Below are 60948 nucleotides of genomic sequence, written 5' to 3'. Positions count from 1 at the left end.
GGCTGCTTCATACAGACATAAACAGACCAATCACTCATAATAAAATCCCCACACAGGCAAAACACTACTGACAGCTCCATACTTTCATTTTGTGGCGGAAAAACATCTGCCTTTCCCGGACAGCCATGGAGAAAACTGGCCATGATGGTTAAAGTAGGTAATAGGTGTGTACACAGAGATTACACAGTATGTCAACATTGTGATGATGGATTTGATCTGACCAAACTCATTTACCCTCTCTGACCGAACAAGACGCAGAGTGAACCAACTCACAGCAAAGTCTGACAGACTGTTTTCAGCTGTGGTCTCAATTAAAGGTAAACGCCAGCAGAGATTTGTCATGTCACACAACGAAGAAGAATCATAAAAAAACACGTAATGTATTTATCCTTAATTATTGGAATTAAAAAATATGTGTTATGTTATCCAAACTACAGTTTGACATTTAAACGTTCTGCTCATGAAGTTTAAAAAGTGTCCTGAATGTTACAGGAGTCCAGCTGATGCTCACAAATAATGCTCACCTCTGATGAAGCCATGAAGTGACCAAACTGATTTGTCTGGCTATGATTTGTCATATTTTTAATTCATCCTCTATTGCAAGGGTCTTCAATGTTTGTCAGACCACAGACCCCCAAACTGACGAAGAGGTGGAACAGAGACCCCCTACTACATTAAACTTATTGTATATTATATGAAACTGGGCCCAGTATGGGCCATGTATAAACATACCTTTTTATTGTGCATTCAGTACTAAGCTTTTCAAAGAATCTATCTATCTATCTATCTATCTATCTATCTATCTATCTATCTATCTATCTATCTATCTATCTATCTATCTATCTATCTATCTATCTATCTATCTATCTATGCCAATATCAACAATGTCTGCATGATAATCATGCAGGCAAGCTACTCAAATTGACGTTTTTATTTGAAACATAAATGTGGAAACTTACGTAAAGATATAAAACATTATCTAAGCAACCATAAATTTCACGACCCCCCTGCAGACCCTCTAGGGGTCACGGACCCTCTGTTGAAGGCCTCTGCTCTATTGGGTTGTGAGTTACAGTGATGAGTGTTCTGAGAGGAATATACAGTATGTAATGCATATATACAGTATATATTGTATGTTATACAACTGCCCCTCTGTTACTGTATGTCAGCACAAAGTCTTGTGTCTTTCAACACAATACTCAGCCCATAATTCCTCTGAAATGTTTGGACAGAAGGTCAATGGAGGTTTTAGAAAGAGACTACTTCAACACACATGGCAGTGTTATGGTTGAGTTTTTCTAGTACATGCAAAAAGCAAAAAAAAAAATCTGCATTGGACATATTTCATTCTCATTGCTGAAATATACAGATGTGGCAGCTGGTAATTCATCCATTCTAATCAGTGCATTTCTTCACATGAGGACAGTATATTTCCATCCATCCTTGCCTTACTGTGTCAAATGTTTTTACATTTAGCTTTGGAATTCAGGATAATCCATAATAATTACCAGCTTTTCTCAAATGCTCTTTTCCTGCTACAGCTGTCAGAAACACTTAACCTCACCTTACCACATACAGTATGTACTGTACATTCATCTTGATTAGTTACATCTATTCTCAAGCCCTCACCACTCAAACCTTTATGTCCCCACATAATTGAATATTGCTGGCATTAGGACTTGCATAACTCCCAGCTTGTGCTATAGGCTATATGTATCTGTACTGTTTGCTCCGACCAAGCTGATTTGTCTGGACATGGACTTACAGGACAGGACTTTGGTGGAGTCTTGAATGTAATTTATACATAAAGTGATGAGGCGCTGTATGGCTCGTATAAAATGGCCATTAGTAGCTGATGTATCTGTTTCAACCTGATAAGCTACAATGCACATACTACAACCATATTTATTTTGTAACATTACATTGAATTTGACTTATTTTTAAATTAAAACTTTATTCATAGCAGCAGTTGCTCAATTCCATCTCAAATCAAACTCCCTTCAAAACTGCACGCAAATTAAGACGAATATGAGACAAATATAGTTTATTATTTCAGATCAGAGATGTGTATTATCCTTGAAAACCTTCTTCTGTTTGTTGATCTAATTCTTGCTTTCATCTTTTCCATTCTCTGTGAGCTGGAGCCCTCTAGTGTTTAGTGTGAAAATGTACCAGTATAAACCAAGAGGGCTAAAGCAGACAGTCCATGTTTTGTATACAAGTAAAAAAAAAAAAAAGGACAAGTTTAATATTCATCATGAAATGGGTACTCTGGATGGTCGCTCCACCTGTGGCAAAACAAAAAGTGTTGTTATTTCTCAGCATGGCATTGAGAACCTTTCCTTTGCATTGCACGATGTTGATAAAAGACGGGTCAGTTCAACTCGTACTCACATCAGCAGCTCCACAAAACGAATGTTTTTGTTCAGTGCTTCAATGGCTTTCATTTCTTCCTCAGTGAGCGAGAAATCAAATATCTGTATCAAAGTAGGATATGGTTTTATAACATCATTCTATTTTGGATTACAATAGTGAATTTGGGGTTGACATCCATTTAACATTGATTTTTATGTCCGTAATCAACACGACACTACTACTGTATATCTGGCATCAAAAAATCTAAGCAGTGTATACTGTTAATATTATTAAACCCACCTGGAAGTTGTGTTTGATCCTCTCGGGACTGAAGCTCTTAGGAATCACCACGACACCTCTCTGGACATTGAAGCGCAGAGCCACCTGAGCACTGCTCTTGTTGTACTTTTTCCCAATGGACACTAGCAGCTCATCCTCCAGCAGGGGAGGACATTTCACATTCACCCTGAACCACACACAGAAGAGAATACAGATGATGCCAGGACAGAGACTTTTATCAGTTTTCTGTCTTTAAGTTATAATAACAACTCTGCAGTGGCACTTTCTCCCATCTTTAAGCCTCGTGCCTCCTTTTCCTTTGTACAAGTGTGACTGAGAAGTGGGGTTGATGACTTATCATGCAATTGTCTATAAATACTGCTCAGTTTGTTTTCACCCTCCCATCAATGGAATACCAGAGGAATCAAAACATTGCAAAAATTTTTAGCTGTCAGCAGTTCATGTATAATCACGTATACTATATATCTTGAGAAGTGCGTAGAACCTACTCACCAGGATGCATCTCTAGAGGAGCCAATTGGGCAGTAGCCAACAATCACAATGTCGTTCTGACGACAGTAGTCCAGAAGCTTTGGCTGTGTGAAGTATGGATGGCACTCAACCTGCAGGTGAGTGAGCAGAAAATACATCATCTAAAGGAAAAGTGGTCTGCCACTATATTAGTGACCTGCACTCTTTCTTGCCAAGACAAATTGAAAGGAAATGGAAAAATCCATAAACTTAAAAAACTTAAGATAAAGAAATATTTCTTTTGAGAGAGTCTTACTGTTTTCTGACAGGGGAATACTATCACAAATAAACATTAGAGGAAGCAAAGGATACACAACTACACTGTGACATCTATAAATCTTGCTGCAGTGTATGTATGTGTATGTTTGTATAACTGGACCAAGTCAGGAGAGAAAAAGCCAAAACCACTTTCAATCATCTCACTAAGTAACATTGAATCCTTTCATCAAACAACTTGAATTTGCTCTCAGATTTAATAGCAAGCTGTCACTTGATTTTCTTTAAACGTTTGCTGAATAGAAAACAGAGAATTCTCAGAGGCCCTAAGGTATGAAAAGCTAAGCATTGCAATCTATTTAACAGGCTATAAAACTACTGTATCCTGTAATATGCAACAGTATAATCTAGGATATCATGTGTATGATGTCAGCGTGAGGGCTAAAGAGAAAAGGTGTGTGTGTGTGTGTGTGTGTGTGTGTGTGTGGGGGGGGGTTACCTGGTTGGACACAGGCTTGTGTTTGAGGCCAGGTTTATTCAGCAGCAGCTCCAGCTGCCTGCGGTTGAAGTTGGAGACTCCCAGAGACTTAACAAGTCCTGCGTCTTTGCAAGCCTCTAAAGCCTGTCGAGAATAAATGATTTATATCCCCTCAAAGACTGATAGTGATTATCTTTACAGACTTACTGAGACAGTGGAGAAAAACAAAGCATAAAACAGGGGAGACGAAAAAACAGAACACAGCTTGGCTGTTTACGACACTCTCCTCGACAGTTTCTGATACTGCAGCACAAAATGTTCTGGCATCAACAACCAAGTATGAGGGGATATCACATGCCAATTGCAAAGTGGTTTCACATTATTCATTTTTGTTTTTAATATTTGTGTAACTATTTTAACATATAGTGCATTATAGGCCCTGTTAAAATGTACAGAAAGAAGAACAGGGCCAACAAATAAATGTACACCTCTTTCAGAAACCAGGATGTACAACTCAGAGGAGAATAGAAACCATGGCTACTGTGACATTTAAACACCTTATCTGGTTTTGTCAACCATCGCATGGCAGCTGAGATTGTGAGAAATCAAAACTCATGATCACAAACCTGGATAGTGTTATGCTCACACATAAATAACCAGTTTTTAATATTCCATATGCCACTTCTAAGATGTAAGATAAGTCTCAAAATCAAGATACTGATCCACATGTAAACTCAGCGATAACACACTGGAGGATTCAAATTGCACTGACTTGACATTGTATTAGATAGTTCTAGTTAAATCTGATTATCATGTTGTGTAAAGGTGTCTTACAAATATCCTAGATATCACAGACAACAGGGGGAGCTCAGCAAAGTCATCAAACAACAGGATCTTGCATTGTCACCTAAACTGAACTCACCTCCCAGGTTGCACAGAGGTCTGTGTGGTGGTAGATGTATTTTCCATCCTGGTCTTTTGGATAGAACTCATTTCCAGGCTAAAATTTCAAGCACAGTTGAATTCATTCTTCTATTTTAAAGACATTGTGCTGTGGTGGCATGAGATGGTTTATACTGAAGAAGTGATAAAACATGATGGTGGAGAGATGCCGGTGGCCTCAACTCGACACAGCCGGACCATTCTAGTCGTCCTGTCTTATCTAAACAAACCACCAACTGTGTAATTGCATTCCAAACCTATAAGCATGATCCACATTACATACACTTGTTACACAGTTGCCATGCATAGATATGACTGTATAATAAAGGCATAGATTAGTATCATCTAACTGTACTGTATGTAATATAAGGTCATTGATGTGACTGTAGGTCTGGCTTGCCATCCTTGCCAATTCTATTCTTCTTTTATTTTCAGAGGTACCTTCTTATTTCATCCTGTTTAACAAGGGAAGGTAGTAGCCTATCTAAATGAAACACTACCACCATGTGCATGTGCAAGGGCAATGTTCAGACTGACAGCAGATAAGTTAACTGCCATATACTATATCTATACGTGCATTGCATCCCCACCATGAAGGCCATTGGGAGCTCGATGATATAGAGGTCCACATAGTCTAGTTTCAGGGCTTTCAGTGTCCTCTCCAAAGTAGGTCTCACCAACTCCGGTGGATGGAAGGTATTCCAGAGCTGAGGGACAAAGAACCCAAAGTGAATTTGGGAAAACGCTTACCAGTGAGAATTACATTCAGAAATAACATTATGACTTCTTCAGAGTATATTACCTTTCCACAGTAAAAGATGTCCTCTCTTCTGACCGTTCCGTCAGCAATCTTCTCTCTAATAGCTTGACCCACTTCGTGCTCATTGAAATACACCAGCGCCCCATCGAAGTGCCTGTAACCCACATCTATGGCCAACTTTACACAGTCAAGTGCTGTGCCTCTGGGTGTCTATAAGAAACCCAGAAAAAATGTGAAAACCTAGTTGGATTGATCCGTGCTGTAGTTTGTGCAAACATGCATACTTGTTTAAATCATATATTCACATTTTTAAAGCGACATTTAAAACGTGTGTTATCTTCTGTTGTGTTTACTCACCGCAGTTATCACAGCAAGCAATAAACAGTGACACTCCTGTGTTATGGTGAGTGCACCTGTCGTTAACAATCCAGGTTCATGTCTAAATGTGGAAAAACAAGCAGTCTCCTCACCGTTCGAGGGTCCCCATAGGTGCCCAGTCCCAGAAGTGGAATACGGTTTCCATCACTGAGAGGAATACTGTGGCTCTCTGCAGTCAGATTCATGTGTGCACTAAATGTGAACAAACTGAACTGCTCTCCAGCCGGGCCGAGCAGATAATGCAGCGTGTGACCTTGAACACTGAACCTTGATACGCAAAGTTACAAACACTTCTGTTGGTGGCTTCTCCCTTTAGATTGTTCACACAAACTCGAACAAACACAGCAATAAAGATGAACTCGGTGAATCTTGACATTTTACAACTGCGGCACACTGCTGTGTCTTTCTCAGTCAAGAAAATGGGGGAATCAAAGGTTTATTTCAACAGTAAACAACGTTTTGGTCCATACTGTTGCATAATCTTGTGTAAATATTTATCACACAGCGTTTCAGCATGCTTTTAAATCACTACTACAAACTGGGGGGGGGGGGGGGGGGCAGCCTATTAGGCATGGGGTTTTCCCAGTCAACCTGTTGTGTCATTTTTCTGTTACTTCATTTTGTTCTTTTATTTTGATTGTTGCTTTTACATAATGTTATTTGTTCTGTTTCTATCCTTGTACAATATCCTTTGATATTTTGTAAAACACTTTGTGCTCAGTTCTTTATTTGATCAGCCATGGACTTCAACATATAATCACAAATGCATGTACTGTATAAAGAATGTATGTGTATTATAAATGCTCAATGAAAAGACGTGAAAACAAATCACAACCACATAGGCAGACTGTCATTATTGGTAGAATATTAACTTGTTCTTCTTACTCCTACTGTTAAAATCATTGAACGCTGTATTAGCCTATTTAAGTTATTTCTAAAGACAAAGATTAATAAATTCATTGTTTATTACAGTTTATTGTTCATAATGATACTGTCTGTAACACTTAATGAAGTCACATCTTGTCAGCTGTAGGGTTGTAAAACGACATATGCCATATTTGCATTAAACAGGTTTTAAGTTGATATCTAACCAATGGGCTGGTATCGTTCAACCGTTCAATAATAACATCCTTTTCTAGAAGATGCCTCATTTCTTTTACGCCATAGAGATGCTTTTAACAAAAAATACAGTCTGAGCACGTATTACAACCTTTCCTAAAGTGGAGTAGCCCATGAAACCACATGAAAAGTAACTACCTAACACAATACAGCTTGACTAATTAAAAACAGCAATTAAAAGTAATTAATTGGTTGAAAACGCATTAACTTTCATAGTAGTACCATAGAGCCGTGAAGCGGTGACGGCGGGTTCATCCTCCATCACCCGCCAGCCGCTGCCTGCCTGCCTCTCCTATCAGAGCGCGCGCTGTTGTGACCCCACCCCTCTCGTGCCGCAACAAGCGCGTGCGGTGCAATTTGAAGCAACATCTGCGGCACGCGAGCGTGCGACACCCCTCGCGCGGAGGTATCGTATTTCATTTCTTTTGTGCCACAGGTTAGCAGCTAACAGTCGATATAATTAAGGTTTATCAACAACATCTACAGCATAGCGCTGAAGTGAGTCAGAGAGGAGAGGGTGGGGGGCAGGTGCGAGGAGATGCTGTCTTCACCAAGGGTATAAGGAAGGAAGGAGGGAGGAGGGGGTGAGGGGCGCGCGGGCTGCTTACCTGTACGGGTGTATCTTGTTGTGTATACACAAAGAGATTTTGCCTTTGAGCCTTGAGTGGGAATGGACGGACGGACAGAGAAGCACGAGTCCGCCGACGCTCCTGTCATCATCGTGGAGAACGAAGCAGAGAGCATGCCGGTCCAAGAGGAAAAGTCCGCCGCTACCGGACACAATTACCTGGACACTTGCCCCTTTTGCCACCTCAACTTTCACAGTCGTGAGCCCAAACTTCTGCCGTGTCTGCACTCCTTTTGCAAGAAATGTTTACCTTCACCCTCCAGGAATCTGGCCCTGACAGAGGCGCCAAACTCCCTGGTTGACAGCGCGACCAAACCACGTGAGTCACTTTGTTTACAAACATATGGATTCAGTGTGGATGCAGACAGTGCATTCCTGCTGTGTTTATGAGCACTGATATCACTCACATTGTGTGTGTTTGTGTCTATACATATATTGTGTCATGTCACAGTTATTTCTCCTTAAAGCATAATAGATGTAAAACCAACCTGTCTGTGCTCCTGTGTGATTCCAGTGAATGTGATCCGCTGTCCGGTGTGCAGGCAGGAGTGTATGGAGGTGGATGTGGTGGAGAATGTCTTTGTGAAGGACTCAGCGGAGGCTCCCAGCAGCACAGTGGAGAGGACAGTCCAGGTTAGTGACAAAAGGCACTGCCATATGGGGGCAGCCTTGTTGCTGGTTTTTAGAATAATGGTTATGATATTCCTTCAGGTCAGCTTGTGCACTGCTTTTGAACTGAGGTTATCTCCACAGCCCTCCTCTTGGCTGCATATTACATACACACTTGAGGTGCTGACACTATTTGACAATCTTGCAGAAGTGATCTACTAATTCACTTCATCAAACAAAGTACCCATGGTTTTATCTCCTGTTGCGTGTCTCTGATGCTTGTCCCATCTGTCTCTAGCTCTGTATGACCTGTGATGACAACACGGAAGCTTCTGGGTTTTGCGTGGACTGTGTTGAGTACCTCTGTGTCACATGTGTGGAGGCGCATCAAAGGGTCAAGTTCACCAAAGACCACACTATCAGACAGAAGACAGAAGTATCACAAGGTATTATACCATCTCCTATCTAAACCTTTTTTTGCCTGGTGTTTCCATGACAAAGACAAGAGCTATTACAGGATCAAGGTTGAGGACAGAACAGTTTGCTCTGGGTTTATTGTAGATTTGTGGAAGAGATTTAAGAAGTGAAAGCAAAAGAAACAAAGCCTCTTGCTCTTCATGTGGCCTAATGTCAATCATTCAAAATGATGGTACTATTGGCAATGATTAAATTCTTACACTTTCTGCTATTATTATTATTATTATTATTATTATTATTTGAATTTAATTTGCTGGTTTATTATAAGAACAAAACATTACCATAAAAGAGTATTTGTACATAAATCATAGAAATCTGCCATCTTAACCAGTTTTAGTTTTGTTGGCACCGTGAGCTAATTTCACACCTGAACACTCTTTCATGTGAGTTGGAATAGCTCATTAAACCAGGAACAGTTCCAACTGAATTACAACATTTACAGGAGATGTGAAGTTTCAAAAGAAATAAAGACCAAAGATAGTGGTTTCAAATATTATTAAGAAAAAACAGGATTTTTTGTCATGTGCAAAAGAGGCAATCTCACAGTAAGCCTAATTATGTGCCCGTTGCCTTCAGGTTCTCCCCTTTGTCTAATTGGACCACACATTAACACACCTGCAGGTCTATTTATGGCTCATGTTTATATATACACTATAGATGTGTATCCCATTGTTCCTAATAATAGCACCTGAAGAAGTTGGTCGAAACGTTGTGCATAATAATACAGAAATCTTTTGTGCTACCGGCAAGTGTGTGGGCATACCCTCTCCTTTCCTTTGTTCAAATATTATTGACCCAAGTGGCCTGCAAGATTTTCATAACTGTCTATACTGCCCATTCACTTATGCATATCTTCCTTACAGTACCATGCTAACAGACAGGCATATCAGAATTAAAATACCTACATAGACTAAGGCCAGCTGCCCAGGCAGTGGCTTAACAGGACCAGGTGATGAGGTGTCTGCTGTTTTCCAGAGGTCCATGGTGTGTCGGCTCTGAGGCCGATGTTCTGTGACGTCCACAAGCAGGAGCCGTTGAAGCTGTTCTGTGAGACCTGTGACCAGTTAACCTGTCGGGACTGCCAGCTTGTAAAGCACAAGGACCACAAGTACAGTCATGATCTAAAATATAATATAATGTCGTAATGTTCACAAACAGGTTTATATACCCACTGAGTTTTGTTTGACATTCCACCAAATATTTTTGTGCATTTATATGGATATAACTACCGGTAAATATTCAGAGATGTTCTGATACCAAGGACATCAATGTCATGTTATCCTTATATTGATTTGAATCACAGTAGCACTGCAGAATACTAATATGTAACATTATGTATCTATTACATGATTTACAGACTCTGTCCAGTGACTTAATGTTCTTGTTGTAGCTACCAGTTCCTTGAAGATGCTTATAAGAACCACAAACAGCACATGGAGAGTATGACCCTTCAGCTGCAGCAGAAAAAGAAACAGATTGAAGAGGTGTCAAACTCCATAAACAACGGGTACGTATCCCCACATACCACAAGATTATACATGTCAGAAAACGCTAAATGTAAACGAAAGCTGGAGACAGAGTTTACTGTACAGAAGTGCTTGAAAGAGACATGTATGTGAAAGAACTCATGAACTATTCACCTCTGGTTAAATGTGTTTGATAATGCATATGATGTTGATAATATTGAGTATTTATTTACAGTTGTATGTTTTGTAGACTTTTTCAGGTTGATCAGAACCGCACGTCTGTTCACAATGAAATAAAGAAGTCTATATGTACTTTGATTCTGGAGATAAACAAGAAGGGCAAAATGCTGGTTAATCAGCTCGAGGTATGAAAAATATCTTTCAGTATCTCAAGAATATAACAAAAATGATAGGATTTATTTTATCAGTTTTAGCACATGATGTTGAGCCGTAACTTTCAGTGGTGTTGTTTCCAGAAGAACATTGCTCGACTGTCTCACCCTGAGGCCCAGAGCACATCCCCTCCAGCTGTTTAACACTGCAGATATTCACTTATTCATGTTTTCCAGGCTGTAACAAAGGATCATGAGAGCATCTTGCGAAAGCAACAGGAGGACATCGGCTATCTGTCCAGACACCTGGATCATGTCATCAACTTCACCAAATGGGCCACTGCCAAGAACGGGGGCACGGCCCTCTTGTACTGTAAACGTCTGGTGAGGCCCGCCTAATCATTTATCCACTCAACAGTATCTCGTCATGGGCCTTTGTTTTCCCAGCTTGAAGCTCAGCTCAGCTCTTAGGGCCTGTTAAGAGTCTGGTCTGTGTTGCGCTTGATGAAGTGGGAACATATGCCTTTTGTAACACACAAGTGTCCTCGTCTCAGAATTATTAATAACATCCCTTCTGTTGCAGATTCTCTTTCAGATTGGAAACCTCCTGCGGGCAAAATGCAGTACCTCATTTATACCACAGAGCACTGTACGCTTCCAGTGTCGATCCTCTTACTGGGCCTCAAACATTGATCTGGGTAAGACATAAAATGTATTTATAACCTTTATTTAACCAGGTTTGTCCCATTAAGATCAAAGATCTGTTTTGCAAGAGAGACCTGGCCAAGAATGGCAGCACATATAGTTAAAAACAAACAGTTTCAACACATGGTCGCACTAAACAACATAGACATAAAAGAATGGATTTACAATTTGATTTACAAAATCAGTTAAAAATAAAACATCTGCACTCATGAAGCCAGGATATAATGGGATTTATCATGGATTTAAATACATTCAGAGATACCAGATGTTGGAGTTTGAGCTCTGACTGCAAAGTGTTCCATGTAGTTGGAGCAGAAAACAAAAGCTCCAGAAAACCTAATTTCTGACCTGACCTTAGGAGCAGTGGCCCATATGATGATGTGATATATTGATTATATTAGATATAAAAGACTTTCAATACATTTCCTATTGGTCAGGACAATTTTTTTGTTTTTCGGTTAGTTTTTTATTCCATGCCTCGGAGGCTCAGGGGGCTTAACAGTGGCCCAGTGCCAGCACCTCATTTAAACCTGACAATTGTGTACGAGTGATTGCTCTGTAAGACAATCAGTTGTGACGAGTAGCTTTCTAATCTTGGATTTAAATCATTGTAAGTTAAATATCTTTATTTGTGTGTGTCAACACATCACACTGAGCACACTTAATAATGGATAAAAAATATGATTAGTTGCAGCTCCACTTGACATGTTATTCCTCCCTTAATACTTTCCAAAACTTTTTTTGTATTATTGCTCAAACCTTGTCTCTCCTAGAGTTCTCTGGAGGAGTTTTGTTTATACTGTGCTTTTTTCATCCCTACTTGTTATGCTCATCTAGTCTGTGTATGTGTATGTGTGTGTGTGTGTGTGTCCTCAGGCTCTTTGGTGGTGGAGAGTGTACCAGGCCACCAGCTGGTTGGTTTTCAGGGTATCCCTCATCAGCTGTCGCACCCTGGGCAAGGACCCTCAGGCTCACCCCACAGCTTTGCCATGGGAGCTCCTCATAACACTCTGGCTCAGCTCCAGATGCAGGTGGACAAGCTGAACCCGCAGGCTCACTGGCAGCCTCAGCCTCCACCTCCACCCTGGACGTGGTACCAGAGTGTCCGACTGCAGCGAACCGTCCCGGTGCCGCCGCAGGGTGGCTCCCCCTCCCAGAGTATGCCCCCGCAACCGGGCCGAAGATTCATGGTGCCTCCCTCCAACCACATCAGCCCAACCAGCACATTACCCAGCCCTGGGTTTACACCCCAGGTTAGTGTGTGTGTGTGTGGGGTTGTGTCTGTTTGACTGACAAGCTCTCTTAACAAGCACAGACAGCAGATGGCATTGTCCTAAATAGAGCTGACAGCCTTCACATCCTGGGCAATTTATGTCTTTCCTTGTCAAGATGGATTTTAGTCTTGGATAAGCTTATGACTCAAAACCATAAAATATAACAGCTAAATCTGCAGGAAAACAGCAGCCAATGTGCGACAGAGGACAAACCCAAGTTTCCACAAGAAAGGGGTGATAATATCTCGTCATTCCAGTTGTTTAGTCTAGTTCACAGGGTGTTTTGGTTCCAGCACTGAAGTATAGGCTCATTCGCAGGACAATACTGGCATGTGAAGTGCGTGTATAAGTTGTGTTGTACTGATGTGAACAGGCTGTTACAGCTGCATTTTGAACTCTGAAATGTCCCTCATGATATAGAAATATACCAGCAGCATTTGTGTATTTTTGTAGTCCTGCTGTAGTTTTAAGATGCTTTTCTCTGTACTTCACCGTGGTACAATTAGCTTTAAGAAATTTAAGAAGAACTGGCAAGTCTATGATTGTAAACGAACAACATGTCCGCTTTTATTTTTGTCATTTTATTATGTCATAGTGCAGCTGTAAGTGCAGATTAATTTGAAAAATGACCTCATAGTGCTCGTGTAATCTCAATGAATAGAAAAGCTAACATGATGAGGCACATTCATTTCCACACTGTTGTGAAATAAATTAAAAGTAATGGTTCCCTGGAAAGTTTGCTAAAACTGACGTGCATTTAGAAAGAGTAAGTGTGTAGCAGGACACTCCCAGGTTCAAATGAAATATCTATGAGTCAGTACACAACACTACGCAACACAAAGTTAGAGTTCGGGAACAAAACTTAATTTGTGGGTGTGGATTGATCAGATTTAATTAAAGAAGATAAAATCATAATAATAAGTGAAAAAACCTGTATGTATGTCACACATGGGACAGCATTGGTCATTGTAACCGGTTGATTGAGAAAATAACTTAAGTGTAATTTGAAATGGTGTAATTGTCCCCGTGTAAGAACTGCTGTAAGTATTGTTCCTACATGATTTGGGTTTGTGTATTATATTGGAAGAAAAGGTTAAAGCTACAGTGGATAAAAAAAAAACTTCAGTCAGATTTGGCTGAACTTTTTGTTTATGGTTAGGTACTGTTGAGGTTAAAGGTCCAGTGTGTAATAAGGCAAGGTTTATTGGCATAATCTGAATACTATCCATAAATATTAAGTGTATAATCACTATAAAATAAAATTTGGTTGGTTTTCGTAGCCTTATAATAAAAATTATAATTTTTTTATACATATAGCAAGGGTCTTGCTTTAGAGAGTGTCGCCATCTTGCGCCGCAGCCCCAATGGAAAATCCAGCACATTTCACGAGTTTTGCGTGCATAAATAAACTAACGAAGAAGAAGGAGGAGGAAACAGCAGACATATGGTAAAATGGTTTAGATCTTCACCTCATCGCTCCGTGCTCCTGAAATACTCCCAGTCGTCCCAGTCGTGGTAAACACGTTTTTTTGTCCTCAGAGGCCACCATCACTTTCCAAATAAACAAACAAACAAAACTTTGCTGACAGGAGGGGCGAGTGCAAGCGAGTGAGTGAGCGCTGCAATCTAGAATCTGAACGCTAGATATCACGGTTTTACCCCCATTTTACACACTGGACCTTTAAGGTACTAAGAATGCAGCTTTTTCATCTCCACCTCCATCAGCTTGTGTTTTTAAATGATGATAGGAATGTAACCTGGCAGCGATTGAAGCTTTTTTCTCCACCTTTCTCTGTCTCCCTCATTCATCTGTAGCCTCTGCGGGGGATGGAAAACAGCCCCAACTACCAAGCCAAACCTATGGACATATTTTCCTCATCACCTCTGTACACTAATATTACACCACTGCCCATAAATGGTGGTGTGAGTTCATCCCTATCACGGCAGACAGTAGGTGACTCTCTCTATTGATGCACCTGAACATTATTATTGCATTACCCCTGCTGTGTTGTGAATGACATGTACACTGCTGTTTTTAGATTGAGCCCACGTATCTGAGTAGGAGGAATGATGCAGCTGGGCCAGTATATGTGCTGAAACCAAACTATCCCCAGAGTCTGCCACCTCCTATGTCACACAGAAGTGGTATGTCTGGATCATTTCATACATGTGTGTACATATATGTATATGTATATATATACTGTATATATGTATTTGTGTTAACAAATGAATACACAAACAGATTGTCATTCCTCCCTAGTGCAGGGACAGCAGATTTCACCAGGGTATACTGCTGTATCCCAAGTGGAGAAACCAGGGTAAGAAGAACAGACATACACATACACACATACACAGATTCTCAGAGGACTAGACTACTGCTGTCATATGACCTTAGTCCTTTGGTGCCACTAGTGTCTCCAGTGAATTTCACTGTTGTAATTGGCTCTCACTTTATTCCCAAGGCCGGTTTCCTGGAAACCTCCAGAAACACAACAACCCAGCGGAGCGGTGGGCTCAGCTGCGAGGAGAAGACGAAGGTCATCACCAGGGCCCATCATTGTCATCAAGGATGAGCCAGAAGACGACAGTAGCTATGTAAGGAGACAAAAATTACTTGTAGTTATTAGGATATGTCATTTTATATATCTGGTAGGTATTTCGTCCAAAGTTTGTTAAAGGGATAGTTCAACATTTTGGCAAAGTGGCCCATTGCCATAATCCCTATAGTTAGGCTAATGGGATTTCTTGGTTTCCCTCATCAAACTCATCAAATACACAATCCAACAAATCCAAAACGCTCTGGTGGACACGTTGCGACCTGCACATTCACCACGCTATGAGATAATAACAGAACGGAATATATTTTTTGGCTTTTTGCCTTTATTCGATAGTACACAGTAGAGATACACAGGAAAGGGGGAGGCAGAGAGAGGGGGAATGACATGCAGGAAAGGGCTGCCGGGGATGCCTGCGGTGAGGACTGTAGCCTCTACATGGGGTGGCCGACCCACTGCGCCACGCACCGCCCCGAGACAGTTGTTTTTGAGGAAATGCAGAGACTGCTTGCCGAAAAACTGCCTCTGACGGGAACGTGCCTCAGCGGTTTTGCATGAATTTACCTCGAAAACTATTTTGATGAGGGAAACCAAGAAATCCCATGAGCCTCCGTAGCATAGCTCTGAGCACCTCACAGCTCTGCTCCGCCGTTCTAAAAATAGCTTGCACCGACAATTAAAGGTAACAAACCTACTCCTAAGACTATGTTGAACTATCCTTTTAACTGTACATACTGTGATATATGTGATGAGGTGTGATGTATGAAACGCACTAGACTAGAGTAATAGTATGTCCTGCAGTGTATTGCAGCTTGGAATTATTTTCAGCCATTACACAGTCTGTTATCACAGAGTAATTAGGGAGATTTGGGAAAAGAAATTATTGCTGCAGTGAAGTTAGACGAGGCAAGAAACCCAAGTGGTTAGGCGGACTGTAAACAAGCCAGCAGCTTTGCCAGATTACCTAAACCTCTCTCTTTGGAGGTAACAACAAAAGTGAGGTGATGTGAAATGCCAGTAACGACTTACGTTACAGAAAAGCTATGCACTGCTGGCACAATTATGGAAATTAGTGTAGGTAATCGTCAAACCAAGCGTTCAGTGTGTAAACTGTCATTTAAACAGACAGTTTTCATCAGAATTTTACTCTCAGCCTTCTTTTTTTTCCTTTCCAAATAAGGGTTGGCAACTTCAAGATTGTTTTAAACCCATATAGTCTCCCAAGTGCTGATGTTTCTTGCCCCATCTGTTTTCTTTTTAGTAGTGTTACCACATCCCCATAACTTTGCAGTCAACTTGGTTAGTGCAGAGCTATTCTTACCAACAGGAATGCTGGTCCAAACTACTAAAACTAAACCAAATATTTTCTTTTAAATTTCCGAATAGGACTGTTCTGTTGACCTTTATAGCAAATTAGCTACATGAGAGCGCTGTGTATAACAAGGATTCAGCTCAGTGCAATGTGTTGTGAATGACTCAGTTTGGTTGCAGGATTTTTCAGATTTGTTTGTTGGATTTCAGGTACAAAGCAACCAGAGAGCCAGCCTCCCTGACAGCACAGGTGAACACCCACAGATCAACCACGGCGAAGGCGCGGACCACAAACCCAGCAGCCCTTCGAATCCTCCGAGCAGACCATGGGATCAGACTAAGATCCACTCGCAGGGAGGGGAAGAGAACCCGGTGCGGCTGGGAGACTCTGATGAAGTCCTATGTGCTGTGTGTCACAGCGGAGGAGAGCTGCTGTTCTGCGACAAGTGTCTCAAAGTTTATCACCTTACGTGCCATGTTCCATCTCTCCTCAACTCTCCCAGGCAAGTTTTAGCCATATTGAATTCATCTTGTTACTGTTCTCACATGAAACTCCCATTACTTGTGTCGTTTTCATCCTCGTGTTCATTTGAGAATCAATGAAATGTGTTTGTCTGTGTAATGAAGGTCAGACCCCTCATCTTCTAAAGCTGGATTTGAAGTTTTTTTTTGCACTGTCTGTTTTCAGCCGGGAGTGGTTTTGCTCCTTGTGCCGTGACCTGTTCCTGCCTGAGATGGAGTATGACTGTGACAGCAAAACTGAGGCCAAGACAGTGAAGAAGGAGCCCGACTCTGAGGGAGGATTTACTGCTGTGGACAAACGAGTCAGTGCTTTCTTTTTTTTGTTACAATAACAACTGTGGAACTAGGAAATGGTTTTAATGCCACAAAGTTAAAATGAAAGCACATCAGAATGTCGTTCATAGACTGTTTCAGCTTTGATTTTACAGACCTCTTGGTTCATTTTGGTTCATCTGTTTAAGATTTGCATAACAGAATATCAACACTTACAATAATCATAGTGGTGGTGAAAGCATTGTCATTATTAAAGGGATACTTCACCCAAAATCGATAATTCACCAATTTTCTACTCTCTGTCATGCCAAGGAAGGGTTCGGAGAACTTTCAGAGTCATCAAAACGCGGGGTCCGGCACACATAAATACACATAACACACATAAATACCTCCATACTGTCCGTCCGTGTCCGTGTTCTGAAGCCGCGACATGAAAAACTTAATTTGATCTGTGTTTTTAGCCTTGTTGTAGTAGTAGCTCCCAGTGGCTCTATTGATGTTTGTGCGCATGTGTGAGATTTGCTGCGAGATGTTCGTTCGTCGTTGTAAACCACTGGATGTATGATGTAAACACGGAAGAACATCTTGCAGCAAATCTCGCGCATCTCGTGCAGCCACTGGGAGCTACTACTACAAGAAGGATTCAAAAGTGAACTCTATCCGTCGCCATATGAGAATCCGTTGCCAGCTGAACCCCCCCGGACCTCCAAAAGCATTTTGATAACTCTGAAAGTTCTCTGAACCCTTCCTTGGCATGACGGTGAGTAGATGATTGGTGAATTATTGATTTGGGGTGAAGTATCCCTTTAAAATGGAAAAAAGTTTTAGATATTTGGATAAGTTTGTAGTTTGATGCAGACAGTCATATTTTTCATATAAGAGTTTAAATTCCGTCCTTATGGAGTTTGTCATTTGGTGAATATGAGAGTTTGTGCCCTCCTCCCACTGCCTCACTGAATTTAACCTCACCCTTTGGTTGGCCTCACCCTTTCCTTGTTTTATTTTACAAATTTAAACATGAACACACCCAGCACAAAAACACACAGCTAGCATGCAACATCTAAAAGGAATGAGTGCAGTGTGATACTCATAGTTTAGAATTTTTTGTATTTGCCATACAATATAAAGTAAAAGAATTACGAGTTAACGGCAATAGCATCTGAAATAGTGCAAGTGTATATAAAGAGCAGCATGTAGCCTGATGCTATGTAGCAGTGATTTAACAGCTAAAGACTGGTGTAAGGCCTGACATGAAGCAGATCACTGCAGATTAATACTAACATTGTGTTCACTTCAGATTCAGACGCTGATGCAGTAGACTGTAGATTTTTGAATTTGAATTTATTGGTTTAAATATACAGAGACAATGCACATTAATAAACATTTCTGTAAACATGCCGGTTTAGCCACGTTGGCTAATTTTCAACCGTAGTCTCTGGGGCAGGTGACTTGAGCACTACAATAATTAAAAATGCATTAAAAAATAAACAAACACAAAACAGTACTATGCCTACTTATAAAGTACAGTATACAATACAATATATTACAGTGCATACAATAAAATACCTTGATTGGAGAACTGTGTTTGCTGTTCTCAGCTGTTCTCAGTCATCAGCTGACAGCAAGTCAAATGTGTTTTTTTCCACTGCAGAAGTGTGAGAGGCTGTTGCTGCACTTGTTTTGCAGTGACCTCAGTTCAAACTTTCGAGAGCCTCCGTCCCCCGTGGTGAGTCTGGAAGCATGTGCGACTTGGAAAAGTTCACAGGATTAATGTCACATGAAGTTACCGTAACTGTAATGTTAATGATGTGTAATATGCAGTGTTTGTCAGTAAAAGTGCGTCTTTAACCAGATGCTGTAGATATACAGATACCTTTTGCTGTTACTGCACATACTGGGTCAAACTGAACAACTCTAGTCTATAAACTGTATATTGCAGTATATAAAACACCATATTTGTGCGCAGCACATAACCACAGCACCCATTTTTGGTTTGTAGTGCCTCTGTTTATCATAAACATTCACATAACAAAACTGGGTATAAATCCATAACTTCTTGTGCGATACGCTGACATGCAGTCTTTTTAATATAAGATGTTAATTATGATTTTATGTTAACATCCGCCCATGAACGTCCATTCTTCTATTATCTCCCCTTTTCTAAATACTGTAGGGATGTGCTAATAGCAGGTCGACTACAAAGGGGCCAATGAATCTTTCAGCTGTGAGAAAGCGACTGGAGGCTAAGCGGAGTCCGTACTACCAGAGCACTGCTGAGTTTGTATCAGATGTCAGGCTCATCTTTGGGAACTGTGCAGTCCTCAGTAGTGAGGTAAAGTTTTTGTAAAAAAAATAAAAAAAAACCTCAGTTTCCAGTTTTATCTAGCTCTAGACACCTGTTTGTAAACCTTTCCTCTGCTTGCATGTCAGACTGCCACAGACTTCATCATGGCGGGCAGGAAGCTCATGGTGCTGTTTGAGGATCACATGAGGATCATCTTCTCTGACCAAACCTTCCCAGAAATCAAAACGGAGACGACGCCCGCTGCCCCGCCCTACTCTCGTCTCTCGTCTCTCGACAATATCCCCCAGCCTGCGAAGCGCCAGCGCACATGTTCAGACTCCCAGGATGCACCGAGCTGTCCCGGTGGAGGAGAGGGAGCGGTGTGAAGGCACATGGCTCGTTAGGGGATCAGATATTTGACAACATGGCAATCACCAGCTAATCTGTTGAGTGTAAAACTTTATTAGAACAATGACGACACAAATTCAGGTCACTGAAATGTTTTATATGTTTTATGACAAACTGACTAATGGCACACATTTTATATGTTCTGGATAAAACTGTGTTAGAGCCATAGGCTGTATATAATAGGTTGCATTGTTTAATTTACATATCAACATCGTAATTCATCAGGGCGGGACTTAGAAGTGTAAACAAAACATGCAGCACATTTAGGCGTCGACACAAAGATATGAAGTCTGTTCATTTGTTCTTTCCCCATCATGAGTGTAATTGTAGCATTGGAGCAGACTCATCAGGTCTGCTGTGCTCTTCCTCTTTGGCTCTGCATGTGTAAATACAGCAGCGATCAGAGGAAGGATGATAACCATGGGCTTTGATGTCTGCGGTTTATCTCAAGTCAAGAATCAAAGCAGTCTGATAAGACCACAGACGGTCTAAGATGTTGTTAGTGTCACATAGAATATCCCCTGCTCTGATTTGTCTGGTTTGTGTTTGCTTCTTTGTTTTTAGAGATTTTAACGCTGTAAAGATAGAGTTTACGTGACATTTATGTACATATTATTTATTTTTATGTATTTTATTTTATTTTCTATTCATCAGATTCAACATCTGTATCTCTTTTCATTGTGAAGGACTAAACACCTTGTATGTGTGTGAGACTTTACTGAGGTTTTGTTCAGATAACCCAATTTCTTCCATACACTCACACACTCAGTGCTGTATTGTGAACTGTTTTCTCTCACAATATCCAACTGCTAGAACATTTAGCCATGGACATACCTCCATACAAGTCAACTTGCAGGTGTTTACATCATACAATAAAAATATGACAACTTAACTCTGGGTAAAGATTAAGGTTAAACATCCCTAACCTCTAACTACAGAGTCCTTTAATATCCTACTCAGAAGTAGGGAAGTATTATTAGTCTCATTAAAACTTTACAATTAAGCAGGGCTACTTTCTCTTTAACAATAGCTGAACTGAGGAGCTGTGAATAAGGCTTTTGGCCCCTTGGTCTGCTTGGGTGTGTTAGTGGCTCTCTGCTGATTGACACGGATGTGGCAAGACAAGCTTTGCTGAGCTTCAAAGGGACTGTACTACACTCACCCCCCCCACCCCCCACAACAAGATTAACACTGTTTGAATGCGACCTCGGCTGGTCTAATTTCCTCCACCTATGAGCTGGGAGGTCAGCTCATGCTGCTGTTTCTTGTTAAAGCTTAAATGTAGATTGGAGGGGGTGAGGTTGAGGGTCGGTGGTTTTTAGAAATGTTTAGCAGGCTGGGTAAGTTGTGCTCTAACCAGCCAGAGCCCAGGTTAAAGCCTGGCACCAAGTCTGGCTTTCATTTGGGGCATTCCTCATCCCTTATATGGCTTCAAGGAAACCTGTATCTCTTTTCTGCATTACACTAAAGGCTAAGATAAGATACAGGACTGGTCTGCAGTAAAGAGGGTACTCTGTTGTTCTGTTAGAGAGGGGGTTGCCACATCCTAAGAAACTTATCTGTGCTGCTATAGTAACAATCTACTCTTAACTTCTCTGATTTCCATTCATTTTGTAAATGTGTTAATATAAAATTTCTAAGGTTACCTAATCCATTACAATAAACAATATGTCTTCTGGTGTTTTCAGGGTTATAGTGGAAATGGAAGTGCATATCTGTTCTGCTTTACCAGACAACAGAAGAGTGACAGACAAAAAATAAAAGCAGATCGAATAAGATCTCTGCAAGCTCAATTTTACATACTTAAAGTGAATTTATTAGAGGAAATGGAATCAAGTATTGAAGAAGGCTGTTGTATTTTCTCAATGAGGTAGATAAATAACAGAATTCAAACTCTTCACTCCTGTTTACCCTCAAGCAGCTCTGCAATAGTGATACTGCCTCACATTGAGAAATAATGAGACAAGTGGCTGTCTGGAAGTCATACAAACACCATTCATCAGTGTGTAATTTAGTGTTTGTGGTAAATGTTATTTTTTGGCAAAACATGCAATACACTAGACTATAGTCGTTTGAAATATTTTTCATCCTCTTGCCAGACTTCTCTTATAGGAAGGCTGCGGTGCACTGAGGAGCACGGAGATTGAGACACAACTCGTCACACACTACACTTTTACTGTGCAGTTACCCATTTATAACAGCCATAGACTTTGCGGGCTTCCCTGTATGCCTGCGGTGTCCCAATATCAAGTCCTCGGTGATGTTTCTAGACTGGCTAGACTGGTGGTGGAGACATATGGCTCTGATTAGAAGATCATTTAACCTCTCTCTGTCACCATGCCCAGAGTCAGTAGACTGATTGAATTCACAGAGAGCCTTAGTTGGTACAAAATGTTTATAATGCAGTCTAGCAATTATTTCTCCTTTTCTTGCCAATTCTGGTAGACTTGTGTGTGTGGGTGTGCATGTGTGTGTGTGAGTGTGTGGCTTGTTTATACCCAGCTCCTTCTCACAGTTCATGATCACTTTGGCTGACAGTGAGCCCACATCTGTGGCAGAGTTACAGAAGCTTTAATTTATTCACTTTAAGGGTAAATGCCTCATTTTCTTTTGCACAGCTGTAAAGTTCCGCAGCTAAAGAGGAGAATACCTTCAGTAGTGGGTCTGCAGGGACCAGTAACACCACTGTGCAGATATTAGTGCGGATTCAAACACAGGAGGTGGATTCAACAGGACAGAACCAGGTTCCAATTGTATCTGTCATCCCCCTCGAGGTGCAACAAACCCAAACCTAGCAGTGAATGAGAGCAGTTATGCGCAGACAGGGTCGATATCCAAAAAGTTTTTGAGGCTTACAGTCTGGACATAGCCACAACAGATTTTTAAAATACCTCCAAACCAGCTCCAGATGTTGAGTAATCAGTACAACCATTAGTCACAGACAGAAAAGTCGACTTTGCTATTGATGGGAAGACAATTTCCAAGTGCATGCAGACTCTGCGGCACAGTAGCCCAGAGACACTTGCAGCTCCTACTGTTGGCTGTGCTCTGGTAGTGATGGCAGCTCCCTCTGGAGTATTTCAGGTCTTGTATTTTCGAATCAATGTCAGTCAAATAAAACATATTAGAAGAACTTTTTATAGAAGCATCCCTGTCATAAGATAGAAGTAAATGACAAATACCAAACCAATATATTGATCAAAATATATTTTTATTTGTAAAGTGAAAGTCCAGCCAATGGGATACAGAATGATAGCTTTCATTTGGACCTTATACAGGAAAAAGGCCGGTTTGATTAGTAATAAGTCGGTGTCTGTGGCCCCAGCCCGCCCCTCACTGTGCCATAATTAGACGCTCATTCCTCCAGTCACGCTGCAACTGCGACTCCCAGCTCCATCACATCCACCTCTCGGACTCAGTCTTCTCTTTTCTTAAGGAGCACTGCTGTTTTTATATTCTCACAGGCTGCAGGGGGAATAAAGAAAACAGCATCGGGAAGCTGAAAGCGCTCGGACACCTACTTTTTAAATCAGCGTTTGGGTTCAATCTGTCCTAATTCAATGGGTCCGCGTGCAGTGCTGCTGTGCTCCCTGTTCGGAGTTCTCCTTGGCCAAGGTAAGTTACCTCTCTCTGAGGAACTGCTGCGTGACGACTTTTAATGAGGACAGGCCAAAGGAAGGCAAACTATGATCCGTGATACTGATTAGAAAATATTCTCTGACATTGATTTACTGTAGGGATCAAAGTGATAGTAGACAAAGAGACTGGAGACGGGATGATTTTGTCATAGGACTAGTTGGGACATGTGATGCAAGCTCAGTTTACAAAGTTTGGTGCTTCAAAGTGTTGCAGGTCTGAAATGACGTAGTATGGAATAATATATAAAGTCACTGCCACCACACATGCTATTTGTTTGTTGTTCCTCACAACTTCCATAGCAGGTAGTGATATAAAGAGTGTAACTCTATGCACAAAATCCACATACATTTTTATGTATCATGAAAATGTTGTATTCAAGTGTAAACTGTGTAACTCTGTTTTTCATTCATTACACTGAATTTATGCAAAAGCCTTGACTCAACTTAATTTGCTTAGAAAAAGCGTCACATTAACTGAAGTGTGTTTAAAAATGCAGTTTCACAATAGAAAGCCTTCCTCACTGCCCTGGTTTCTGTACTTCCTGCCCTGCAGGCCAAAGGCCAAGTGCCTTGGTATGCTGGGTGCTGTGTCAGAATGACCAGCGTCCCACCAGGGCATGATGGTCTAGACAGACAGGTGTGATTTATACTTTAGCGCCCACAGCAGGGTCATCAAGGCGTAGGATGAGGCATAATCCAAATGCTCATGGTCCCCTGGTCACACATGGGGCAATTTTCACAGTCAGCAGGGGGTGGTGTCACAGGTCAGCCTGAGCTATCAACTCAAGCAGTTACCAGTGTGTGTTACCTGATCAAAGAAGGGATGGATGGATGGATGGATGGATGGATGGATGGATGGATGGATGGATAGATAGATAGATAGATAGATAGATAGATAGATAGATAGATAGATAGATAGATAGATAGATAGATAGATAGATAGATAGATAGATAGATAGATAGATAGATAGATCGATCGATCGATAGATAGATAGATAGATAGATAGATAGATAGATATTTGTACAACAGCATTTTTTATGACTTATAGTGACAGAAATCTCCATATAAAAGTCTTGAGTGCAGCATAGATAGATAGATAGATAGATAGATAGATAGATAGATAGATAGATAGATAGATAGATAGATAGATAGATAGATAGATAGATAGATAGATATTTGTACAACAGCATTTTTTATGACTTATAGTGACAGAAATCTCCATATAAAAGATAGATAGATAGATAGATAGATAGATAGATAGATAGATAGATAGATAGATAGATAGATAGATAGATAGATAGATAGATAGATAGATAGATAGATAGATAGATAGATAGATAGATAGAGCTGTTGTACAACAGCATTTTTTATGACTATAAATCTCCATATAAAAGTCTTGAGTACAGCCCATGAGAGATGCACACTTCTGTTGTGACGCTGGCCAGCCACCCTGTTTGGGCGGAGCTCCACCACTGGGCTCATTAAGCCTTGTTTACACGAGGCGTCTAGACGCAGGCAAGCCATGTGCTGCTCTGCCAAGACAGAATGGCCCTCACAACCAGCACAGCTATCCAAGATGGAAATCAGCCCTCTGCAGACAGACAATGCATCACAGAGACACAGAGCTGTGGCAAGCTGCATCTAGACTGGATGACCGGCTGGGCCTGGTTTTTGCCTCTTTTGATAAAACAGCACCACACTTTTTTTTTTTTTTTTTTAAGGCACTTCTGGTCTTTCAATTTAGGTTTGCAAAGCAGCAGACAGCGGTGGCGTTGGAATGACTCTGTGATGCTTAGTGGGTTTGAGTTAGTTATCAGCTGAGAGCTACTGTGGGGAGAAATCTCCGGAGAATGTGACCAACTATTCCTGTCATTTAAAATATACTTAACCATGCCCCAGGAGAAACAGATTAAGGGGATTAATCATTTTGTGGAATCTGGTGAGGTGCTCCTTGGATACAGTTCCACTTTCAATGCGAGCAGGGTGTTTTGGCACGAGGCGGTCAATTACTGGTAATGGTCAAAAAAGAGAGAGAGAGAGAGAGAGAGAGAGAGCAAAAATACTTGGGCAGCTTATGCAGAGTTGGAAGAACTGCTCTATGAGGGTATTTGACACTTGCTCATTAACACCTTTATATGAGGCATTAATGGCATGCAGTGCAAATTCATATTATCACTTTTTTTGTAAGAAAAATATTTTTGCTCCAGCTTCATTGGAGTGAGTCATCATGGAGTGGTCGTGCAGATAGAAGTCTTCAACATTCACAGACACAGAGAGAGAGAGAGAGAGAGAGAGACTCCAGGAGGACCTACTTGGTAGGCCCATGTGAAAAGCTTTTAAAATGCCATCCCATTTCATCCAGCTGCTACAAGGTTTATTGGCCAGAGGGTTCTGGGATGTGCCAGACTTCCAGAAGTCAGTAGTGAGTCAGCTAATGTGGCTGCCGAGTAATAAATCCTCTGTCCATATTCCTTACATGCTGCCAGGTTAATCATCCTTCTTGTAGTAGCAATAGTCACAATGTTTGAAACCTGCTTTGATTTCCTGCAGCCTTTTGCTCTCTCCGGTCACCCTGCTCATATTTTAGTCTGAACTGCCGAGCTGGGTTTGAAGAAACCTGCAAACTATTCTGAGAAGTTTCATTAAAGTCCTCATAGTGTTGTTATGAGGTTTATCAATGCAGAAAACTGTTGTCTATTCCAACTTGTTCCCCATCTTTTGATTTAAGGGTTATAATAAAATTCCTCTTGGCCCTTTGGGAGAAAGCAGCGAGTCTGTAAAATTGAGGACTGCTATTCCAGACACTTGTCCTCCCTACCTAATCTTACTCACTATCTGAAGCCGCGCGCTCCTGCCAGACTTGCTGTGTCTCATACAGATGGATTTCTTCATTGCATTTCACAATCACTATCCCAATAATTCAAAACACCCACTCACTAACCAGCAACAACTCCTATTCTATTACGGTGGATCAATAAAATTTATTTCTCGGTGAGTTTGTTTTCTCTCCTTTTTTCTCTCGGGGGACTTTTTTTGTTAATAACAGTTTGGCGCACTGATGCTGGTTTCAGCCGAAGGCAAAAAAAAAAGTCCAAAGGGTTGATCTGCCAAAGCTATTTCACGTTTGGCAGATCACATAAACCACAGGCGAATGAATGTATTTGATATGATTGCGTCGCCTGATTGTTTACAGAGTCGGGGCATTCCACGCTCTCTAATCCACACGAATAAACAGCCAGATTACCACAGAGTTGGTTGTCCTCCAGTTTAAAAAAAAAAGCCCCTCTTGTGTCTGCAACAACATATTCATCATTCATTGTCTTTGGCACAAAACAGATCCTGCAGCCAGTTCAAATTGCCAAACAGATTTAGATTTTATGTTGTTGTTGTTTTTTTCATTTGGAAGCTACTTGGCTTCGAAGACACTGCGAGATTGTCTTTTGTTTGGGTTAGATAAGCAGATTTGGTCCTTGTCATTCAATGAATTAGCAAAAACTGTGTGTCAGTCAGTAACATTTAATAAGATAAGATGTAGCACGTCTGACTATGGAGAGTGTGCAATCTTCCTCCTGTGTATGCATGCAGGTGTGTTGCCTGCAGTGGGGAATCCTGACTAATGGTGATAATGTCAGATGATGCTAGAGAGCCTCCTGGTCACACATGCAAATACTTACTAAGCGATGTTTCTAATGTCGGCAGGAACTGAGCCGATCTCGATAGAGGACTGCTGTAAGGATGGACAGAAGCGCGGCAACGATAACGAGGACTGTTCCTCCCTCCCTCTCATATCGGAGTCGACCACATGCAGGTAAGCAGGTAGCGCTATAGTATGTGCTGCTTGGCCCATACTAATCACAGATCTATACGTGCCACACGGCGCAGAGGGCTCTGTGTTGCCCGGGGCTTCCTCTTGTTTACAAGTCATTAGCTGCTGCACCCTTTTATCACAATCATGCATTTTCTTCATCTGAACCACAGAAGCTCCTGCAGTATTGGACCACAGGGATTTGGCCTGTACCATGTATTGAGGGGGAAATGTCTGCGGGCCCTTAATATGAGATTGCTTTACCTTACTCCCATAAATCTCCAGGCACATTATTCACTTCACGTGAGAGCGGGAAACACTAATAGTGATGGGATAATAACGGGCCTGCTGGTAACCCTAGAAGGTGTGCTGCCACAGGTTCAGGGCCCATAAGCCAGGGAGATCTGCTGCTGTGAACACTGATGGCAAACACATTTACCATGGCCACCCTAAGTGATCCCAAATTTGTCTAAATTATAGTGTGAGGGGTAGAGAGGAAAAGGGCAGAGGTTTGTGGGGGAGCACCGTGTATTTGGGGGGTGGAAAAGGACGAGGGGGGTCAGAAGAGGGGGCTGTTTCAAAACCCAGGAAATACCTTAGAGGTGAAATGCGACATAGAGGGAGGATGGAGAGAGGCAATAACAGGAAATCTGAACGATTACTTCAGACACCAAAAGGGGTGGGGGGGGGGGGAGTACCGAAGAAAAGAGAGGAGAAGGGAAGAGAAAAAGAAAAACAGGAGCGTGACTGTGCCCTTAAAAGGTTCTGCAGAGGAGGTGTGCGCCTTGACGTGAATTTGAGATCCACAGTGGTTTATGTGGAAAGAGATTTCTGGTAAGAGTTGATAAAGAGGCTTGTTGGAAATGAGAGAGGAGACGTGAGGGGGTGGCAGCGTTTGTTATGCTCTCTGTCTTGTAAAATTGCAGCAAGAGAGGCAGAGATCCTAGCCAGACAGAAACAGTCACCCGCTCTTAACTGATTGGACACAAACTGCCAGCAAAACGCTAGACAATACAATGAAACATGACCTAACAGAAACATTGAGAAACCGATATTTTTTTTGATAATAACACTCTAGTGTGAGGGGTGTGCCTCCTCCACACACTGGTGTTGACACTAAACCTCCAGCGCTTTATTGATTCCTAAACATTTTATGGTTCTCCTTTGCAGCGAGTTCATGTGTCAAGGTTAGTCGCAATGCTCTCAGCTAATAGACATAATAGATGTTTTAAATCCTGTCTATAACATGTGATCGCTGATTTCACCCTGGCTACATGTATATGCAGCTGAGTCATTATAGCCAACATTCCCACAGGACACAACAGGCTTGTCTCAAGGGAGTGGTTTGTCTCAGTGATATCATCATAAGAGCAATGCCTTCAAAAAAAAGCCACTTTCCCACCATGAGTAAGGACATGTGGAGGTGGGCTAATGTTAATCTTGGGAGTCGAATGTTGGTTCAAACTCAGGTCTAAGACAACAGAAGAAGGGCCATGGGGAATGCTGCTCAACCCAGTTTAAACCCAGTGATGTCAGAGTTGCGAAAACACAATAAACTTCCAGTGAAACCACACGGGGTTTGCTCATCCCACTCATCCATGCATTTTTAGTGTGACAACTCTGAGATCCCCATCAGGCTTGCCTCAGGCTGATTTTAATGGGCTACATTTTAAGGCAAGGTTGTTGTTGCACTGAGTGTATGTGAGTTGGGAAGGTGGAGGGGGTTATTGATAGAGCTGAGAATGAATGCACCACCTGTGTTTTACTTTTGGTTTTTCTTTTCCTTGCTGACAGGGTAGTGCAGGAACAGTGCTGTGTAACGGTGCTGGAGGATAACATGTGCTCCACTGGCATCAACGTGGCCAAAGAGCAAGGAGCCTGTGATTCTTTATTCACCAATACCTGTGAGACGAAGACTACAAAGGTCTGTTTGCACCTGGATGTACACATGCATATGGAAATGTCTGCGTGTGTGTGTTTTTACTACTTACTTTAAAACAGAGACAGATGAGTAAGAATATAATCACTTGTATGCATCAAAAAAATCTCCCTCTGCTCAATCATTGTACAGTATGTCACTCTGTTGGACTGCCAGATTGGAGGCAAATGATTGGTGAGAGAGATGATATGTGTCTGTATATATATGTGTGTGTGTGTGTGTGTGTGTGTGTGTGTGTGTGTGTGTCTGTGCCGCAGGAGCAGGATGAGGCATGTCACTCCGGGGAGGAATGGAGCTTGTTGCTGTCAGATAGATTATAAATTCTGACTCTAGAATCTTCCTCAGGCTCTGGTCCAAGCACATTTGAGCCCCTGTATGGTTTTTATTCCCTCGACCCAACCTTTGGTGCGCCCCTTTATTTTCACAACACACTGCACGTCAACACATCTCTAAGATGAATGCTTGGCAGTGGAAAAAAGGAGCTGATGCAGGTTGTTGCATTTTCCTAGCAGGATGAAATGTGGGACTGCTTGTCTTTACTTGATCATCTATAAACTGCAGGTAGTGGCTCATACTTAATGGCCCAGGTAAGGCGAGTGAGACAAGAGATTTATATCTCTCACAAGGAACCTGTTGCTTGTCCATTGCGTCATTACAATTACAGTATCCAAAGATTGGGATTGAGGCTCGCTCCACCCTCGGCCCCACCCAGTAACCAGGGGAAATTCAAACAAGACTTCAGACCACTTTTCACTTTAGCTTAGCATTACTTGCTGCATATAAAAACAGCTGGCTGGAAAAAGCCTCCTACTACCATCATACCGTTTGTATATGCTGAAGTGCAAAAACAACAGTTTGTGGTTTTACTTGGGCTGTCTGTGCTGGTGAATGAGGGAGACAGTGTGTAAACAAACAAGCTATAGCATGTTAACCACTAAGATGCTGCTTGGCGTCAGTCATTTTGAATCTTAAAGGAGACTTATGATGCCCCCTTTCCACGAATTAAAATAGTTCCCAGGTGTCTTAAAGACATGTCTGTGACAGGCTTTGGTCAGAATACCTCAAGGATCAAACATAACAGCTCTTTTCATACACTTAAAATAGCCCTCTTCAGAGCAGCTGGTTTCAGGGCTTGTCCCTTTAAATGTGAATGAACCCCTTCTACTGGTCCCAGGTAGGGGTGGGGTTATGCAAATTAAATTCGAAAGACAACTGAGGGAACAGCTCGTAAAATCACGTGAATTTCAACCTAGGGAGCCTGCACATCACAGATGTATTTGTCGATTCTCACATTTTGGGGGACAGAAGGCAAGACAAACACCCAAATATATGTTAAAGAGCATTCAAAAGGTGATATTTCCATAATATGCTAAGGTAAGCGATTTGGCTCCAGCTTGATATGTAAAACACACACCTGAGTGGGGCTGATCTGCTGAACTCCAAATATCAAGAATGTCAGCATGAAAATGTTCACAAACCATTCCTTTCTGTTTGGGCAAGTTTTATTTGCAGAATTAAAATTTTTGCCCCAAGGGCAGTGAAAACGAGGTGTAACCAACCACTCATTGTCACCTTTTATCTTGATACGGCTGACTTGGTAGCAAACATTTCTGTCCTGCTGATACAGAGCAACATTAGTATTTGATGGGGTCAAATGGTCAAAAGACTGTCAATCTGATATCTTTTGTTGTTTCCACTTCATCCTGTGGGATTTGTGTGCCAGAGTTTACAAGCTGATTGCTAACTTTGCCTGTTTGCAGCTTGGCAATTGACAGGAAGTATACAGCAAGTTTGGAGCTTTCACACTGAAACAGCTTCCTGTTACCTGTTGTAGCAGAACAGAGCAATGGGAGTGAACTGAAACAATGAAGCTGAGGGGAACTTCAGAGTCAGCATTCATTCTGGTGTGGTCCTTAAAAGCAATTACACATAGCAGACTAATGTGATTTGTGATACTTTTAATTTGTTTTTTTAATGTCATCCATTATTCTCATCATCTGACCTACCATAATCTAATTAACTTTGCTTTCTGAGATGGTTATGCTTTAAAGACGATTAAAACAATCACCAATTTTATTCAGAGGTTGGGAAAAATGTGGCCACTAAATGTGTTAGTGGTAGTAGTTTGGTCTACAAAGATAACTGCACTCCTCTCAAAATTTTTCCTCTCCAGACATTCCCTGAAAACCTGAAAGTTTTGTAGTTTAGTGTCAAGGTCACACAAGCAAGTGCTAACACATAAACACACAGGCAGAGTACAGTAGCAGTTACCTCTGGTCAGAGCTGCAATCTCTGCAAATCTTATGGCATATATTCAGTCTTGCAGTCATTACATCGCAGACCGTCAAATTTCAGGTTATAGCATCGTTGCCCAAACCGAGACACAAAGACACCCATCCCCCACACTCTGCACCTTTCATCCTCCATGACAGCAGCTGCTACAATGATTGATTGAACATGCTTCAGCCAGAGGGGGTGATGAGCATCTCATTACTGTCTGCCTGTCCATCTTTCTTACTGACTTACTGCCTTTCTAGTTCCGTCTGTCTGTCTGTCTGTCTGTCTGTCTGTCTGTCTGTCTGTCTGTCTGTCTGAGACGTGTCGTTTGGCCTCATCAGTCAGCCTCCTTTTCTGCCTGGTTAACTGGGAGCTTGGGTTTCTGTCAGTCTGTATGTCTGAGTTACCTCATCATCATTTGTCAGACTAAAAGCTCTAAAAAAAAAAAAAAGTTCTACCACTCTTCTTTTCCCGGTCTACATTTTCAGTTTTACTTCTCCTGGCACATGAACTCCTTTTATGGAGTGTTTTTTGACTCTGTTCTTTGTACATTGTTTCTTTCTGAAGTATTATGCTTTATTCTGGTGTTTGTAGATGTGCTGTGACTGCTGTCTACTGGGAAAGGCAGCCCAGGAGCAAGGTCTGCCCTGTGATCACAACCTGTCCGTAGGCTACCAGTGCACCGTGGTGTCCCGAGCCTGCTGCGATAGCTCCTCAGATAAACAGACAGCAGCAGCCACGGGACAAACTGAGCGTATGTGGAAAAAACAAAAAATCATGCACTTGGCAATTATTTTGTTTGTTACACTTTGGATTAGTGCCAGAGTGGCAATTTGCAGAGGCACACGGAGCAGCACAGTCATGAGCAACACAAAACCGAAAATTAAGATAATGAAATTTAAAAGCAAAAAAATAAAATAAAACAAATGTAATGAGAATAAGATATGTTCAATACCACACATCAATTTTCAATGAAGATGAACAGAAAAAAAATAAGATGGAGAAGTCTGTGTACAACTGGTGTTGTCAAACCTGAGCTCATGCTGCCACCTACTGGACGCATTTGGTCATTGCCCTCGGTTTTCACTGGAGGTCAACAGTGATAACAGTCAGACAATGATTTCTTCTTTTTCTTTACACCTAAGTACAAGCAGCTTAGGTTCAGCGATAGAACAGATTCAGTGTGTTGCCCATGAGCACATCAAAAGCTGGAGCTTTTTAGACTGTCCTGCTGGCTCTGCTAAACCTCAACCTCACTCAACATCTATGATGTGTGGTCAAATTTTTCATTTGCATCTTGTCTCAGTAAACTATGGTGTTCAGAAATAGATCAACAGACTATTGGATCTTATAATATGCCACTATTTTCTTTCTTTTTTTAAATGTGTGTTAAAAGATAAACATGTGTATTTGTCTCACACAGAACCCAACATGGATGAAACCAATGACAATGGAGATAATTCAGTATTAACTGACCAGTGCAAAGGTGCAGTATACACAAGCTACAGTACCAAATCAGATTCTAGCCCTAACCGAGTCACCCTCGACCATGCTGATGATTTATTGACTTATGTTTATGTTGCTTTTTCAGGGAAATGTGCTCAAAGGTGTGTTGGTAATGATACTTGTGCCTGTGACAAAGGCTTCAAACTCAAACCAGATGGAAAGAGCTGTGAGGGTAAGTGGCCTTTTGACTCTTCTCCATCTCATGGTTTTGATATTAATATTGTTATATCAACACTACACAGGAATTAAAGATAACGATTGGCTGAATTTGATGCTGGACAATGCTGAAGCTGCTCCTCCCCTCTCCTCTCCTCTCCTCTCCTCTCCTCTCCTCTCCTCTCCTCTCCTCTCCTCTCCTCTTCACTCCTCTCAGATATCAACGAGTGCTTACTGGGAGCCAGCAACTGTCGGGCAGGAGAGCGCTGCATCAACACAGTGGGCTCGTTCCGTTGCCAGAGAGAGGTCAGCTGCGGCACTGGCTACGAACTCACTGACAGCAACAATTGCAAGGGTCAGTTGTATTGTGGAACCCATTTTTCTGGAGTGACTCTATAAATGTGAATGAATCGTGATCTCACAGTGTGTTCAATGGCAATTCTGCTCTTCATCCAGATATTGATGAGTGTGAAACTGGTATCCATAACTGCGGCCCAGAGTTTGAGTGCCAAAACACCCAGGGGTCATTCCGTTGTGTTCCCAAGGTCAAGTGTGGGACTGGTTATATCCAGGACGCGCTGGGCAAATGCATCGGTAAACACCTGCACCACACGGACGAGATCTCAACAGCTACTGGCCTACACATCAGTTCTGAAATTTTTGAATGAATTTGTTTTTTTTACACCCCATCACCACCATCAGATCTAAGCTAATGAAGTGCATACTCCTCTGGTTATTCCTGCAATCCTTGACGCATGATTGGACTTTTAATTTTTCACTTTCACAGTCAGTACATGTTGCTGTATGTTGCAAGAATTTAGATTAAGATTTTTTATTTGTCATTCACCATGTGAGGTAGCCTCGTAAACCCGCCTCTCCCGGAACTGCATTTCATTTCATTCTGAGGGAGAGTCTGGCCTCATCCCCGCTCCAAGCGTCTGGGGTGGGCGGGAGCTGGGCGGGAGTAGTAGCGTTGACAGACAACCCCATTCAGCCAATCAGCAAGTTGGTGTAGTGACGGGGCTTTGCACCAGTCGGTCCCTGATTGGCCAACGTGCTGTGTCAATCACAGCGGCGACGCTGATTGGCTCGGCCTTCTGAGGGTTTCAGTCCAAACGCTTAAAATGGGGATGAGGCCAGACTCTCCCTCAGAATGAAATTAAATGCAGTTCCGGGAGAGGCTGGTTTACGAGGCTACATGTGAGGTACAAATGGTAAAAATTATATTGGTGTAACAATAAGATGAATCAGACTAATGCTGACTAATGAGTGAAGAGTAATCTGTGTTTGTGTTTTTAGATATCAATGAATGTCTCACCCAGACGGGTCCATGCCCTAGAGGGCAGCTCTGTGTCAACACAGCCGGCTCCTACACCTGTCAGAGGAACTCTGTTAACTGCGGTCGAGGATACCACCTGAATGAAGAGGGCACACGCTGTGTTGGTGCGGCTGCACATCTCACCATTGATACAAAGCGTCATACTGTGTGCCTTAGGTAGCTTTTACTAACGATTCTTTGCTGTCCACAGATATTGATGAGTGTAAGGGCCCAGAAAAGGTCTGTGCAGGTCATGGCTGTATCAACCTGGTGGGCTCCTACCGCTGCGAGTGCGAGACGGGCTACATCTTCAACAGCATCACTCGACTTTGTGAGGGTAAGAGAGGGGTAGAATTTTTTCCCTTAACCTTCGTCTTGTGTTAGCTTTCTGCTACCATCTGTGGTGTATGGATCAGTTTTGACCTGTGTTTTAAATCAGCTGTAAAATACACTAAAAACATTTTTATTCATCTAATGTCTTTTTCTTCTCTTGGTTACATTGTTAGGCTTCCTTATCCATGAAAATTTTGGTTTTAATATTTTTTGGTGTGGGCCCCCTGGGCCTTTTTTGTCAGTATACTCCTCGGCTTTAATTGAACCTTCCTCTTGTCAGCTTTCTGCTATTTATGGTGTTGTGTTGGTTCTGACCCGAATCTTAAATCAGCTATAAAACACACTAAAAACAATTATTTATCATCCCAGTTGTTTCTCATCTCTTGGTTACGTTGTTATGCTTCCTTATCCATGAAAAGGTTGGTTTTGCACTTATGATTTCAGTTTTAACTCTCATTTGTATGTTTGTATCATATGACCGGGTCAAAATTGACCTTAACACCACAAATGTCATAATTTTACCCAGAGCATTTTAGCATTTTGTGAAAAAAATGTTTTTGTTTTATTTTGTTTAAATAGTGGTGCCTGACAAAGTCAAAAAGCCTTGATGCGATAAAGAGATTTATGTGGTACTTTTATGCATTTAAAACTTGAAAACGAGTCACTCGTGACTCGAACACAAGATAAAAGTTAATGTTCTTACAGTAAAAAGTGTAAGTAAAGCTAAATCCAAGTATGTTTTCAACATATAAAACTAATAAAATATTTCTGGTGAAAATGTGTGAAAACGATTTCATCATCTTACTCTTGCATTGTTTTCACTTGAATTTTAGATATAAATGAATGCAGGCACTACCCTGGCCGTCTGTGTGCTCATAAGTGTGAGAACACTCTGGGATCCTACAAGTGTAGCTGCACCACAGGGTTCAAGCTCGCTGGCGATGGCAGGAACTGTGATGGTAAGTCAGAGTGGGGGAATACAACTTTTTGACATATCATATGCGTGTATACTGTCAGCTGTACATATTCTCTTATGGATTGGGATAAAAGAAACATTTACAGAAGACACTTCTGTCTCTTACTTGTTTTAGCAAGTTTCATTACTTAACCTGGGATTATTTTCATCACTCAGTGTCTGACTTCAGAATGGTGTTAATTTAGATGAGTTAGTGAATACAGTGTTCAGCAGGTGCAGTAAATGAGGCTGCTGTAGCTCAGGTGGCCAAGTTTATGCTAGTGCTACATAGCCATCATTGGTGGGTGGGGGTCAAGCACAGCGCTTCAAATCTTTTGAACACAACAGTGGTTCAGGCTCTTATCAAGTGACTATCACCACCACATGATAGTATAGGATAGAAATAGAAGCTACGTTCAGCGGCAAAGAAAACGTACAAATACTGTAACTGCTGCACCAAGACACTGAACCTAAATGGTGGATAAGAAATGTAGTTAGCATCAGACAAAAATTCCTTCCCAAAACATTACACCTCCCTCACCTATCTGTAATAGGCTATTTTAATTATGTATCAAGTTGTATGTTTATTTTTAACCATGGACAAGAGAGACAACCCGTGAGGTTACCTGTTACCTGACTTGTTCTTTTCCTGTTTGCATGATAGTGCTCATAATGTTGTGTAATAATCTTTTTCTCTGTAGATCTGAATGAATGTGAGAGCAACCCGTGCAGTCAAGAGTGTGCCAACGTGTATGGCTCCTACCAGTGTTACTGTCGCCGTGGATACCAGCTCAGTGATATCGATGGCATGAGCTGTGAAGGTAAAACTGAAGCTAAAAAAAACAGCACTAGGTAGCGTACTGAACTGGTCTTATAATGAACACTGCAGTAACATAAAAGCATGAGATACAGTATATTATCATCCTATGTTAAAGGAGATATAAATATACAGTACATGCAACATTTTTGTCTCACACATACTGTGAGGCCCATCTGCCACCATCAGCAACATTGCACTACCATTGAAGAGGAGCTGTTCTAAATATGACAGGCCATAATCAACAACCTCATCAACTCTGTATAAAGAGTTATGTCGCTCTGAGTCAAATGGTGGTCGTAATAAACTGAATTTTTCTCATCTATTTCCCTTTTTTATTTTGAAATAAAAGGAAGCCAGCCCAGTGCACACCTGTGCAGTAATTATGTGGAGTAATCAGCATCTTGATATGACACACCTGTCAGGTTCCAGGGAGAAACTCACTAACACAGATTCATGCACATTGGTGAAGAAGGTTTGATAGAAAGAGGCTTTTTGTGGTAAAAAGTCTAAGATCTTAAATTAAAATGTATGAAATATAATGAGCAAAATCACCTGTGCTGAACTGAAAGAGTTAAATCCACTGAGATTACTAACTTCCACACCAAGTGCTCAAGCTGTAAAGACCGTCCACGCCTTTACTTGAAAAGTTGACCACCTTCTCTGTGTCACAGCTCTTGTCAATCTGATTTATTTGTCTATATATATATGTATATAAATATACATATATATATATTAATATACATATATATATTTATATATATGTATATATATGTATATATTGGTATTTATGTATTTCCACATTTTTTACACTGGTTTGATTTGTTTTCCTTTGCCTCTGTGACCTCAGATATAGATGAGTGTGCTCTGCCGACTGGAGGTCATATCTGCTCCTACCGCTGTCACAACACACCTGGCAGCTTCCACTGTTCCTGTCCTGTCACTGGCTACACCTTGGCAAATAATGGGCGCAGCTGCCAGGGTAAGCTGTCCTGGCTATAACGTCTGACGTGTTGTCTGCAGTAAATTTTAATTATTTTTGTGAGTGTTTCAAAAGCATGCCTTTTGTTTTTGTCCTTTCAGATGTTGATGAATGTTTGACGGGAACGCACACGTGCACGGAGGAGCAGAGCTGCTTTAACATACAGGGAGGATTCAGATGCTTGTCCTTCGACTGTCCAAACAACTACCGCCGCGTAGGACAAACGTGAGTATCAGGACTGTGTCCCTGTTGCACACACTACACATTGTCGGCGCTGAGAATGAATGTGTGTGATGTATGAGGATTAGAATCAGTAGACTGACAAAAATAATAAACATCAATGACAAACCTCACACACAAACACTCCCAGGTGAAAGTCTGTGTTCTCCACATTCAAATCTGAACAGTCATCATAGAAATAACTCTAAGTAAAGTTACAACATTTAAGCAATATGAACCTTTTAACCGACCAAGGCTCTGCATGTCCAGTATGCTGGAATGACTTTAAAGCAGATTTGGCTGTAGCATGAGTGATGCATATGGATTTTTTTTCAGCTTTGGTTTTGGCTCAGAGTCGGTACAAGCTGTGTACGGCCTCTTCTTTTTTTGGAGGCACCAGTGACAGAACTTCTTGCATGATCCCACAGAGGGCACCATGACTGGCCTGTGAAGCACTAGGCTGCTGAGACTGATGTTCCTCCCCACTGCATGCAATGCACGGCCAATGAAACTTACATCTGGTTTCTCTCTTTTTTCTCTGTGCCTGTTTTGTTCTGTCTTATCCTGCCCCTGCCCCTGCCCGCCCCATCCCACCCTTCTCTTTTTACAGTCGATGTGAACGCTTGCATTGCAATGAGTCTGTCGAGTGCCTGGCCGCGCCCCTGAGAATAACCTACTACTACCTCACCTTCCCCACCAACATTCCTGTCTTCACCAACATCTTCCGCATGGGCCCGTCCCATACCGTGGCTGGCGACGACATCAAGATTGCTATCACTTCTGGCAACGACGATGACTTCTTCAAGACGGAGCAGCTGCCCACTGGTGGTGTGGTATCGGTGGCAAAGCTCATCAACAAGCCGCAGGACTTTGATCTGTCCGTGGAGTTAACGCTACGTCGCTATGGCACCGTCACCACATATGTGGCTAAAGTGCTGGTGTTTGTGATTCAGGATGAGCCCAGAGTACCTTACAACCCCGAACTAGAATAAACCAGAGTGTTACGTAGGGTTACATAACTTACTTCACTCTTAAAAAGGATGTGTCATTTCAAATCATGTCTTCTGTGTTCCAACGTGGAACTAGGCCTACAGGATATTCACAACGTAGCACAGTGAAGCAGTCCAGGCTATGCTGTAACACATAAATCATTGCAAAACATACTGAATAGAAGCAAATGCAGTTACGTTTAAATACACTTTATTATTTCCAATCAGTGACCAGTATTCAGATTTCTAATCAAACGTCACTTGTGTTGCTTGGGGCATCCACGAGCCCCTGTAGTCCTTAGTGCATCACCTTGTTATCTTCAAATGTACAGATTTATCTAACCATATGTAAAAGCCAATTTCAATTAAAATTATAATTGAATTTTGCATCAAAGAATAGGAAATAAAAAAGAGAGGGCTACCACCAGTATCTGGCTAACTTACATGTATAAACTATGACTCCATGTATGATGCAGTCTGGACTGTGACAGCGCTCATCATACATTTGTCAGATGTCACGTAAAAATCTCCAGATATGATCTACTGTAGATTCTTGCAAGAACCTAAAAAGACTATCTCTGAATTCTTGGGTTTGTAGTGCGGTGTTAGCATACAGTAGCGTCCAGACTGGACCAGTTTGCATGGCTATTCAGAGGTCTAAAGGAACATAATCCACTTACCAGCTCATCTAAAGCTCACTGATGAAGTTGTTGCATCTTATTTCTTTCATCTGTCCAAACACTATAGTGTAAAAACAACTGCTAACTGGCAGGTAATATATGGTATTGTTTCTTGGCTGGGCACAATGACTTCCTGTGGTCCTTCAAACTAATTTTTGATTCTTCAAATTTCTAGAAACAACTAATACTGAGTACTGTTCTCATCCTAGTTTCCAGGCATCACTTAAACACCTTAAAACAAATATGACTCTTTTCTTCATCCCATATACGTTAAATTTTACAAATTTTTTTTTAGTGCATATGAAAACATTACATAAACACAAGCCTGTTTGCAGCAGTGTAGTATTTTGCGTAATCAACTTTGTAACACTAGAGTTAAGGATCATTATCCAGCAGTGTATTTTAAATCCAAGTGAATGTTCTTCAAGGTAGGGCATCGCAATAGCCGCTAGGTGGCGCTCTATGTCAGGGTAACTTTTCTAAATGGTAACGACCCAAGTCTGCCTACAACTAAGTGTAATTTGATGATGGTTGCATGATAAAGTCTGATGATTTGCAGTATTTTATGGTTTATGTGTTGGATGAACTGTTTTCTATTAAAATTGGAATAGAAATAACACATGTTCAAGTCACATCCAGTTCTTGATAATGGTACATTGTGGGGCTTAATCATATACAGCAAAGAGAGGAGCTGGAATGTGAGTCCACATCACAGATGGAAGCATGAAGATTTCCTCACATAGTTTCATATTACTATTATTCCAGTAGCTTTGGGCAAGAGGAAACCCAATGATGAATGCCAGTATCTACTAATGCAAATATTTAAATTGTAAGAGTCACCTGAGAACAAAAATCTGTACACAGGGTCTATTAATGCTAGAAAACAACTAAATGTATCAATAATATCCCTTAATATTAATTTCATTAATATTCTTTCCTGATGATCTCATGCATTAGCAATGCAAACCAGGCTTGTATTTTAAATTGGCTAAGAAACAAAAGTCAAATTTCTTATGAGTCAGACTTCGCATTTGTTGAATATACTTCAAATTTCACCATTTTTAAGACCACATGGTAGTTCCACACTTCCAAATTCCTGTCCAAAGCCAGATTGAACCTTTTAATACACTGATGCCACTACATCAGTTACCTTGCACCACAAGTACATCTGTCTTAATCTTTTATATGCACATTTTTAGTTCATTTTGGACTTAATGTGAAATGCACAGATTTCCACTGCATACTGCGGGTGTAAACCCCAAAGCAGACAGATAATCCAAATGAAGGCTGAGTAAGTGACACGCGATGGGATGCAGTGGCAAAGGAGAGGGAAATGTGCACCAGCAGGAGAGAGTATAAATAGCCTGACATGCTGTGAGGCTGCTGCCCGAGGGCTGTGGCTTATAATAACTGTAAATTCAGATGTCCTAGGTTCCTCCTGTCCTGAGCTGTCAGGCCAGTAAGGATGCACTTGGTCCCTAGTGGGGATATCCTTAAAATAAGAACATAGTGGCGCGCAGGAGGTTTTTTCCTCCCCTTTGACATTGAGTTATGGGGCTCTGGGCTCTGGCCGGTGGTCTGAACAATTTGTGGTACAGCAACATCACCGCGCACAGAATGAATGATGCCCTGCAGTGTTTGTGTTGGGGCGTTATCAATGTGCCGACTATAAATAATAATTACCAAAAAAATAAAAGGCCCTACGCTTGACCAGAGGACTTTCATCCAAAAAGTGTGTTTTTCTTTCTGGTCTGAAAGTATTGGGGTTTTTCTCCTGGGCTGGGCCACGTGAGGCATGGGGAGATGAAGACGTGCTGCACATACTGTACACACACACACACATACACACATGTACACAAGTATGTTTTTGAATACACAAAGGCACACAATGCCAAATGAACATAAACACACTCGTAAAGCATTTTTGATGCGGATAGATATATGGATTAATACACACATGGACTTGTAATTATCTCCACTTGCTGCCCCTGCTTTGAAGTGCCCATCTGTGTGTGAAGGGGCAGTTCACCCTGGGTCATTATCTTCTCGTAAATTTACTCTCTACCCCAACAGAGCTTTCACCTCGTCCTCCAGAGCCCCGCTCGGGTCTCTCTGCAGCTCAGGCCGTGGTATTATAAACTAGGAGAACATTTTGTGGGTTTGGCCTGGGCCAAAGCAAAACTTGGACCCACCCGCTAATTGCTAATTACAAGCCCCTACCCAGTGGTGGCTTGACTTTTTGTCAGGGGCTTCTCTCCTCGCTCTCCATGAAAGGAGGCCTGCAACCCAAGCCGGGCCTGGGCTTTGAGCTGCAGCCTATAGGTCCCCTGAGGAGCGCCAGAGATCCACGGCCCATGACTCACAGTGTGGCTATATGGCTGCCATGCACATTAACTGGACTTATACATGGCAACCTGGCTGCTTTTATAACCCAATATAACCACGCACTGCCTTGTCTCCTTTGTAAAGACAAAGTCTGAATTTAACATCTCCGACGTCAAAGTCAGAGCTTTTATTTTGTCTCAAAGGTTGTCTCATGTGCACGAGTTCCTCATCATTATAAAGACAGGACTTGTGATTTATGAGGTTGTTAATGCCTTACAAGCCTCTCTCAAAGCCTTATGCAGCAGACAGGTAGTGAATAGTGATACTTCAGGTGGCGTTAGCTTTAGGAGCCAGCAGAGGCCCTCCACTCCCGCCGACCTGTCACTGATTAGTCTGTGGAATAAACAAAGCCCTAAATAATAGGATGAGAGCTGCCCTGGGGAGAGGCTGGGGAGTTGTCTAGTCATGTTGCTCACAATTTAGGAGTCTTTTAGAACACTCCCTTGCCCCATAAATCCTCCTCAAGAGATTATCTGATGTGAAGCCGGGGATGCTCAGCAAATCCAAATATTTTCCTGAGCAGGTTGTGGATCATTCTCTGTGAGTGCAGTAATTCATTTCCCACAGCTTGAAATAGTGCATCAGAAAAGCATCAATGGCAACGCGAGTCTCCACAAGCTACAAAGTTTGGCTTCTGCATGAGCTTTCTGGCCATTGTTGGTTTATTATTCTTCCAAACCACACAGAGTTTGATTGTTTTTGATGTTGACTGCTATATCCAGTATCCATTCTGTCATGTTGGGATGTTGTTTGCATAGCGGCCATTGGAGTTGTCCCACTGAGTTCTTGATTACGCAGTGGGCTGCTCCCAAGGATGCCCTGTTATTGTGAGCCTTGGAAACCAAATGCGGTTGGCTCTGAAGTCTTTATTTAGGCATTACCTAAAGGTCAGAGGCCATGTGTGTATTTGTGCTTTTTGTTTTGGGTGTGTATGTTTCCTCTCTCCTTTAGAGCGGCGAGGCTCGAGCGCTCTGACACCATTCGCTGCATGAAGTCCTGTCAGCCCAGTGATGTCGCCTGTGTGCTGGACCCCACACACTCAGTGTCACACACCTTCATCTCCTTGCCCACTTTCAGAGAGTTCACAAAGCCAGAGGGTAGGCAGTGGCACAGCTCCTTTTTTTTTTAAGATTGTAATATTGGAATAATCCTGTGGGGCTGGTACAGTATGCAGCATGTTCCATGTTTCATCAACCATTTTTTCTCCCCAAGAGTTGGACACTGCTCACATTAATGTAGGATAATTATGAATTCAGAAAGCCAGTTAGCTCAGATTTGCATATTTTGCAAACACTGGAATCAGGGCAAACAGCAAGCCAGGCCCTGTAAACTGAAGCCAAACCCACCTACAGCACCACTAAGCTACAAAACAACTACAAAATATGCTAATATGTGCTGAAATCAAAGTGTAAAAACAATTCGGTTGTGATTAGTGAGCAGCGGAAATTCTGATTATGTTACTTTTGGACAGAGCGATGCTAGCTGTTTCCACCTGCTTCCAGTCCCTATGCTTAATTAAGGAAAGCAGCTGCTGGCTAGTCTTATATCTACTATATTAAATACATGGACATGTAAGAGCAGTATCAATCCTCACGTTAACTACGTTTAACTAAAACAGTAAATCATTTAACCTACCCTAAAATTTCCTTCCACAAAAGCCCATATTTGTGGCTTCATTTTGTGACAGAACACTGTTAAAATCTTTGGAAACAATGAATTTGAAGACAGCACAATAACTTGTGGGTTTTGTTAGTGTTGCTGTGGTCCTCAGCCTTTTTTTTTTGCGTTGGCTCTATTTTATCTCCTTTAATCTCTGAACTCCCATCAAATGCATTTCCCTGCAGTTGTCAGAAGCCATATGACCACCTCTGACCTCCCAAATTAGCAATTCCATGATGTTCTTCATGCAGTCTGAGTTTGGCTGGCCCACACTAGAGACTAAGTGCCACGCTGCTTGGATATGAGTAACCACGGTAATCACTCGCAGACACTGACAGCTGACAAGCATCTATTGGCCAGCGTGCAGAGCATATTTCAGACACACTCATGCTCAACGTCACGGAGAGTTAAGCTCTTGTCATTTCTCATAAGCGCCGAGTCAGGGTGTAAAGGACTGGAGGTCTTTCAGCCCAACAATGGTATTGAAAAGCCTCAACCTTCCTCTGACCCTCTGTATACAATAAACACAGACCTTTCCGTCTCCCATTTTATTGTCTCTCTCTTGGAAAGAAAAAAAAATGGAATGTAAGAGTTGGCACAGGTTTGGCGCTGCAATCCTTGTGTGATTATGAGGGTTTAGGCTCCAAAAGCTTTTTTTGTGTCTAATTGTTATCTTCCAACAGAGATTGTTTTCCTGAGAACCACGGTGCCGGCTTTCGGATCCTATCACTTAGGCAGTTACGACGTCAAGTTTGACATCCTGGAAGGCAACGTGGAGAACGCCTTCGACATCATCAAGCGGGTAGAGAACGGACTCTATGTGGGTGAGTACACAGATTTTCTTTAACCAACCTGCTTCACACGTTTGACAGTGGAATCTTGCAGCCCGCGCCACCCAGCAGCCTCTGTTGACTGGAGATTGCTTTACTTTTTTGACAAAGTTGGTGGTTTTTCTGACCTCATTTCTCATTTTGAAACATATATGTGTAATTTTTCTTTTTCTTTTCTTTTCTTTTTTTTTTTACAAATCAAACTCACATGTGGACACTGAGAAGGGACAAAAAGGCAGAAAAAAAATATTCCAATGGGATCTTTTGAAACCTCTGACATAAGTGCATGTGACACTGCCCGTTCTGGTCTTCTGCAGTGTGGTGGCATCATGTAGCTGTCATCATCTTCACGGGGGCTCTGGGTGTCTGTGTCTTCACAGCGTTGTCCTCTCAGTGGCTCTCTGAGACAGACGAAGGCCTGTTTCTGTCTCACCAAATATTTGGCATCAATTTTCACAGTCTTGTGGTTAAACAAAGTACCATTTAATTCACTTATCCACGGCTAGGCTTATCCCAAGCAGATCATTACTTTCCACAATGAGTTATAGCGGTCTGAATGCAAAGGAATAGCGTGTGTAAACTATATACTTGTGTACTTACATGCACATGTGCGTGAGTGATTGCAGCTGACAAGCAGTTCATCATAACTACCTGTTCAGTGACCGCCAGCATGCAAGAAGAGCCCCGCGCTAGTTCAAGTAGGAGCAACAGATACCATCTCCAGTGGTGTGTAACAACAGCACATGTTTGGGTAGAAGCCATTCCCATCCTTTAGTCTGGTGGTGACCCAAGGCTGCTGCGCGCCTGTGGGAGAGATGAATTGAGCCTTGGCCCTGGGAGAATGAGGGTGTTGTGAGCCGAAGGATGACACATTGTTGGGCCCGTCTAGGTGTTTTTGTTTTGGTTGTGTGCTGAGATGCAGGCAGGGTGGTAGTGGAAGGACAGCCTCTGCTTCTTTCCCCCCCTTGTCTTGCTGATGGATGAAGGGATGGCCTGTCAGTGTGCACATCTGTCTTTACAGAATGAAAGAGGGAGGAGGAGGAGGAGGAGGAGGAGAGTGTGTGACTGTCACTGGTTCAGACTGGATTGTTGGTGCACGCAAGTGTTCCTCTTTTATACACTTGTGCAGAAACAGATGTGTGCTCATCAGACGCACCCAAATTCGCACAAAGACATGGGAGAGAAATGTTTATTACCAGCAATAATTCACATAATTCACTGTAAAAGGAGTTATAATTATACTGTACCTTTTCATAATGGTATGTTTTTGTTGGAATGTGCAATGATGTAATTTTGCACAAGTGATAAGCCTTATTTTATACATATTATCCACTGTGTGTGTGTGTGTGTCTGCAAGGATTTAGGAGAAATACCCTGTTTATAGCGGTGTTCATTTGCAGGGGCAAGTACGTATGTGTATGTGCAAAGCAGGGAGAGAGGATAAAAATGCAGAAAGAGAAAGACAAAGTGAGACACTGTGATTCAATGAAAGAGGAAAGAGCAAGAGCAAGAGAGAGAGAGAGAGAGAGAGAGAAAATATGTGCAGAAGTAATCCTGGGTGCTTTGCTTCATGTGGTTAAATGTATTGTTCCATTTCCCCACGCTAGGCCTCAGTGTCTCGCCGAGCATTAGAGCACTTAAACTGACGACCACATGAAAGGTCTGTTTGTGAGGAGCCACTTCTCTCCCAAACCCATTGGATGCTTATTGGATGCAGCTCTTGCATGTTAGCACCAGTTGCCCATCACGTATCCAAATGGAGGCCCTGTGCACTGGAGCCTTTTGGTCACCGACTGCTCGCTGTGAAGTGTGGCGTCCACGGTGCTATGAAGGTCCTCTTGGTTTTATTTAGTGGGTTGTGCTGCTGGTGCTTTGGCCCACAGATGCTGCTGTTGCGTAACCATTGTATGAGGCTCGCTGACGTGTCACTTAAGGAAGCTTAGTTTCCAGTATCTCCAGGGTCTCCAACAGTGGTATTACAGCTTGGTGGGATGTGAAGAGTAGCAGACATTGAGGCTCCACTAATGAACAAGAGCGTGAACTCAAACTAACGCTGGCCATTATTTTTGGCCACTTTTTGTGTTTTTCAAAGGGACAAAAGAGGCAATTAGGAATCCTCAGAATCCACTGCTAACTTGAGAAAGTGATTGTTAAAAGGTTTGATTGGCTGATGCACTTTTCCGTTCTGCTCACTTTAACTCACTATTTGAAAACCAGTCGGCTACACACCCAGGCATGTGGCGTACGCATAGACATACGCACACGGCGCGCGTGCGTGCACATTGGCCGACGGCACACCAAAATCGGGGCCGCACCACTGTTTCCTAGTTCCTGGTCATCCATCACTGGCTTTTCCTAGAACTGTCACATTTGGATGACAACCCTGACAGCCTTGTGCATCTGTGCAAACACAACCAACCCTCAGCACTTGGAAAAAAAAATCTGAAACAATCAAACACTTACAACTTCCCATGACAACCACAGTACTGTAGCACAGCGGTGACCACAAAAAAATCCCATCAGGTACTGTACTGTATGTAGACACATAGCAGATCTATGACCCTTTAAAGGCAACATATTATGGAAATATCACTTTTTGAAGGCTCTTTATATTTGGGTGTTTGTCTTCTGGACCCCAAAATGTGGGAATTGACAAATAAATCTGTAATGTGCAGGCTCCCTAGGTTGAAATCCATGTGGTTTTATGAACTGTTCCCTCAGTTGTCTTCCAGTGATGTAACTAGGATTCAGATTTGCATAATACCACCCCTACCTGGGACCGGTAGAAGGGATGGGGTGGGGCAAGCACTGTCGTGCTGTCATGCACTTTCGATTCAGGACCGATTGTTTGAATAGGGTTGATAATGGGATGATTGATTTAGGGCTGTCAGCAGGTGGACAGATGAGTCCTCCCTTTGAAAACATGAGCTCTGTTGTCTCTGCTGGAAGTATGGGCACAGACTGGGGAGACTTCTTGCAACACGGATGACATACACTTACTGATCATGCACGTTAATACTGGGTGGGGCCTCCCTGTTCTTTGTGTGAGTCCACAAGATGCTGGAAACCTTCCTTTGAGAGTCTGCTACATGCTGACTTGATTGCATCGCATCAACTCTAATTTGTCAGCAGCACATTCATGCCACTGAAGTTCACTGAACTCATTCTGTAATGGCAGTGACGGACTGTCACCAAAAAGAGGCCCTGGCATTTTTAACAGAGAGAGGCCACACATTACACCAACACTGTATATATATATATATATATATATATATATATATATATATTATATATATAGTATAATGCATTGATATTCCAATAACAGAATGTGAACCCAGATTGGACTATAGCACATGATCATAGGGCAAGCTGCCCTACCAGGTAAACTATTGCTGCCCCTATCCTCATTTATTACTGTGTGTTCAGTCTTTTAGAGTTGGCCAGGTTCGACCAATCTTTTTTCTTTTTTTTTTTAATGCAGCCACATCAGCACAGCTGCATCTTCACGCAACCACCTAGGTTGCGTCTTCATGCAGCTGCCTTGCCACAGCCATGGTGGCATTTGCCCATATTGCTCTATGGCCAGTCCGTCCCTGTGTAACACAGTGTATTATCCCATTGGAAGTTGCAATCACGGTAGAGCTGCTGCTCTCTCGTGTCAAAAGGAGCCAGTTTCAGTGGGTTCAGAAATCTAATAAGGATTCCCTCCAGGGTGCCTCCATTATCAAATCTTCAGGGCATGTCCATGTCTTGGGAGGAGACCCTGGGGAAGACCCAGAGCTCACTGGAGGGATTATATATCCTATCGGGCCTGGGAACGCCTCAGGATCCCCCAGGAGGAGCTGGAAAGTGTTGCCAAGGAGAGGGATGTTTGGAACCTCCTGCTTAGGCTGCTGCCATCACAACCCAACCCCGAATAAGTGGAAGATAATGGATGGATGGATGGAAGTAGCCATTAGAAGATAAATGGTGGCCATGGAGGGATGCACTGTTGGCAGCAGATAGGCTGCCAACAGACTTTTGAATGATTGATTCATATTAAGGAGTGTGTTAAAGTGTGCCAAGAAAACATTCCCCACACCCTTGAATCCACAAATTACTGCTGATTCTGACCCTGTAGTGTGCTTCAACAGACACCACACCAGGCTATGTTCTATGGTCAATGGACAGAGAGGGGAAGAGGGATTCTTTGACGGATGATGTTGTAGCGGGAATGTAGCCAGGTGGGGAGCCACAGGTGATGGGATACCGACAGATAGGTGAGATCAGGAGTGGACAAGCAGACAAGAAAAGCACAACTGGACATGGATAGAACACACTGAATGTGTAGCACATGAAAACAAAACAAAACAAAAAAAACAGCAGAAAACTGAGATCCAAAAACCAGAGAAGGCTGTAGTATAAAACCACTGTGGGTGACAAAATGATCTGATGAAGAATGGTGAGTTGCCAGGTCTCTTCATACTGCAGCAGCATTTGGTGTTGATGGTAAGATGAATTTAAAATGTGGAAGGAGACTGGTAGGAACAGGAAGCTCAGCTGTACTGACACACACACATGGACAAACCCAGAGCATGGACTGAGCACAAACAAACACAAGAGGGAAGGGAATCCATGAACCAGCAGGAGGGACAGGGCCAACAGAGCCTACTCCTAACAAACAAAAGTTATCCAGATCACACGATTATGAGAGTTATGTTTTTACTTAACTCAGCCAGCTGGCTGACCAACATGAATGTGCATAAATGGAATGTACTGTACGATACAGCAAGAAGCCAGCTGTGGAATCACAGTCAGGACATGTTTAGTCATCCACCCATGAATCTGTCCAAGTGACTCCTCTTCATGACTAATTATTCGTCATATGGAGGGATTAGTCTGTACCATTAATCACAGTTGTCTAATTCTCTTCTTGCTGGAAAACAGTTTTGTTTTGTAGTGTTTATGTTCTTATCTTATATCTTACTGGGCAGCAGCAGATGACACAGACTCTTCTCTCCGCAACTCCATCTTCTGGAGACACTCGAAGTCTAAGATGCTGCGGCTACATTCCAGTCATTTTTTTAATGCAGGTGCAAATATACCGTTGTGGTTTATATCCTGTGCAGAGAATAAATATCTTTTGAGCTGGAATTGGCACAGGACTGGCAGGCAGCGAGGCAGACAGCAAGATGAATAGAGGAGGAAGCGAACAGTTTGTCTCCATGCAGGTACTGTAGCTGTGGTCGTCAGCGCTGCCGTCCACAGTGGCTAGTGGAATGTGAGTCCTCTGTGTGAGACATGACTGCTTCAGAGCCAGCGGGGCTTGCGGCTCTGGCTTGTGGCCGTGCTGGTGAGGAGATGAGGACAGCCAGATAAGCAGACAACAAGTTCCTCAAGTTTTGAGTGCTTGTCATTTGGATGAATCACGACATGGAAGCAGCGGGACCACCAGAGCGTGCCAGGCCCACAAGGAATTCTTGTCTGTCCCAGCAGGGATTAGTACAGTTGATCAAAACAGGGTCTTCCCCGCCCAACAACGCCACAGGCAAACACACACACACACGCACACACAGATGATGAAGAGATGGTGATGCAGACCATGTACTACTGTACGTACAGTCAAAAAGACACTGGTATGTACACATATAGTATTTTTTTGCAATAAAACTGTCACAATAATTCATTAGATTTCACTGATCCATTATAGTGTATGATACCCATCATTACTCTCAGTTTTCTGGCACTGTGATATTAATAAAAATGTAACTTTGTTTAGGTAATCACTCAATTTTCAAAATTAATGTCATTCTCTACATAGGGACACGCCAAAATAGATAAAAAGTCAAGTCTTTTTTCTCCTCCTCCGTTATGGTTCTTAGCTTTGAAATGTCACATGTAATATTGTGCAAATATTGTGGTAAAGATAATGGCACATGTTATGTCATCTCAGCTGCTCTGGCTCACAACTGCTAAAACCAAGAAGTCCAAGAAAAGAATCAACCAATTCCCCACGGCTATTTTTCAATGATGTCAGTACCCAGTGAGTGACAACTTTCCAACAATGACCCATGGGCCATTTGAGAGATCTGTAACTATGACTCACTGTTAATTGACCTTTAAAGATCAAGCCGCATACGCTGGCCTTTTCGGAGCCCACCCCCTTACTGGAGTGGTTGAGTGGTCAGAGTTGTGTTTGGCCCACCTGACCTGACCGGCCATCCGTGTCACAGTGACCAGTGACCTGGCCATAATCACTAGGTCCACTTCCATTAAGGTCACTGTACACGCCTCATACAGTGGGTTATGTTGGCGCTTTGAAAGGATTGTATTTCAGCCATGTTGACGGGTTATCAAAACTGAAATGGGTTGCTTTGCTAATGGGGTAACAAGGGAGCTAGTTAGCAATTTCTTTGGCGCGTCTCCGGGCTTTTATGGATTTTTTTGGAGAGGAAATTTCCGGCACTAAAAAAAAAAAAAGAAACACTGAACAAGAACCCTCTCTTTGCTGTGCTCGTGTTTATGCCGGCAGTGCTCAGCTGAATATCAGCAGTATGGTTAGATACAAAACATGGTACAGTTGCAGCCATAATGATGCTGAAGAATGCCCTTCAGTACCCTCTTTGCATACTGGAACTTCGTACACCACCTGGACACTCTCCAGTGGTTTCACTGCAGTGAGCATGCATAGCGCCACAACCAGCGTGTCATTATACAATACTGTGGTGAGGCCAATGCATACTTTTCATTTGTCTCTGGTGTTAAAACCGTTCATTTTGGATTTTGTCATACACTTCCTCGCTGAGTTGTAGAAACCAGAAAACCCAGAAATTGCACTGTTTACATGTAACCCTTCAATATTGCAGCCCTCGTAGCCATGAAGGATGACAAATGCCTGCTGGCATTTGCTTCACTTTGTTTTGTGGCAGTGTCCCTGCTACTAGTGTGCATTTATTTAAGGCTATTTTCTACTTTCTGCTCCTTTAAGGGGCTACTTTATGGTGTGGCGGAATGTTTTTGGAGAAGGGACAGATTGTACAGCTGTTTGTTTGATGGTGGCTGTTTAAGTCAGCTCAGTCACCTTTGCACCCTGTGGCAGATACCTCAGAGAGATGGAAAGATGCCACAATCCTTTTTCTAGCACTACAACTACATCTCCTGCTCTGGTTCTTCGGGGCCTCAGACGACATGACCTTGCAGTAAATAGTCCGCTGTAGGATTGCGAAAAACCTCCCTGTGTTTATTTATATGAATCTCAGGTGGTAGGGTAGCCAATCAAAGTCAACCTGTTATGTGTCCGCTGGCTTTTTGCCGTGGAGCCCGGATGAAATGTTAAAGATGAGTATGCGGTTGTGGTTTCACCTCAGGTTCACTGCGAGTACGTTGAGGCCCAGCTGTTAGCTGATGCTTTCCCCTCATTGAGGATACCGCTGTGCTTTTGATGGGAAGCTTACGGAAACACAGAGTCATCATGTTAGGATTTCACAGAGGCTTCCAAGAGGTCACATACACATGACTTTAGTATCAGAGTGCTCTGTGCAGAACTGGGAACCCCTAGCCTTCATTGTAATAACTTAATTACTCTTTTCTTGCTTTCAAGGCTGTGGAAATAGAGAAGTTAAACAAAGACTACAAGTTGAGTATAACATGTTCTGACAAATTAGGTGTTTCTTACCAAGCCACAAATCACTACAGAAACCGTGGTCCGTACTGTATAACAGGTTGCATCTAACTGACGCGTTGGTTCACACCCAATCACACCCCATGGCAGATTTAAAAATCGGAGTTGGGGAAAACTGAACTGTGTTTTGAGTTAAGTTTTAAATCATCAGCAGTGAGCTCAGGGGAATTTGGGGATTTGGAGGAGGACACCATAACAGAATTTTTAAGAACACAGTTGTGCCGTCCATATGTGCTAATTAGACCACAAACAAATTTACAAAACACTAACGAGCCTCAGACACATTCCACATATTGCACTATTTAGATGTCCTTAATAAATTTTCAGTTTAGATGCGATGTGTGTCTGTGTTTTTGCTAGTTATTTTTTTATGTGGTGAGATTGTTTAGCGTTCTTTCATAGGAACAATCTTTAGGATTTTCAGTGGAAAACTTACCCCTGGTTGACCCTGATTATAGAGTGTTTAGTCCTCATTAGATTTAGGCCACACTTACTGTACACTGTAATTAAAAAAAAAAGCCTTAATGTGAACTGAAACCGGCCTGTCTTTGCGGTGGTCCATATTGTGCTCATAATGATATCTTACTCATCTTCATTGTGTGCTTGCTCAGCCCCACACAGAAGCTTTTGAACTGATTTTATTTGATTTAAGGACAAGCTCAAATCATGAACCTTCTGAACTCAATTTGAGTTTGCATTGGTCAACTCCGAGTTGCGTGCCATCTCAGCTGGCTTGTGTCTGAAAATAATTTTCAGACTCAAAATTCAATCTCTTTTTCCATGTCAGTTATTTTCTTAATGTTGCGGCTGTTGTTAGGTTTAAGCAAAGGTTAGCTCTCTCTGATGCCGCTGACGCTTTGGAAACAATAAAATCTCAGTCCCGCTTCCCTCTGTCTGGTGTCACTATGCAACAGAGTCCCAAAACACCAAAACAAGGGGGCAACCCTGGTAGAAGTGGGCCCCACTCCACATTCGTCCAAGTGCTTATCGCCGAAATCTTCTGGAATCTGTTGTGTGCCCACAGATTCGACTCAGAGAGGGACGAGAGAGCAAAAGGAAGTGACAGAGAGGGGGGGGGGGGCACATTTCAAGCTCCTATAGCTTGCCCCTCCCAGAGTTAAAGATGGATTCCTAGAGGAATGCCTCCATGGCTGTATCGCGTGACTGTGACTGCTCCCCTCCATCAAACACATGGGACTCATTTACCCTTGTGGGCCACAGTGATGGTGCCACAAACACCAGGCCCCCTCAGGAAGGGAAGAGAAGGGGAGGAAGAGAAGGATTAGAATGAGTGGGTGGGAAAATCAGCCATTATTACAACGCCAGTGTCCCAAAGGTCGAATAATGGATCGTCATCATTTGCCCTGCGACGAACAACGACCAAACAAGCTTTATTATTTTATCACAAAGTACCACACAGAGGAGTCTCATACTGTAATTGAGACTGATCCAGGCTGTGACGTATCATGATTCTGATCTACGCTCAATTAAAAGCTCAAGTCCTCTGACTAAACACTGCAACGTTTTCCTTAGCGATGAATAAGAGCAACAGGAGGGGAGAAAATGAGGAAAAAGAAAGAGGATGGTTGAAGGTGTGACGGGAGGACAGTGTGGTGATTGTGCTGCCTGACTGCACTGTGGTGATGACTGTTCAAACAGGGCCAGAGCTGAAATGTCACCAGCCCTGTGCAGAGAAAAGGCCCGCTGACAGCCTGTATAAACACTGGCATTTTTCCCCCTGTAATCGCATGTTCACTTAAAAAGGAGCACCCAGTGAATTCCACGGGTATTCTGTAATGCTCTGTTTTCAGTATGTTTATTCTCCCATCTGTTTTACCCTGATAGAGGGTGTCTTTTGTCCACGGAGAGGGTGGACGGTGGGAGGCAGAAATAAAATTGTCACAGACAGTCCCGACATCACCTTTGTTAAGCTCGTCAACATGACACCTCATTTGAATAAAAATGTGCCAGTTGATGCGTTACTCACCTGATGACAGAGAGGTTTGTCATAAGCCTAAGTGTCGCCAAGTGAAATAAACATCCTTGTTGTATCCCTGCTTTTATGCCCTAGAGAAATATGTGTAAGACAAACTATTTTTCACTTCAGAAATCCTAGACAGCTATAGTGAATAAAACTGAAGTACACCCAATGTAATTGACAGAACTGTCAGGCATGAGATGGACAACTGAAGAAGAGGACTGGTTTAGACGGCCTGCCATCAGGACATTGTTTATGCATCATGTGTTGGATGACAACGAGCTCAGCACCACAAACAAAATTCCATTGGCCTCCACTGTTTTTCAGATGGAAGCAAACATTTCTCTCAATCCGTCATCCCTCAAAACCAAAGCTGTGTGCATGGGTAGAAACCTCTGGGTAAGGGTAAAAAAACATGTTTTGTGTGATCCATTAAATCCAATAGCAACACAGAAATAAAAACACACAAAATCAAGTCAAAATGAACAAGCCCCATCCTGTTCATTAGTTGTAATACCAGTTAATCAGGGTTTCTTTAGTTAATCCACCAAAGCATTCCGGAAAACATCACAAAACCGACAAATTGATATTGTTGTCAGTGGATCCAAACAGAGACAGGCTGTTGCTAAAGATTAATATCCCCATATTTTCCTGGTGTTGTAGTCATGTTGCTGTTGTTTCTTTTTGCTTAATTCCCTGGAACTGATAGCACCTAATAACCAACAATTAAGTGACTGAAATATAACAGACAAATTATCTTTATCTGCAACGTACCATCTCAGATTAGAGAGATGGCTGTTTTACTTTCCGTGCATTCACACCAAAAGTAGCAAGAGTGAAAGAGTTAGCTATGCCATGCCAAAGATGATGCAGACAGCAAAACATCTTACTATATTGAAAAGGTCAACAGAGAAAATAAGTACATACACCAGTATCTTTACAAGTGCCCAAAGGTACAATAGGCCAATTAAAGGGGAACTATGCATGATTTTAACCTAATTTAAATAGCTTTGGCTTAATTGTGATGGTTAAATGAGTTGTTGTGAAGTAGAATGGAGGTTGTTTCCCTCCACCTAGCATCTCTTGGCCGAAAACCAACCTTGTAAGATCAGCGCCTCCGACCAGGTGTCCCAGATTTTGTCTCGGTGGCACCACGAGACAAACATGCGCCATAATCAGTAATCTCATCTCAGTAAAACTAATATACACACCGTAACACATAGGCTACAGTATGCTATATCGCCTAACATTATCCATCGCTCTACAGATTGCTTTCTCACTGGCTTTGTTGAAAACAAAGGCACATGGCCGGCAGAGAGGGTTAGAAATACAGCGAAAAAGCGAAAGTAAATGGTAAATGGACTTACACTTATATAATGCTATACTTAGCCCATTCAAAGCGCTTTACACAGTTTTGGTTGCTTTCACACACACATTTATACAGCTGTGTTCGCAGACAGGCTTTTTGAGGTCTAATCATTCACACACATTCATACATCCGATGATACATTGGAGGGCAAGTGTGGGTTCAATGTCTTGCCCAAGGACACTTCGACATGTGGACTGGAGGAGCCGGGAATTGAACTACTGACCCTCTGGTTAATGAACGACCCACTCTACCTCCTGAGCACAGGACTTGCATAGTTACCCTTTGACTTTGTGAAATCTTTCCCATTCAGTTGTCTAGATAGGCTAAATAGTTATACATGGGTGAACAGAACATAGAGTTGGTGCTGGTTAGCATGGAATTCCCTTCCTATTCCCTGATTGCCAGAGACACAGTGTCTAATAGAAAATGAATAAGCTGCAGTCACCTTGATGTTCTGGCCACTCTTCGGTTTGGATGTACAGTTATCAGAAGAGGCACTATTCCAGGGCAGTTTATTACACTACTGTCTCTTTAATGTATAATGTTTACTGTTATATCAAGAGCACTGTTGTTCTCCTTTGTCTCCTTCAGGTGTTGTTCGCCAGGTGAAGCCTGTGATTGGCCCGTTGACTACGGTCCTGAAACTGTCCATGCGCAACTTGACAACTCAAGGCGACTCCGGCCAGAACATCATCAACGTTCACGTCTTCGTCTCCGAGTTCTGGTTCTGAGATGGCGGCTGCCAGATTGTACCACATGTATTAAGACGTCTATTGTTAACACTGTATGTACACATTGGCTTTGTCACGTCAATGCAAAGATCAGTGTCGAGGTTGTAATGTTATGTTTGATTACCTGTGACAGTTTCTGAGATGAAAGGCTACTATCTGCTTCTGGTGAGAGCACCACACTTTGTTTTGATGACAAGCTCAGCCTGGAGTGCACTGGTGTGTCACATCTGGCTGAATGGAGCTGAATATGGAGAAATTCAATGTTCTTGTAAGAAAAGAGACAATCAGAACTGTTTAAATTGAAAGTGCATGCATTAAGAGAGGTTGTTAAATATATGACGATGACATTCAACAATATTCTTAACATGAAATAACACTATAAGCCTTTGTTTTTGTAACATTCACTTTTCCTTTATTACTGTATGCGTTGGATTAGGTATTTTTTCAATGGAATAAACACTATTTTAGTTACAGTATTTGTTTATAGTTTTTCTTCAGAGTAACAAATGTTTGAATTTCCCTATGCATTTACACTTAAGGGATACAGACTCCATACCTTGCAATAGGCTATCATGGCAGTGGACAGTGGACCTTCATAATTGTCAATGTGTTATCAATAATTTAGTTCATCAATAAATTCATTGTTACGGTAAGTTTTCCAATGCCCCCAAGAAAACAAAGTGACTGTTTTGGATGCACTGAACAATGAAGTGACAAACAGTCCCTCCTTCACCCAGGCTATCCAGGCTGTCACTGGGTTTATTAAAACCACAGGTATGGCTTACCTGACAATGGGGGGAAAAATAATAATCATTTGATTTATGTTATAGTATAGTGTTAATGTTAATAAAATAATATTTCCCTTTCACTACTGCCCTACGACCCTGACTACAGTGACCCTGAAACTAGTGACACATGAATCAACGTCAGATAGCTGGAAAACCATCGGTAAACATCGTGAAAGTGGAGCACTGGCAGAGACTTTGCTGTTTTCAGAGACTGACTTGGATTACAAGAACCCAAAACCTTTAGTCTGTTCCTGTATCTTTGTTTGTCTTCTGTTGATAGAAGATCTAAATATTCGCGGCTTGAAACAGATGTAAAATCCACACGCTTGTGCTTCCCCGCTATGAAGAGTCCAGTGCGAACCGCCATGTTGGTCCACTGGTTTTGCCCTCCAGGTGTTTGCATGAGCAATGCTACTGAAAACTATGAGTTTGCATATTGTAACCTCTTGAGTTATAAAATCGTGAAGACAGAAGAGCTTGTCAAGCAACAGTCTCCCCCCACTGCTCTCAGCAAGAAACCAGCAGTTAGCGAAACTTACAAATGATGTCTTTTAGGTCCTGAAGTCACTATTTTCTATTTAGTCAAGTACAATATACCAAAAGATAATTATGGCTTCCTGTAGTGCCCTCATAAATTCCCACTGTAGAGTACAACAACTGTGGATGTTATAGAAGGAAAATTAAAGGTTTTTTTGTTTGACTTAAAAGTCACCCTTTCAAGTATGAAGATGTTATGTGTTTTCATCACATTTGCAATTTAGTATGATTTTATCTGATTTACCTTAGTTATAAAAACATCATGTGCAATACCCGTATACCCGTGACAGGAAACCTGATTACGATCATTCGGACATGTCAATATTAGTGGCAAACAGAAATGTGCAAACAGAGCTATCTTTGCCGGTTTACTTTTGTTCATGGTGGTCGCAGGAACGTCTGTTTCCATAGCAACATTTGGAACATTGTGTTTATTCTTCACTCAATCATATCTGTCAAGAAGCAGTAAAGATGTATGTTAACAGCTTGTCCTCCGAATGCCCTCAGTAAGATACTGGAGTGTGCATATAAACACAGTGACTGTGGGTTTTCTGCACGGCCTTTACGTCAGTTTGGAAGCCGGTGGGGGAGGTAGGATTTTCAGGAAATCTCTTGGGGTACAAGGTGGCAGCAGTAGTTAAAGACCATGAGCCAACAACCAACAACCGCATTCCTAATTACGTTTATCAGTGAACCAGAACTCCTCTCTCCATCAAACACGAGGAGACATCAGACAGAGAGTAAGCTGAACACATGTCAGTAACGGCCTAACTACGAGACCGTAATCATCACTGTGGCCAGCCCAGCCAAAGCCTCCCAACGCTTCAAAGACAATAGAGGAGGAGACGCATACATCAGGTTCTCAAGTCGTCTGCCGTGATGGATTTTAAGGCTCTGCTGAAGGGGGATATCCTCTTCAGAGGAAATAGAGGCCAGCAGGTCAGCCCTGTGGTCGACATGAAAAGAGAGAAGAAATGTAGTGTGTGTGTGAGTGTGTGTGTTTGTGTGGCTATGTTAACTCCAGAGCCTAAAACTATACATAAAAATAAATGTCCAATGCACACATTTACTCATACATTATCCTAACTTATGTCATAATAAAAACTATTCCAAATGGTCTTGTCTGGAGAGTTTGTAAAAATAGCTGAAACTTTTTCCTATTCTAGATGGAAATTTAAAAAAAAAAAAAAAAAAGAGGAAAAAAAATAACTGTGCCCTATATCTGTCAATTGTTATACCAATCAGAAGTGTTCATTTGTGATCAGTTTTAAAGGGCTGTGTACATTAAATAGGGCAGTTTCACTGAACAAGATAAGAGACAATAAAAATCACCTACACTGTTAACTTGTATGTTGTTTATTTCTGAGACACACTTGGAGAAACACTTTAAAATCCACTCTGATTAGTTTGCAAGATGAAACAATGCCTACATACCAAAACCCACAGAAAACACATTGAAAGGACGTAAACAGCTGAATATGAGCAACAAAAAGCCATACAGTCAGACTGTGTGGGAGGACATTACCCAGGAACGGCCTGGCTGGCTTTGAATCTGGACTGTAAGAAAGGCTGGGGCAGCAGTCCCTAGCAGTGTTACCAAACCACATACATGTGTGGGGACAAATGAGCAAATATCTTCTGCCAGATTCTCCATCCAAAGCCAAAAGGGAGCTGCTTGCACTGGAAGCCTCTGGTATGACTAAACCGAGTGGGCTTGATGAGTCGACGTAATGGCAGGGGAGCAGACCTGTGTGTGTCTGCACTGTTTGTTTGTGTACTCTACTGTGGCACAATGGTGGTCAGGCCTCTCAGTACAAGTGGTCATGGTGGTGTCTGGCCCGGAGTAGACAGGGTATGGGGCTGATGGGAGTCTAGCCCAGGGGTTGGTGAAGGCGGGCTGATCCCAGACAGAGACCAGAGGACCTCAGGAGGCACGTGCTCAGCCGACTCCTGCACTCACCCACTCCCTCTTTTTCCTGGCATCATACCCCAGCTCCCACCGCAACACATGTTATAGGATATAAGTGAGTTCTTTTAATAAATTTGGGGGTATTTATTTTTTTCCTCTATTTTACAAACCACTGGTCCTCATTACCATAAACACAAAAATGTTTCTTTTTGAATGGGCACTACCAACTTGCTGTGGTTTTGCTCCCGTCTCCCTGGGATCCTCATCTTTGCATCTTTTGTTCACAAAGATAAATGTGTTAATTTACATCTGTTAAGTGTGACAATGTGATAAGTTTTTGTCAAGATACCCATTATTTGCAAACATAGCTCTGTGGTACTATGAATATGAATATAGGACAAAAAGAATCACTATGAACTGTCTCTAATGATGAGACTCTTTCTTGGAAATATTTCACCTGTGTCAAAAAGTGTTCTGTTACTGTGCATTTAAAGTAATCTGCAGAGTGGTGTTTCTTATAAGTCCAATAGATGGCAGACACATACAACACAACGCTGCAGAGGCAGAGAGTTTTACCATTGTACTCCCCTGAACAACTGTCACCACCTTATATTACAATGGGAGAAACAGCCAACCAAAGACCAATGTTTTTTTACTTTCAGTGAGAAACCCTTTTTCGAATCTTAGTTTTGTGTCCGGTAGGAAAGACTTTGCAATAAAATCTGAACTTGCTGAAATTTATGCCAATCATTTAAACAAAAAAAAAATATTCCACTGAGATCTAAATAGTACAACATAAAACTCTTATAAGATTCTGACTGAAGCCTAACAAAGTGTTGTATTGCACAAAAAAAACTATGTGGGAGTCTGATGTAAATGTTACAGAAAAGTCTACTGGGACCCAAAATAGGGTCATAAATGACTGGCTGCATAACACTATAGTTCATGGCAAGCTCTATACAGTCTGTGATATGGGACTCCTATTATTGCACCCCCTTAAATCAATTAAGTCTATTGAGGTTTAGGGTGATAGACAGTCCACCAATTATACAGGGGCTCCACCTTGACCCAGAGAGTAACACAAAGCATACAAGTGTGCCCCTCCATAACTTACAGATTTTAAGCAACCATTTACAACCACTACTGAACTCATCCTGTTGCCAGAGTACACAGTGGATCAATCACATTTGGGAATACAGACCGGTGGGTGTACTCATGAAAATTCAGCATGCAGCCTCTCCGTTGTTACAGGCAGCTCTGAACACACTGTGACGTCCACAGTGCTTAAGCAGATGCATATCGTAGGGAGGGAAGGGAAACAAATCCACCCGCATCTATCTGTGGTGTGATGGCCGTCTAAAATGGTCACTGACCTTTGGCTGTAAAGTCATCTTTTCTTATGGGATCAAATGGATGATTTTAATTTGGTCATCTTTTATTGCCTGTAGTGACATTTAAAACAAATGTAGTCTTTATGAGCATAGAAAGTGCACTGTTTACTGAGGAAACTGCCCCTGCTCCATGATACAATATATTTTAATCTAAAAATCCAAATGATAGGAAATAAATACAGTACAAACATAAA

At 42.0% G+C, this 60948-nt stretch overlaps 3 protein-coding genes across 4 annotated transcripts; 2 read left to right on the top strand and 1 right to left on the bottom strand.

The window, feature by feature from the left end:
• Positions 1-1937: 1937 nt before the first annotated feature.
• Positions 1938-6126, bottom strand: LOC146985548 (aldo-keto reductase family 1 member D1-like). Its single transcript, XM_085778584.1, has 9 exons — positions 6032-6126; positions 5604-5771; positions 5392-5508; positions 4782-4859; positions 3881-4003; positions 3148-3257; positions 2656-2821; positions 2395-2477; positions 1938-2288 (listed from the first exon to the last, which is right to left on the bottom strand). The coding sequence occupies exons 1-9, from the start codon at positions 6122-6124 to the stop codon at positions 2246-2248; spliced, it is 981 nt and encodes a 326-aa protein (XP_085634710.1). The 5' UTR covers positions 6125-6126; the 3' UTR covers positions 1938-2245.
• Positions 6127-6530: 404 nt separating this feature from the next.
• On the top strand, positions 6531-20609 carry LOC146985547 (transcription intermediary factor 1-alpha-like). Its single transcript, XM_085778583.1, has 18 exons — positions 6531-8005; positions 8201-8319; positions 8594-8741; positions 9748-9880; positions 10163-10279; positions 10489-10603; positions 10808-10954; positions 11154-11268; positions 12152-12528; positions 14365-14499; positions 14589-14694; positions 14810-14867; positions 15012-15144; positions 16626-16918; positions 17104-17239; positions 18862-18936; positions 19384-19542; positions 19641-20609. The coding sequence occupies exons 1-18, from the start codon at positions 7729-7731 to the stop codon at positions 19878-19880; spliced, it is 2883 nt and encodes a 960-aa protein (XP_085634709.1). The 5' UTR covers positions 6531-7728; the 3' UTR covers positions 19881-20609.
• A 2658-nt stretch (positions 20610-23267) lies between these two features.
• Positions 23268-56385, top strand: fbln1 (fibulin 1). Of its 2 annotated transcripts, XM_085778577.1 has the most exons (17): positions 23268-23517; positions 27241-27349; positions 29141-29270; positions 32157-32316; positions 32986-33048; positions 33154-33240; positions 33442-33579; positions 33681-33818; positions 34524-34667; positions 34754-34879; positions 35709-35834; positions 36532-36651; positions 37498-37629; positions 37731-37854; positions 42854-42999; positions 44245-44385; positions 55990-56385. In XM_085778577.1, the coding sequence occupies exons 1-17, from the start codon at positions 23463-23465 to the stop codon at positions 56127-56129; spliced, it is 2079 nt and encodes a 692-aa protein (XP_085634703.1). In that variant the 5' UTR covers positions 23268-23462; the 3' UTR covers positions 56130-56385. The 2 variants fall into 2 exon arrangements, with proteins under 2 accessions (XP_085634703.1, XP_085634704.1); XM_085778578.1 differs by lacking the exons at positions 42854-42999; positions 44245-44385; positions 55990-56385 and adding an exon at positions 38459-40136.
• Positions 56386-60948: the final 4563 nt, after the last annotated feature.

This window comes from Trachurus japonicus, chromosome 6, assembly GCF_045865225.1.
Source record: "Trachurus japonicus isolate A0001 chromosome 6, Traja_1.0".
Taxonomy (NCBI): Eukaryota; Metazoa; Chordata; class Actinopteri; order Carangiformes; family Carangidae; genus Trachurus; species Trachurus japonicus.
This window is presented reverse-complemented; position numbering and strand designations above follow the sequence as displayed.

Excerpts from the sequence above, each read along its gene's own strand:
- LOC146985548 (XM_085778584.1), bottom strand. The coding sequence starts at position 6,124 with ATGAATCTGACTGCAGAGAGCCACAGTATTCCTCTCAGTGATGGAAAC. Across the intron at positions 4,004-4,781 it reads ACCTCTGTGCAACCTGGGAG|GCTTTAGAGGCTTGCAAAGA; the intron begins GTGAGTTCAGTT and ends TATTCTCGACAG. Across the intron at positions 2,289-2,394 it reads CGTTTTGTGGAGCTGCTGAT|GTGGAGCGACCATCCAGAGT; the intron begins GTGAGTACGAGT and ends GTTTTGCCACAG.
- LOC146985547 (XM_085778583.1), top strand. The coding sequence starts at position 7,729 with ATGGACGGACGGACAGAGAAGCACGAGTCCGCCGACGCTCCTGTCATC. Across the intron at positions 17,240-18,861 it reads TTACTGCTGTGGACAAACGA|AAGTGTGAGAGGCTGTTGCT; the intron begins GTCAGTGCTTTC and ends TTTCCACTGCAG. Across the intron at positions 18,937-19,383 it reads GAGAGCCTCCGTCCCCCGTG|GGATGTGCTAATAGCAGGTC; the intron begins GTGAGTCTGGAA and ends TAAATACTGTAG.
- fbln1 (XM_085778577.1), top strand. The coding sequence starts at position 23,463 with ATGGGTCCGCGTGCAGTGCTGCTGTGCTCCCTGTTCGGAGTTCTCCTT. Across the intron at positions 33,049-33,153 it reads ATTAACTGACCAGTGCAAAG|GGAAATGTGCTCAAAGGTGT; the intron begins GTGCAGTATACA and ends TTGCTTTTTCAG. Across the intron at positions 33,580-33,680 it reads TGACAGCAACAATTGCAAGG|ATATTGATGAGTGTGAAACT; the intron begins GTCAGTTGTATT and ends CTCTTCATCCAG.